The sequence below is a fragment of the Vicugna pacos genome, chromosome 20 (genome assembly GCF_048564905.1).
Source record: "Vicugna pacos chromosome 20, VicPac4, whole genome shotgun sequence".
In the NCBI taxonomy this organism is placed as follows: Eukaryota; Metazoa; Chordata; class Mammalia; order Artiodactyla; family Camelidae; genus Vicugna; species Vicugna pacos.
Genome location: NC_133006.1, coordinates 8,343,510 through 8,415,598, shown reverse-complemented (window position 1 = coordinate 8,415,598; position 72,089 = coordinate 8,343,510). Strand labels below are relative to the sequence as shown.

At 44.8% G+C, this 72,089-nt stretch overlaps 1 protein-coding gene and 1 pseudogene across 1 annotated transcript; both read right to left on the bottom strand.

Annotated features, from left to right (window-relative positions):
• Positions 1-20,314: 20,314 nt before the first annotated feature.
• LOC116284695 (large ribosomal subunit protein eL21-like) lies at positions 20,315-21,132 on the bottom strand (annotated as a pseudogene).
• A 5,799-nt stretch (positions 21,133-26,931) lies between these two features.
• Positions 26,932-68,373, bottom strand: GCLC (glutamate-cysteine ligase catalytic subunit). Its single transcript, XM_031688642.2, has 16 exons — positions 67,740-68,373; positions 46,913-47,025; positions 45,876-46,058; positions 43,356-43,469; positions 41,832-41,890; positions 41,598-41,731; positions 37,267-37,341; positions 36,678-36,794; positions 35,478-35,616; positions 34,963-35,075; positions 34,384-34,476; positions 34,008-34,112; positions 29,990-30,071; positions 29,813-29,913; positions 29,507-29,627; positions 26,932-28,523 (listed from the first exon to the last, which is right to left on the bottom strand). Exons 1-16 carry the CDS (start codon positions 67,887-67,889, stop codon positions 28,312-28,314), a joined length of 1,911 nt encoding a protein of 636 aa, XP_031544502.1. The 5' UTR covers positions 67,890-68,373; the 3' UTR covers positions 26,932-28,311.
• Positions 68,374-72,089: the final 3,716 nt, after the last annotated feature.

The following is a 72,089-nucleotide window of genomic DNA, read 5'->3' as shown; positions in this document are numbered from 1 at the left end:
AGCATAGGTAGGTTAGAATAACCTACATTTTAAAAAAACCAAATCCCAGCTCACCTAGAATCCTGGGGGAGGCGGCGGGTGGAGCTCTGCCCTCTTCCCCTCAACAAAACACTAAACAGAAAAATGTCTTCTAGGTAATGAGTGTTACTATGTGTCAAGTGTTATACTTTATTCAGCTTATTTCACCCTCAAGTCTATTTCTATTTTATTTATTATTACTATTGTTATATTTTATTGAAGTATAGTCAGTGACAATGTGTCAGTTTCTGGTGTACAGCATCATGTCCCAGATATATATATATATATATAAAATATACATATATATATATTCATATTTGTTTTAATATTATTTCTCATTAAAGGTTATTACAAGATACTGAGTTTACTATACTATAATTATCTTTCAATGGCGGTAGAGGGGACTGAACCCAGTATGCTAAACACACACTCTACCACTGAGCTATACCCTCCCCCCAAGAGTCTACTTCCACTTTATAAATGAGACAGCTGAGGCTGAGTGGGGTTCAGTAACTTACCTAACATTTCACAGGTGCTAAAGCATCTAAGTTGAAGAACTGAAAGGTACTCTGCCATTTCTTTCTTAAATCCGAGCAGCTACATTTTAATCTATTTCAAATGTTGAGCTTTCGTTTCTGACACTGGTGAACGCTTCCCACATAGCCTTGAGGTAACCAAAATGCAACTTTAATAATGTTACTTCTCCACTTGAAACCCCTGAATAGCTTCTCATCACCTAGAGCAGTGGTCCTCAAAGTGTGGTCCCCAGACCAGCAGCACAAGCACCGCCCAGGAATTGCTGGAAATGCAAATTCTCAGACACCCATCTCCCCACTTCAGACCTACTGAATTGGAAGCTGAGGCTGAGAAATCTGGGTACAGACAAGCTCTCTGGATGCTTGTGATGCCACATGCTCAAGCCTGATCTTTAGGTGACATTCAAGACCCTCGTGTGTTAAGGATTACCTCTCTAGCCTCATCTGGCTGCTCATTGCTTCCCCCCTCAAAGGGCACTTGTATCCACTAAATGCACTACTGCTGCTTCCTGACCAAGGACAGTGTCACCTGTGGTTAAGCACAAGAATCCTGGAGCCAGACTGCCTGGCCTTGAACGCCACCTATGTCACACTCTCAGTGTGACCTGGGTCAAGTTACCGAACCTAATGAGTCTTAGTTTACCCACATATAAAATGGGGGTGAAGGTAATAATAATATCTACTTCATTTGTTGTTGTGAGAATTAAATAACTCTCAGAATAGTGTCCGGAACACAGTACTTACTCTGCAAATACATTCCTGTACAGGTGGTCCCCAGCTTAGGATGGAACCAGCCCATCAAGGCTCAACGTAACGATTTTTTTTATTTTACGAGGATGTGAAAGAGATATGCTTTCAGTGGAAACCGTACTTAGAGTTTTGAATTTTGATCTATTCCAGGTTAGTGACATGCTGTGAGGTGGTCTCTGGTGATTGTGTTACATAGTTTTACCCAGCTGTGGGCTCATGTAAGTGCCCTAGGCACAGTGATGGCAAGCCGGGCCAAGCTGTGATGTTTGGTAGGTTAGCTGTACCAAATGCATTTTTGACTTTTGAGCTTTTCAAATTAATGGCAGGTTTATGGAGACTTGACCCCATCATAAGTCAAGGAAGATGTGTATTTGCTTGTTGTATTAGTTTCTTGTGGCTTTTATAACAAATCACTGCAAACTTAGTGCCTTGTAAACAACAAGAATGGATCTTTCACAGTTCTGGAGGCCAGACGTTCAACGTCAGTTCCACTGGGCTGAAGTAGACGTGCGGCAGTTCATCACTTCCTCCAGAGGCCCTGGGGGGACCCATCCCTCGTCTCTTTCGGCTTCTGGTAGCCTGGTTCCTGGCTTGCGGCCACATCATGCCATCCCTGCCTGTACTTTCACATTGCCTTCTTCTCTGTGTGTAACCACCCTCTGCCTTTCTGAAGCACACTTGTGATTGGATTTAGAGCCCACCCCGGTAATTCAGGATAATCTCCTGTGGGGAGATTCTTAATCACATCTCGAAGACCCCCTTTCCTTACAACATCTGCAGGTTCCAGTGATTAGGGCTTGACACCTTGGGGTGGCTGTTGTTCAGCCTGCAGCCCTTGTGTGATCCTGACCCCCCGTAGCATCCTTTGCTCCGTTTCCTCCTTCTCTTTGACTCCGAGTTTGCCTCCTTCAGGAAGTCTTCCCTCACTTCCCCTGTGCCAGCTTTAGTCCAGCTCTTCTGTGCTCCCATAACGTCCTGAACATGCCCCATCACTATTTTTTTTAATAGACTATAAAACAACTAGTTTCCACTGTACAGCACAGGGAACTATAGCCAACATCTTGCAGTAACTTTCGGTGAAAAAGAATATGAAAACGAATGCACGTATGTTCCCATGTGACTGAAGTATTGTGCTGTACACCAGAAATTGACACAGCATTGAAAACTGACTATACTTCAATAAAAATATATTAAAAAATAAAATAGGCTGTATCATTACTTTTAATAGGTTTCTTTTTCCAGTTTTATTGCGATATAATGGACATCCAGCACTGTATAAGCTTAAAGCGTACAGCATCACGATTTGACTTACATACCTCGTGAAATGATTATCATGGTAAGTTTAGTGAGCATCTGTCATCCCATATAGGCACAAAATTAAAGAAACAGAAAAAATTTCCTTGTGATGAGAACTCTTAGGAGTCACTCTCTTAACAACTGTCATATGTAACATACAGCAGCGTTAATTCTACTTACCGTGTTGTATGTTGCATCCCTAGTATTTAATGTATCTCATAGCTGGAAGTTTGTATCTTTTGACTACCTTCGTTTTTCTAGAGCAGTTTTACGTTTACAGGAAAAAAAAAATATACAGAAAAACCAAAGCTTTTCCGTAAACGCCCTCTTCCTGACCCCTCTTCACAATTTCCCCTATTATAAACATCTTGCCTTGGTATGGTATGTTTGTTATCATCGATGAACCAATATTGATTCATTACTAATGAAAGTCCATCATTTATATTAGGATTCATTCTTTCTGCTTTACAGTTCTGTGGGTTTTGATGAATGCATAATGTCCTGTATCCACCTTTACCTTGTCACACAGAACAGTTTCCTTGTCCTGAAAGTGTCCCGTGTCCCACCTACTCATCTCGCTCCCCAGCCCCCTGCATTCTTGGCAACCACTGATCTTTTCATTGTCTCCATAGTTTTGCCTTTTCCAGAATGCCATGGAGCTGGAATCATACCATGTGTGACCTTTTCAGATTGGCTTCTTTCACTCAGCAATATGCACTTGAGTCTCCTCCATGTCTTTCTGTAGCTTGCATGTTTATTTCTTGTTATTGCTGAAAACGGTTTCATGGTTGGGGTGTACCACATTTACCCACTCACCTATTGAAAGGCAACTTGGTTGCTCTCAAGTTTTGATGGCTTTGAATAAGACTGCTGTAAACATGCCTGTGCAGATTTTTGTGAGGACATAAATTTTCAACTCCAAATACCCGGGAGTGCAATTGCTGAATCATATGATAACAGTATGTTTAGTTTGGTAAGAAACTGCCAAAATAGCTTCCAAAGTGGCTGTACCATTTTACATTCCCTCCAGCAGCAGTGAGTGACAGTTCCCGTTGCTTCACACCCTTGCCAGTGTTTGGTGGTGTCTGTGTTTTAGACTCTGGCCCATCTCGTAGGTGTGTAGTGATGTCTCACTGTTGTTCTAATTTGCATTTCTCTGATAACATAAGATGTAGAGCAGCTTTCAGAGGCTTATCTGCATCCGTGTATCTTCTTTGGGGAGGCACCTGCTCAGATCTTCCTCCCTTTTAAAGTGGGTGGTTTGTTTTCTTATTGTTGAGTTACGCAGCATATCTGGTATGTTACGGCAGGCTCCCAGGCTCCCAGTCTGTGGCTTTTCTTTTCATTCTCAACAGTGTCTTTTGCAGGACAGGCATTTTAATTTTAATGAAGTCCAGGCTTCATTTTTTCCTCTCATGAATTGTGCTTTTGGTGCTGTGTCTAAAAATCCATTGCTAAACCCTAAGTCACTTTGATCTGTCTGGATTAAATATGTCAGTATTATCTAGATAAAAATAAATGTATCTAGTCTTACCCCCTGTCTCCTAGAAGCTTTATCCTCTTGCATTTTATCTGTAGGTCTGTGATCCCTTTGAGTTGTCCGTGTCTTTTTGTCATTCATCTCTTCTGCTTCCTTGCACCTGTCTGTGAGTTCTCCTAGAGATTAACAGATGTCTTATGTGCTCCAGTACTTGGTACTAAGTAGACCTCAAAAAAATAAGTGAGGGTGTTGACAAACATAGTTAGTAAGCGATCTATAATAGAAATAGAAGAGAGTTTTATTTGAGCCAAACTCAGGGCTGTAGCCCTGAAGACAGCCTCTCACATAACTGAGGACCTACTCCAGAGAAGCATGGTTTTCAGCAGTTTCATGTCTTGTCAGGACAAAGAACATCAAACAAGTCAGGGATACTTTCTTTCAAGGTTTAAAAAAACCCAGATCAGTGGGTACACAGCGAGTCAGCACGGCCTTGGCACCTAGGAAGGGAGTCTTATCATTGAAGCAGGGCCAGCGTTGGCGTCTCAGGAAGGGAGGCATTTAATCTTTATTTTTAACAAAGACATTCTTTACTTCCGGTCAGTGTGCTCTTTTCTTTAATAACGAAAGCAGATGTACAAATGTGTGATTGATAAGCCACCAGCAGGCTGTTCTAGTTAGCATAAAATCCAAGTTGACTGATGTATAAGCCATAATGACTTCCCTGTACCTCAATATGTGCAGATTTCTTTTATCAAGGGAGTAAGCTTTATCTTGCTCACCAGCAGCTCAACCATTCTTTTTTTTTATATATAAATTTTTTAAAATTAAAAAAAATTTACTTAATGGAGGTACTGGGGATTGAACCCAGGACCTCGTGCATGCTAAGCATGAGCTCTATGCCTGAGTAGAGTGCATATTATTTTCCCTTTTTATGTCTATAGATTTAGAAATAAAAGCAAAGCCCCTTAATCAGGGAAAGAATACAGAGTACTTGTTTCTATTCTAAATCCGAAAAATATCTGTATTAGCCCCAATATCCTTTTTCATACACAAAAATCAAATGTCAGATTTGACTGGCACAGTGATCAAACGGTATAATTTTTCTGTGACAATCCCAATTTCAGATATACCTGATTTATCTTATTCCTTTCAAAAAGCTTTTATGTAAATACGTTCACAAACCGGGAACATTCTTTGTTGGTTTCTCCTGGAAGGTGTCCCTGGGACATTCCCCTTTTGGAGTCTGAGGCCCACCAGGCAAACTCCACTTTCTTACAGATTCAGCCTTTAAAGTCTTGGAGCCTCGCCCTTAACCCTGAGTTGGCCGCTGCAGCTTTACTGCAGTGCAGAGATTTTGTTCGGTGCCAGTGTGCTGTTTGCAACGGAAGCAGGTGGTTGTCCTTTGGGGCACATATTTTTAAAGGATTGGTGGGTTACTTGTGTTTGGCGGACTATTTGACCATCTGGTAAAAGTCACGTTTTACTTGTGGACTTAACAGCAGGACCTAAGTAGGGAAAGCCCAGTGGTCAGCTTTGCACGAGCCAGTGTCTTGGAACCACATGAAACAGGTCAGCTCTGTTGAACGCGGGACCTTGTGCACGCTAAGCATGCACTCTATGACTGAGCTATACCCTCCCCACCCCCAATTTTTTTACATCATCCACCATGCGATACATACAAAGATAAATATTATTTTGATCAGTGAAAGATCTTAGGGCATAGCACAAAATACCAGCAGATAAAGATTTTTATTTTCAAGGATTTCTTAGTTATAAGTCTTGACATGTGTGTATGCGCACATGTGCACATGCACACACACGCACACACACACAGCCCTTCTGTGCACAGTCTGCATTCAGGACGGCCAGTTATGACTGAAGTGGATGGGAGCTTCAGATTCTGAGGTGGGGCAAGTAGGGTGTTCCCGTGAACTTTTCATTCTTAAGGCTTTCTTGTATAAGCGTGAGGACCTTGAACCCTAAACAGTGTTTGATGACATTGGAGCATATTTGATCTTGGGTTGAGGGCTGTCATGACATCACTGGGAAGCCGGACCCTAGAGTCCTGGTTACCATACACGAGACTGCACAGTCAGAGGGTAAACAAGGAACCGCCCCCCCCCAGTGTTGGCTATCACTGCTGTTGCCCTCCCGAGACCGTAGGACCAAACCCAGAATGCATGGGGGCCAAGTTCAACCCCAGACTTGATAGCAGAGTGATTTACTGAAGGAGGGGCAGAGTCTGAGGTGAGGTGGAATGAACAGAAGTGGTGCCCATGGCTTGGCCTTTGGGGGTGTCACAGATCTGAGCTGGGAATACTGCACTGCTGCTCCTAAACGTGGGGTTCCCACGAAGGATGGGGGTGGCACAAAGGTGACTAGGAAAGAGAATATTGACTATTTTATGTTTCTATTTAATCTCTGTTTTTGAGAAGGATGTAGAAAATTACCCAAAAGGAAGTTTTTAGGTTGCGATGGACTTCAACTTCTATGTGTAGCCCTGTCTCCTCTTAGTAGGGATAGTGAAGAATAACCTTGCTTCCAGAGGAATGAGAAGTCAGTGATTTAATGACTGATGGTAATTTGGGGTGAAAAGCAAGGTGGTTGTTGTCTAAGAAGCACTGAGGTGCTGAGAAGCTCCCCGTATACTGGCTGGTGAGTGAGGATGGGTGCCGGCTTTTCGTAGGCTTCAGCCAGATGCTCTTGATTCTTCAGGCAGATAATTTGACATAAAAGCCTTTGCTGTGCTTTCCCTTCAAGGCAAGCTAGCAAATAGAGGACAGGCTTTCAAACAGTTCTGACTGTGCTGTACAGTGGAAAGGACATTTTACACTATGGTCGGGGTATTTACCCCCTGAAACTGACACACATGCACACACACACACACCGCGGAAATAAAGCTGCGGAAGCAATGCCCGTTAGGAATTATGCACTGAGAAATTGTCTCTTCTCTGCCCAGTTGCATTAAAAACACAATTATTTGCAATACACTGAATTGCTTGGCTGATGTGTCATAATTTGCAGTTTGGAATCTGGTAACATAAGAGAGGAAGAATAGAACTCACGCCAGGTTGAAACTGCCTGCCTCCTTCAGCCTCTGAATTCTGTTACATTAGCCCTGCATTCCGGAGTTAAACATTAGAGGCGCTGCTTGTGCCCAGGTGGCTTATTAAGTTCCCTGAAGAAAGTTTCCACCCCACAGCTCCAGGTTAGTGACCACTATTACTTGTTGTAGATACGTTTGCTTCTAGCCTTGAAACCTTGCGAATAAGCAGAGATGAGAATGGTGAAGGAGAAATTACTGCTACCAACTTGAAGTCTTGCGGAAGCCTTGTGACCCAGCCCACTTGAGCAAGCAGAACAAAGAAATGTTATGCTTCCCTTAAAGGTCAGGTGGCTCTAAGAAGTCTGCAACCCCCCCTTTGCCCTTTAATCATGAACCCTCCCACTCCCCCTTCTCCCTTAGCCTGAATTAAATAAAGATTTCATTAAATTAAATAAATTATTTAATTAAAAATTTAAAATTAAATCAAATACATAAATAAAAGAAGCCTGAATTGTCTTCCAAGTTAAGGTGGTTCTTTGGGACATTAGTCTGCCATCTTCTTGGTCTACTGGCTTTCCCAATCAAGTTGCTATTCCTTGCCCCAACACCTTGTCTCTCAACTTATTGGCCTGTTGTGTGGTGAGCAGCACGAGCTTAGACTCCATAACAGTGATGGAGAGGGTGCTGGGGATAAAGATATGCTCTTTGCATTGGGGCAGGTCATCCTAAGGTTGTCTGCAACCACAATTTCTCTGTCTGAAAAGCCGGGAAAAATCGCTCAGTTGGGTACAGCTGGTGGTACATGTGGACAGAGGGGTCCAGGTGTTTCAGTTTTTTCCAACCTGCAGGGAGATAGTCTGCTTTGGAACAGCACCCTAGGAACTGCTTAGGGGACTGAGGTAAGGCCAAGATGTTCCACACTGGTTCCAAATTCCTGTAACTGTATTGTATCTAATAAAAACCAGTCTGCTAGGATGAAGGAACTGTCAAGGGCTCGGCAGACTCTGGACCTGCTGTAAGGGAGGCCAGAACTCAAATCCTAGCAGGGAATTGCAGTGCCAATCAGAGCCCAGGCTGAGCCCCTCAGAGTCCTCGGTAGCACACCCCTTTGAGGATCTCATGTTGTGGGTCCAAAAGTGTGGGCCCCAATCAGCAGCATTACCTAGGAACTTGTTAGAAACACAGAATGTTGGCCTCCCCTCCTGAACCTACTGAATCAGAACTTTGCAGCAGGGCCCAGGCATGGGGGTTTTAGTATGTCCCCCAGCTGATTTTTTAAAACATTGTTTATACTTTTTTTGGTTGTTATGGGTTTTGGGCGTGGGGCAGGGGTGATTAGGTTTTTACTTATTTTAATGGAGGTACTGGGGATTGAACCCAGGACCTTGTGCATGCTAGGCACACAGTCTACCTCTGAGCTATACCTTCCCCCACACTTGATTTTGACACAAGTTAAATTTGAAAACCAATGATTTAATGAAATGAATGGGCAGTTTTATTAGGAAAATGTATATATACTCATGGTATTTTTTTTTGAAGTATAGTAATTTTCAATGTTTTGTGTTAATCTCTGTGTACAGCATGGTGATTCAGTTACATACATAAACATATATACATGTATATATTCAGATTCTTTTTCATTATGTTATTGCAAGATATCGAATACAGTTCCCTGTGCTATACAGTAGAAATGTATTGTTTATCTATTTTATATATAGTAGTTCATATCTGCAAATCCTAAACTCTCAATTTGTCCCTCCCCTCCCTTTCCCACTCTGGTAACCGTAAGTTTGTTTTCTGTGTTTGTGAGTCTGTTTCTGTTTTGTAAATAAGTTCACTTGTCATTTTTTTTTAGATTCCATATATGAGTGACATCATATGATATTTGTCTTTCTGTCTGATTGACTTCACTTAATATGATAATCTCTAGGTCCATCCATGTTGCTACAAATGACATTATTTCATTCTTTTTTTAAAATTTTAATTCTTACTTTTTATTAAGTGTAGTTGATTTGCAATGTTAGTTTCAGGTGTACAGAAAGCAATTTAGTTATACACATATATGTATATACTTTCAGTTTCTTTTCCATTACAGCTCATTATAAGTAACTGAATATAGTTCCCTGTGCTATATATATGTAGGTCCTTGCTACTTTATTTTATTCTTTTTTATGGCTGAGTAGTATTCCATTGTATATGTGTATATGCACCATAACTTCTTCATCCATTCATCTGTTGATGGACATTTAGTTTGTTTCCATGTCTTGGCTATTGTAAATAGTGCTGCTGTGAACATTGGGGTGCACATATCTTTTTGAGTTAGGGTTTTCTCTGGATATATTCCCATCTCCAGGTATATCTTAGTAATGAGTCATCACAGGGAGCATTCTAGAGCAATGGGAGGGCTGACGGCCTGGCTAGATCATTCAGGGAGCTTAGGACATGTCAATCATTTCTGACCGGCCAATCAATGGCAGGGGTCAGACTAGGAGAGAGTAGGTAAGTAATTGTACCCCAAAAGGTGGGTAGACTTTGAGAAGAAATTTGCTTTATGCAGTAATTGCCAAGTGTCAGCTCATCCTCATTATGTCCATTTCCTAGGGCTGCTGTAGCAAGGTACAACAAACTGGGTGGCTTAAGACAACAGCAATATATTCCCTGAGTTCTGGAGGCTAGAAATCTGAAACCGAGGTGCCAGCAGGGCTGTGACCGCTCCGAAGGCTCTGGGGAAGAATTCTTCCTTGTGGCGTCGACTTTCTGGTGGTTATCGGCAACCCTTGGCATTCCTTGGTTTGTGGCAGAATAACTCCAGTCTCTGCCTCCATCTTCACGGGACTTGCATGTCTCCGAATCTCTTACAAGGACATTAGTCATTGGGTTTAGGACCTGCCTTCATCCAATATGACTTTCTCTTAATTACGTCGGCAAAGACATTTCCAAACAGGGTCATGTTCACATGTAGTGGGGATTGGGGCTTCAATATATTCTTTTTTTTGGAGGAGGGGGATGTAATTTAAACCATAACACTGATTTATATCAGCAGGGAGGCCAAGAGGAGTGGTGGAGGGAGCAATCCACCAGGCAGAGGCAGTAAGGGATGCGTTGTCTGCAGAGAGTTTAAAAGCAGTAATGAAACCAACTAAAAGTCAAGTCTTTTTAATTTTCACCATGCTCGAAGAATTAAACAAACTCAGTGGTCAAATGCCCCTCCCTCCCGGGGACCACTCCCACCACGACCCTCCTGCCCCCACCTGCACAGCAGTGTACCAGCTGGTGCATCACTAGTTCTTGTTTCTTAGGGTGGCCATAATAAAGTAGTGGCTTAAACCATGGAACTTAGTTTTCTCCCAGTGTCGGAGGCAAGAAGTCCAGGATCAAGATGCCAGCGGGGCTGGTTTCTTCAGAGGCCTCCCTCCTTGGCTTGTAGATGGCTGTCCTCTTGTGTCTTCCTTCTGGGTGGCTCTGCGTTCAAATGTCCTAATTTTAGAAGCACACCACTCATGCTGGATTAGAACCCACTCTAACGACCTCAGTGACTTAATTACCTCTTTAAAGACCCTGCCTCCAAATACAGTCATATTCTAAGATACTGGGGTTTAGAGCTTCGATGTTTGAACTTTGGGGGAGGGAAACAATTCAGCCCATAACACCACCAAATCCATCTGTTAAGTATTTTGGGTTAAATTACGGTAGAAACAAAAGTCCTGCCTTTTCCAGGAAACCCATTCTTACGTTTACCAGCATTCTGCTCTCACGCTTACTACCTCAGCATTGCACAAATTGGTCCCTAGGGAACAGTTTCCCAGCCATTACTTGATAAGAGGTTCATGGTCAAATAAGTTTTGGAAACAAAAGAAGGGTAGCAAGTTTCCCCAAACTTACTTTATCGGGGTAACCCTTTCTCATGGTTCATCAATGTGATTCAGAAAGACGCTCTGTATGACAGAGAACAATTTCATACTGTGTAACACGTGGAAAAAATATTCACTCTCTTGTAGTGACTTATGGTGAAAAAGAATATGAAAATGAACACATGTATGCTCATGTATGACTGAAGCATTGTGCTGTACACCAGAAACTAACACAACATTGTAAACTGACTAGACTTCAATTAAAAAATATATACAAAAAAAAAGATGTTCTGTAGAACAAACCTGGGGGGGATAAAGCTGATTTATGGCAGGATTAAAATTGCCTTGGTGCTGTTAGGAGTATATTTAATTGCTCTTTAAAAAACAAGCAAAAATAATGCCATTAGTCATTGAAAAGTGGTAATAATATTCTGTGTATGTACTTCACTATGAAACAGCAAAAAGATAATAAACAAAAATTTGTAATGTTATTAAGACGATGTTTTATAATTTGGGTCTAGGACACAAATATGATCTTGAGAGTTGAAGAGCTAACTAGTATTAACCCTGATGTCAGCTAGTAGATAACCACTGGCTAACGATGGTTAAAGCTCATCTGGTAAAAGATTGAAGGTAAAGATGGCAGATTTCACTGAGGCCCTGGAATGATCTTAGAGCCACTGAAAGAGGGAAAAAAAGCAGAAATAAGGAAAAGAAAAGAAAATCACCTTAAGTCCAACCAGTTAGAGAAAATAATTTTACTCTGCTGCTTTATATTTATCACATAATTGCAATTATACTGCATATTAATTTTAGTGCATGAAGCAAGACATAGAATTTATATCACAACCATTTCCTCAGGACATTTTAAATTGTTCATAAATATCATTTCTAATGGTTACAAAATGAAGTAAGGGGAAGTGCCCTTTTTGGTGTATATATGCCTTTTAAGTATGCTACTCTTAAAAAACCCTGCTAATTCAATTAGCAAAATTGATTCCATTTAAATTTTCATTTCCTTGATTACAAATGAGTTTGTATCTTTTGCCGTATACTCATTAGCCTGCCCTTTTAAATTAATGTTTAGTTTTTAGAGAATGAAAAATGCTTAATTCTGGTAAAATACATATAACATGAAATTTACTATCTTAGCCATTTTTCAGTGTACAGTTCAGTGGTGTTAATTAAGTACATTCACGTTGTTGGGCAGCCGGTCTTCAGAACTCTTTCCATTTTGGAAAACGCAACTCAATATCCATTAGCAGCAACTCTTCAGTCCTCTTTCTCCTAGAGTGTCAACAGCCGTCTTTCTGTCTCTATGAATTTGGCAGGAATTGCCCTAAATTTGTAGGTTGCTTGAGTTGTATTGACATATTAACGATGTTAAGTCTTCTGTTTCATAAACACAGGATGTCTTTCCGAGCTTTATCTCTTTTATGAGTAATTTTTTCATATCCTTTTTCTTTTCTAGGCAGTCTTAATGTCTTTAATTTTCAATGTTTATGAACTTTTTATATATTAAGGATATTAACCTTCTGTCACACTGCAAATACATACAGCAAATATTGTCCCCAGCTTACCGATCTTACTGATCTTTTCATTTTTTTGATGACATTTTGATATAAGTTTTACATCGAGTTAAATTTTACAGTATTCTGAATATCTTTTTTTTTTATTTAGGATAACTTTTTGTTGATGTATAATTGACATATACCATCATATTAGTTTCAGGTAGACAACGTAATGCATTTAGGATAATTTTTTAAAAAACTGCACTCAGCTAGAAAAAGAGCATTTATCAAGTGTTTGCTGTTCTCTAAAGTCTACATATACATGCTAATTCCTTCATCCTCACTACAGCTCTCTGAGGTTGTTACTAATATGATCATTCCCATTTTACATATGAGGAAACTGAGACACCAGGAGGTTAAGTCACTTGTCCAAAGTCACACAGTTCAAGCCAGGCAGCCAGAGGTCAGAGACCTCATTCCTTGAGCTCTATGCTCTGTTATGTCCCGTCCTGGCCTTTCTCTCTATACTGGAACTTCTTATGGATTTACTAGGGACAATGGGTAAGGAGCAGGGAGGCCTTCCAAGCCCAAGGTAGGATCCTTGTCAACCAGGAGCCACAGTTCCCTGCAGCAGGCAGTGAGACCAGATCAGGTCCAGGTCCTGGGTCTGGATTAGGGAGCAAAGGGAAGGATCTGTCCCTTGGGGGTGGAGGGTAGAACTGAGCTCGCTCCTGGAGAAGAGCCTCTTCCAGCTTGGTAATGGCGAGAGGGAAAGGCTGTGGAAAACAGAAGAACATTCAGCAATTTATTTAAAATTTATGTGGCACTTTTTCAATAACTGTTAGGCAAATGATCTCTTAAGCTGGATGTGCTCTTGACAGGCACTGATTTATTGTGAGTGATGCTGATAATACTACACATCTTCACTGAAGTAATTTCCTCTTCCCAGTGCCTTTTTTGAGCCAGAAAAGAGAACTTCCCTAGTTTTGTTTTTGTCCTTAAAAAAAAAAAAAACTTAATGGTGTGCTAAACTTGTCCCTTTTCTGCCTATCAAAGAATGCCCCCTAGGCTCTCTGGACCAAACTCAGACATACTTTATTTGGGACATATATTCAAAAGGGGGAGAAAACAGTTAAAAGATTGTGACATCTATTCCGGTGACCACAGTGATGAGAAAACAAACCTGGGGCCTTATCTCATATCTTGTTTATTTTATACAGAATCTGAGATACCCAAAGTCCTTCAGCGTTGAAAAAGTTGCTCTTCTGTTTCGTTATGTAAGTGATGTTTTGTTGAGCTTTGTTTCATAGCAGGTCTAGGTCTGTCCCCAGCGGCTGCCTCACGCACGCTCACAAGCACGTTTCCCACCTCCATATCGCATGAAATGACGACCACAGTAAGCTTAGTGACCATCCGTCCTCTCGAATAGATACAAAATTAAAGAAACAAGGAAAAAAATGTTTTTCCTTGTGATGAGAACTCTTAGGATTGGCTCCCTTAACGACTTTCATATACCACACAGCAGGGTTAATTACGTTTACAGGCTGTACATGACATCCCCGGAGGTTATTTTAATCTTATGACTGGAAGTTTGTACTTTTTTGACCACTTTCCTCCAATTCCCCTCCCCCGCCCCCTGCCTCTGGTAACCACAAATCTGATCCCTTTTTCTATGATTTTGTTTGTTTTTGAAGTGTATGGACCTACAACACTACCTTGCTTCATGATAGACAACATCGTGATTTGATATTTCTATACATTTCAAAATGATCACCAGAATAAGTCTAGCTACCCATCTGTCACCATATAAAAATATTACATAGTTACTATGTTCTGTAAACTGTGTATTTCATAACTGTGACTCATTTATTTTGTAACTGGAAGTTTCTGCCTCTTAATCTCCCTCTACTATTTCTCTCCTCCTCCCCCACACCCCTCCCCTCGGCAACCGCTTGTTTGTTCTCTGCATCTATGATTCTGTTTCTGCTTTACTATGTTTGCTCATTTGTCTTGTTTTTAGATTCCACATATAAGTGAAACCATAGAGTGTTTTTCTTTTTCTGTCTGACTTATTTCCCTTAGCATAATACTCCCTAGGTGCTTCCATTTTGTTGCAAATGGCAAGAGTTTATTCTTTTTCATGACTGAGTAATATTCTGTTGTGTATATATACCATTTCTTCCTTATCCATTCATTGATTGATGGACACTTAAGTTGCTTCCATATCTTGGCTATTGTGAATATGTAGCAATGAACATAAGGGTGCGTGTATCTTTTCTAATTAGTATTTTTGTTTTCTTCAGATAAATATCCAGGAGCAGAATTGCTGGATCATATGGGAGTTCTCTTTTTAAGTTTTTGAGGAATCTCCATACCGTTTTCCATAGTGGTTGCATCAGTTTACTTTCCCACCACTGGTGCGGGAGGGTTTCCTTTTCTCCACATCCTGGCCAGCACTTGTTATTTGCTCTCTTGTTGATGGCCATTCTGACAGGTGTGAGGGGATGTCTCATTGCGTTTTTGATTTGCATTTCCTTGATGATTAGTGATGTTGAGCATCTTTTCATGTTGGTTATCTGTATGTCTTTTCTTTTTTTTGGAGGGGGGAGTCTCTAGTCAGATCCTCTGAATCTATTTTAATCAGGTTTCTTTTTTTTTTTTTTTTTGGTGTTGAATTGTATGAGGTTTGTGTGTGTGCGTGCGTGTGTTCTGGGTATTAACCCCTTACTGGATACATTGTTTGCAAATATCTTCTCCCATTCAGTAGGCAGCCTTGTGGTTTTGTTGATAGTTTGCGTCACTGTGCAAAAGCTTTCTAGTTTGATGTAGTCTCATTTGTTTATTTTTGCTTTTGTGTCTCTTGCCTGAGGAGACATATGCAAAAAAATTTGGTAAGACCGGTGTTGTGGAGGCTACTGCCTATGTTTTCCTCCAGAAGTCTTACGGTTTCAGGTTTTCATTTATATCTTTAATCCATGTTGAATTTATTTTTGTGCATAGTATGAGGAAGTTTCCTGTTTGATTCTTTTGCATGTAATGATCCAGTTTTCCCAGCACCATTTATTGAAGGGACTGACCATCAACATCCATTTATGATAAAATTTCTCAACAAAGTAGGTGTGACGGAATGTACCTTAACATAATAAAGGCCATGCATGACAGGTCCACAGCTAACATGCTCAAAAGTGAAAATCTGAAAGCATTTCCTGCAAGATCAGGAACAAGACAAGTGTGCCCACACTCATCACTTTTATTTAACATAATATTGGAAGTCCCAGCCACAGCAATCAGACAAGAAAAGAAATAAGAGGAACCCAGATTGGAAAGGAAGAAGTAAAACTCACTGTTTGCAGATGACATGATACTATACATAGACAACTGTAAAGATGCAACCAAAAACTTACTAAAACTCATCAGTGAATTTGGTAAAATTGCCGAGTACAAAATTAATATACAGAAATCTCTTGTTTCTATACACTCACAATGAACTATCAAAATGAAATTAAGAAAACAATCTCATTATAATCATACCAAAATACTTAGGAATAAATCTAAGGAAGTGAAAGACCTATACTTGGAAACCTATGACATTGATGGAAGAAATTGAAGACAACAGAAACAGATGGAAAGATATACCATGTTCTTGGATTAGAAGAATTAACATTAAAATGTGCATACTCTCCAAGGCAATCTACAGATTCAGGGCAACCCCTATCTACATACCAATGGCATTTTTCACAGAACTGGAACAAATAATTCTAAAATTTGTATGGAAACACAAAAGTCCCTGAATAACAAAAACAATCCTGGGAAAGAAGAACAAAGCTGGGGAATCACATGCCCTGACTTCAAACTATATTACAAAGCTACAGTCATCAAAACAGTATGGTATCGGCACAAAAACAGACCCATAGATCAATGGAACAGAACAGAGAGCCCAGAAATGAACCCACACCTATATGGGCAATGAAGCCCAATGACAAGGGAGTTTTTTTTTTTTTTAAGGACTAGTAGATTCTGTTCCCCCACTTTTCTGAAGGGCTTTAAGGAAGCAGCTCTACTGTAGAACTCGGGCATGAATCCAGGGGACATGGACTGTGAAAGACTCTGAGTCATAAGCCCTATGTGTGACACGCCCGAGAATGTAGGGTTCTTGCCGGGAGGAGCTCTCTGTCTGGCTCGCCTTGTAGTCCCAGTTCCCCGGTCCCTGGCACTGAGTGGAAACTCAGTAAACATTTGCTGGCTACCAGATGCGCCTTCCCACCACATTGTCAAGGCTCTCTCAGTAACAGGCAGTGAGAACCGAAGTGCATTCCCAGCAGCCCCCGGGCCTGCCAATCTTTTCTGCGGACAAGGCAGGCAGTGCAATGGCCCAACCATAGCGAGGCACTTTAAAGACACCGTAAAAGCCACTCTAAGAAAAACAGTTCCCCCAGTGGTGCCTGGAATTCCATGAAGAGGGGTTTTCTGTCTGTGTATATCCTCATTAACTTCTTTGCAAATGCCATGGGAAGAGGTACCCACACTGGGCCCCTGAACCCTTCATGAGGATGAACTGATCATGTGAAAGTTTTCTTCCCAAGACAGGCCACCAGCAGGAGGCGGCAGCTGCCTGGTTAGAAGGTTTAGCCTCATCCTGAGCCACTGTGGCCACGCACGTGGGCTCAAGGGTTTCTCCAGACTTTTCCACTCAATCTTCAATGTTGGCTTCAAATATGGAAGCTCCAGAAACAGGCCTCAGTCATACTGTTCTCAGGCCCATTGTTTTTAGGATCCATAACAACCTCCCCAACCCCAGACTTCAAATAGAGAGATTCTATCGCTGGCCAGCCTTTATTATGTATGCTTATATTGTTTTCTTTACAGAAATAACAGCCGTATTTTCTATTAAAAACTCCCAGGGTGGGAGAGGGTAGAGTGTGTGCTTAGCATGCACGAGGTCCTGGGTTCAATCCCCAGTCCCTCCATTAAACAAACAAGTCCTAATTACCTCCCTCCTCCCTGGAAAAAATAGTATTTTAAAAAGCAAAACAAAACTCCCATGATGTTTGTGTGACCTGAGGTTGAGACCAGCCCCAGGTCCTGCAGACAAGGCGGGGCAGGGGCTGACTTTTACTGAGCAGCTGCTGTGTGTAGGCACCCGGCCAGATGGGCGCTTCCTGCTGGAAAAGACTTGGGGAGGGAGATATTTACTGAGAACAAAGCTGAGGCTCTTGGGAGAAACAGTTGCCACTCGCAGGGTGATGAAGCTGAGCTGAATTCCACAGGCCCCGTTCTCCTCTCTAGAAGGAGGGTCACAGATGTCCGCGGGGGCCAGGGAACGAGCGGTGCAGTCTTCATAACATCCCCACTGGACGTGGCACAGGACCGTCTTTCACAGGGGATGCATGCAACAGAAACCCATTCAAAATAAGCTTAAACAAAAATGTGAGTTTGTTGGGAGGGATATTGGGCACCACCTAGGATCTGAAATAGGTTGAACAGGCAGGGCCTTACCTGTCACAGGCCTCAGGGTCTCACCTGATGCTTCACCTGGGAGGGGGCTCGGTAACCTGTGTCTCTGTCTCTTGGTCAGAATCCCCAAGAGAGATCCTAATTGGCTCCTGACCAGCCAATGGATTGCCTCCTCCAGAGTCAGGTGTTCGCCTCTCGTCCAATCAGATCTGACCAAGAGTCATGATGTCAAGAGGTAGCCTCTGGGAGTGAATTCTGTGAATGAACGAGACAGTTTTTAAAAAAGCCGTCCTGTGCTGGGCAGACAGCCAAAAGGTGTCCATTATTATTTGGCTAGAACCCAATAAATGTTTATTGCCCGGTTGTTTTGTTGTTTTTGTTGTTTGGGTTTTTTTGTTTGTTTGTTTGTTCCTGACCAAACACTTTGAGGACCTTAGCCGAATCATTCTTCTGTTTTTCATTTAAGAAAAATATGTGGCGTTTCTATACATCAGTTGTCCCCTTGTTTACAACCATTGGAGCAAATCGAGAAAGGAGAAATGGGCTATTTATTCTCAGATGTTTGATTTGAAGGGGACAGAGGACATGGGAAAACATCTGTGGCTGACGCTGTTGTGTTTGCTGCTGGAGGCCAACCAGGGCCAGTTACAGAAGGAGTGGGTGGCAACAAGGAGGTGCTTTGTTTTTTCCCCACAGGAAGTTATTTTTCTCTGTTTTGCAAGTTTGTTGAATTTCTTTTGTTTCTGGTGTCAATAATGTGGATGCCTGAAACTTCTTTTTCCCCCTTCGGCTTGCCCTAATTTTGCATTTTACGTAACTCCAGAGCTGACGAAAAGCTGACCTGTCACGATGCACTGCTTGTGGTTTAGCTAGACACCGAAGGCTGCGCGCTTATGAATTAGTCTTATGATGCCCCCGTGAGGGTGCTGCTGGAATCCCAAGGCACTTGTGGTTAAAAGGATTTGTTATCAAATGTCAAGCTTCAGAAAGGGAAAAAGAAGAAATTAAAAAAAAAATCATAAGGGAACAATCCACCTCCGAAAAAAAAAAAAACCCGATCTTCTGCAAGGCTTAAAGTGACAGAGAGCATTGCTAGGCATGACCGAGTTAGGTGGGTGAGAATTTGAGACCCGCCTCAAGCCACCCCTGTTAGTGACTGTGCGTGTGTTTACTTTTCTAAGCTGCAAGTGTGAAAGAGCCGTGGACAACCTTTCCACTGGGTTTCATGTTACCTAAATGCTGTTGCCTGTGTGGATCTTTAGCACTTGGGTAACGCTCCATAGATGACAGCTACTGTCAGCTGGAATTGTCTGTGCCTGAAAGCAAGGGGCAGCCCTTCTGCAGGACGAGATGAGGAAGAGAGAGGATGGGTGGGGGGCGGGCATCAGGAACCCAAATAAAACCGGGTACTCAGCATACAGCCTGAAGCAAATGTTCAATGAACACTTGGAGGTTCAGGAAAAGAGGGAAGGTGTGACATCCCTGGAGATGACTCCCACTGTCACAAAGCAGACAGAAAAAGTCTTTTCTCCTATTCATTTTAGCGTCAGGGAATCATATAAGTATAGAATGCTCATGTGGTAAGGATTCTAGAAAGGTACTCCAGTTTTTTTTTTTTCCCAAGTGGGATAACTTGAGTGGCTGAATGACTTTTCCAGTTAAAATATGAATCAGTAGCAGGCTGAGATTAGAACCCGAGATGCAGAACAAATAATCCCTTATTTAATGCTGAAGTGTTACTCAAGATTGGCCAAATCAGGACTGCCTTAGATTAAAAAAAGAAAAATTAACTGGGCAAGTTATTTAACCTGACTCTGCTGTGGTTTCCTTACCTGCAAAGCAGCAATAATACGACCACTGCCCTCCTCCAGAAGGCTGCAGTAAAGATGACATTCTACATAAAAACATCTAGAAATGTGCAATAAGTGTTACCTGTATGATTACCTGCCACCAGAACTTATGTCTCACAATTCCCAGACGTGACCAGTCGGCCTTCGCCGTCTCTAAAGTCACTGGCTTCCTACCTCTATGTCTGCATGAAGATAAACTCTTTAATGGCCAAAGCATTTGTTACCTCTTTATACCCCCTGGCACCTGGCATAGTTATCTTTTTTGTAATTAAACTTTTTATGTTGAAATGATTATAGAGTCAGATCCAGTTGAAGGAGGTAATGCAGAGAGATCCCCTCTACCTGTCACCCGTTTTCTCCAGTAGGAAGAGTTTGCAGAACTAAAGGACAGAATCGCAGCCGAGACAGGTACTGCCCTCTGATTTTATTCACTTTGCCGCAGTTTGACTTGTACGCATGTGTGTATGTGTGTGTGTGTTTAGTTCTGTACGATTTTTTTTTTTTACAATCCAGGTCTTTTCTTTACACCCTTCGTGCCATGAATTCATAGGGAACGGGTTCCAACAATTCAGGCTCCTTTCCGTTGGTTCTGACGAAGTGTGCTTCTCTGGGTGGCGCTCCAGCTGAACCCAAGTACCGTTCTCTTTGGCTTCCTTCTTTTTGTGATCCTTTTCCTTCACTTGTTTCTGGAAGCTGTCTTGGCTTTTAAAGGGCTTAATATGCTCAACACGCACCTTAATTCTCTTGGCAAGAATCCTTCCCTTAACTTGTTTGCTTATGACAATGCCAGCAGCGTGCTGAGTAACATTGTAGACTCGTCCGGTTTTGCCGTGGTAACATTTGCGGGGCATTCCTTTTTGGACAGTACCCGTTCCCTTGATGTCTACAGTGTCAGCTTTCTTATAGATTCACACGTATGTGGCCAAAGGAACAACTCCATGTTTTCTAAAGGGCCTGGAGAACATATGGCGGGTGCCTCTCCTCTTTCCCTTTTCCCTTTGTGTTGGTCATTTTGGCGAATTACTGGAAGGTGGCAGTGCCGGCTGAAAGGAATGGTTCTGCACGACTTATCACATGTGCAGGTTCATTATGACAGTCCAGATACAGACCAGGCCCATCGGTCACAAAGACCCCTGGTGCTGGTCTTTCACAACCATACCCCCTTCTCTCCTGCACTCTCAACTCCTAATCTCTGGCCACCACTGATCGGTACTGAGGTTTGTTCACTCGGTATAGCTCACTGGAGATTCGTCCAGATTGTGGCTTGTATCAACAGTGTGTTCCTTTTTCTTGCTGAGTCGTATCTGATGATATAATTGTAGCACCGTTTCTTTAACCATTCACCCCCTTCAAGGACATCTGGGTTGTTCCCTGTGTTTGGCCACTAAGCATAAATAAAGCTGCTGTGAACCTGTAAGTACAGGTTTGAGGGTAAGTATAAGTTTTCACTTCTCTGGGATAAAAGTCCACGAATGCACCTGCTGGGTCGAATGACAATTACATATTTAGTTAAAATATAAAATCATAGATGGATTGCAAGTAAAAGAAGGAAAACAAGCGGTCATCATAAGAAAGCTGGCTATATTAAAACCAGACAAAGTAAACGTCAAAACAAGGAGAAAAAGGGATCCACTATTACGATACAAAGGTGCATCCATCAAGAAGACACGTCAGTCCTAAATGTGCAAGTATCTACTAACAGACTTTTGAAGCGTATGGGACAAAAGTTAGTGGAGAAAGACACAGCCACAAATGTATTTTGAGATTTCAACGCTCTCCTCTAATGAAGCAGACAAAGGAAGGAGGCAGAAGATTTGAACAGTGTCCTGAGGAATTCAGCCTAGGAGCGAACACCGCCCACCACGCATGTCAGCACACCTCTGTCCAAGAGCACGTGGAACATTCGGCAAGAATGACCATAGGCTGAGCTATAAAATGAGTCTCATGTTTAAAGCAGTGACTTGTACAGAATGTTCTTGGACTGCAATGACATTATGTCAGACATCAATAATAAAAAAAAATTCTAGAAAAACCCCACAGATTTTGAAGAGAAGTTACATATTGTTAAATAACCCACAGGTCAAAGAGGCTCTCACAAGGGACATTAGAAAACACAACTGGACAACAATGAAACACAACTTAAGAAAACATACAGGATGCAGCTAAAACAGCAATAATGCAGGTGAGACCCATAGCTTTTTTTCCTCCTAATGTCTACTTTTATTTTTAAAAAAACTCAGTAGTAATAAGTTCCAACATGTTTATGTGTTATGTATACATTCTGTCTGCTTTCTCGCAGCTTAGCGTTTGTGCAATAGTTAATCAGGGACAGAGTGGAATTCCAGAGTTTTATAGTGCCCTAAGCCTTCAAAAACGATGTGAAAATATTTGCTAGAACAATAAACACAAAATGGAAAGATGTAATTACATATAATAATTTCCAACAATGCGACTATTTCAGCGATTCCCCTTAACCCTTAATTAAATAAGACAGCATCTTTCTCCAAGCATGGAATCCACAGCTGTAACTGGTCATGTTAGGCTGCAAGCTTATTTCCAAGCCTGTTTTAAATGAGAGTAGAAATAAAATAGATTTCAATACAGAATTTCATTTTACAGTAACTTTGTTTGGGATTTTTCTCTCTGTGAATTAGGAAATACTTGTAAATCAGGAAAACAAAATAAGAAGGCAATTGCAGAATTGACCCATAGAGGGCACTGTTACTTAAGTCCAGAGGGAAAACCTTGTGCTGTGGAAAAGGGAAGAAATACCAGCTCTGGAACAGACCTGAGACAGCATTGAGATTTTATCCCTGATTTTGCAAAGGAGACATTTGAGGTCCAGAGGGAGCGGGTGACTAATGCCACCTCTTGGTTTCGGTTATGCCAGTGGGTCATATCTTTTTTTTTATTGAAGTATAGTCAGTTTACAATGTTGTGTCAATTTCTGGTGTCTAGCATCATGTTTCAGTCATACATACACATACATAGATTCCTTTTCATATTCTTTTTCATTATAGGTTACTGCAAGATACTGAGTGTAATCCCCTGTGCTGTACAGAAGAAACTTGTTTATTTATTTTATATACAGTAGTTAGCATCTGCAAATCTGGGTCCCCCAATTTATCTCTTCCCACCCCCTTTACCCCCTGGTGACCGTAAGTTTTTTCTCTATGTCTGTGAGTCTGTTTGCTTTGTAAATAAGTTTATTTGTGTCTTTGTTTAGATTCCACATATAAGCGATATCATATGATATTTTTCTTTCTCTTTCTGGCTTACTTCATTTAAATGATGATCTCCAGGTCCATCCATGTTGCTGTAAATTGCATTATTTTATTCTTTTTTATGGCTGAGTAGTACTCCATTGTGTGTGTGTGTGTGTGTGTGTGTGTGTGTGTGTGTGTGTATCTTTTTTATCTAGGTATCTGTTGATGGACATTTTAGGTTGTTTCCATGTCTCGGCTATTGTAAATAGTGCTGCTATGAACACTGGGGTGCACGTGTCTTTTCAAATTAGAATTTTCTGTGAATATATGCCCAGGAGTGGGATTGCTGGATCATAGGGTAAGTCTATTTTTAGTTTTTAAAGGAACCTCCATTCTGTCGTCCGTAGTGGCTGCATTACCACCGACAGTGTAGGAGGGTTCCTTTTTTTCACACTCTCTCCAGCATTTATTATTGGTAAACTTTTTTAAAAATGTTCTCAAGATTTTGCAATCTTCTAAGGATATAAAAACATAAATAACCACAGTGATTTCTGATTTTTATATAGCCATTTACACAAAGTGATGTGCTGATAACATGTACTGGTGTTACTGTGTCCGTAAGTAAAATATTAGAATACTTAGCATGCGCATTTATAGATCTGCTCTGAGCCCCAGCTGCCACAGCTTTGACCCTTCCCTGGAGCTCCCCATGATTCACCAATGAAACGATTAATTCCTTATGAAAAGAGGCCCTCAGCTTCATTACCAAGCTCAGTGTCCTTTCTGACTGTTGGATGCCCATTTTATTTCAGAAGTTGTTAAATATTTTGGATTTTACTGATGAACTTACAGTATCATCAATATAATGAAGTGGAAAGTGTATTAGAGCACATGCTTTTGGATCTGTAGACTTTTGAATGATGGCCATTCTAACTGGTATGAGGTGATACCTCATTGTAGTTTTGATTTGCATGTCTCTGATAATTGGTGATGTTGGGTGTCTTTCCGTGTGCCTGTTGGCCATCTGGATGTCTTCTTTGGAGAGGTGTCTGTTTCGGTCTTCTGCCCATTTTTTGATTAGGTTGCTTGTTTTATTGATATAAATCTATATGAGCTGTTTGTCTGTTTAGGAAATTAGTCCCTTGTCGATCACATCATTTGCAAATATGTAGATTGTCTTTTCGTTTTGTTGATGGTATCCTTAGCTGTGCAAAGGCTTTTAAGTTTAATTAAGTCTCATTTGTTTATTTTTGCTTTCATTTCCATTATTGTAGGAGCTGGTTTGAAAAAAATATTGGCTGTGATTTAGGGTTATTTACATTTTTGTTTTTAAAGCCAATTTCAGACGCTCTCCACCAAGAGTCTGGACTATGACAAACTTCTCTACTTTGCATTAAGGCCAATCATATTCAGAACTCATGGTTTTAGGTTGGAAAAATTTTTTAAAAAAGGTTCTAGGGAACTCACCAGGACTGTGTTTTGGGAGGTGACAACTAAGGATAGACAAATATATGAGAACGTGTTCACGTTTCATTTTCTCTGCCCAGAAATTTTAGTTCCTAAGTCATCGATTATAATTGTTTTTTTTCCTCTTGATGTCTCCCATTGCACTCTCAGAGGGGTAAATTACTTCCAAGGGGACCATTAAGAAAATATAATAGTAGAAAGCAGATGCAGGCTGTGTCACATTTAATACAGTGGTGTCCTCTGACTCTCCAGGGCTGAAGGGCAGGGAGGGACACTGCCTGCCTGAACGGGTCAGCTACGTGCTTTTAAGTGCACAGTCTCATTTCTGCCCCCAGGGCAGCTCTGCAGAGTAGTCCTACACCTGTCCATTTCACAGATGAAATATCGAGACAAAGGAGTGATGTCACCCACTGTCACCCAGCCAGCACTTAGAAATCCTAGGATTTGAACTCAAGTCCACACTCTTGCTTTTATACTAGAAGAACTCGTATCCCGTCCTGACAAATTGCCTAAGGGCTTCAGAACACGATACTTTTGACTGAGATGTTAGCTCTTCCACTGCTCTCATGGATGCCATGATGGAAGTATGTTATATTTGAAAGGTCTAAAAATGCAGTTCTTTCCTTTAGAAGTTTATGGTTTCAGGTCTTACCTTCAAGTCTTTAACCCATTTTGAGTTAATTTTTATGTATAAGATAGCAGTCTAATTCCATTCTTTCTCATGTGGCTGTCCAGTTTTCCCAGCACCATCTGTGGAAGAGACAGTCCTTCCCCCATTGTATATTCTTGGCTCTTTTGTCGTAAATCAGTTGACCAACTGTGGGTTTATTTCTGGGCTCTCCAGTCTGTCTGCTTGGATTACCAGTTTTGTAATGTGGCTTGAACACAGACAAAGCTGGAGACACCATTGCTCTTGATGTATCTTCCATATTTTATGTTTTGTTTCATAACATGTTAAGAGTGAAAGGGACCTGAGGGGTTATCCAGCCAATTTCAGCCTCTACTTAACAAGAAAATGCAAAGAGAGTGTATGTTTCTCAGCCAAGGTTGCCCACGCACCCGGGTCTCCTCCCTTCCCGTCCAGGCCTCATCAGTTCCCTCCCAGTGCCCACTTTTCTAAGCATCACCTGGCATGTCTGTTCAGGAGTGTTGACAGGGAATGTTAAATATTTACACAAAAGCATAATGGAGAGGCAAGGGCAGCTGGTGGCTTATCTTCAGGGAATGTGGGGGAGACTTAACCTAAACGGAGAGTTTATTAGCAAAGTCTCTAAGAACTTTGCAGTGAAATAGCCTGTTTACAGTTCGGAAAAGGGCCCCTTCCCCAGTCGAGATCTGATGCCCTGGCATCACAGACATGTCCCATGTCCCTCTCCCCACGTCAGGCCACCCGCTATTTGAAGGATACTTCCACTTTTTCTCTGCAAGGTCCCCAAGAAACCTCCCGAGACACAACCTGCACGTCTCAGTTAACGTTTGTGTGGATGGTGGCTTAGGAGGAGGTGGCCAAGGCCAGCTGCCTGCACTGAGAGACAGAAAGACGACCTCAGGCAGGAGCCAGGTGTCAGGGGCAGAGGCATCCTGGGACCAGGAGGAAACATCTTATTCATCCAGGAGACCTGATAGGCAGGAAACAAAACTTTGGGTGAGAAGCGGCCACGTGAGGGTTGGAGTGCCTGGTCTCAGCACAGCGATTTCCGAGAAAAAGCCCTCTTTGCTTATCTCCCTGTTTATCGTTCTGATCCCAAAGTCCTGACTCCTCAGCTGTGTTCAGGGGTAAAGCTCACGAGAGGCAGTGCTTGCTTTCTGTCTTGGATACAGACTAGGTGCCACTGCCTGGTTTTCAGATCCACACATTAGACTCAAAGACAATTGTCATTTGAGACTTAAAATTGCTTTGTGCAAAACTGAGGTTCAGAAAGTGATCGAAGTCCTTGTTATTCAGCGTGGCCCACAGATGGGCAGTGTCAGTATTAAGAGGGGGGCTTCTTAGAAATGCAGAAATGAGGGTCCCCTACCCCAGGCTCCCTGAGCCAGGACAGGCACTTTATAAGACACGTGTACACTAAGCACTGCCTCAGGATCGTTCAGATAAAGTGGTCGAATCAGATGAGTTCTGACAGAAGGGGATGGACCAGATGAACTGGGGATGGGGGCAGGACAGGGATGTTGACCCAATGACAGGGGCTGGAAACGGCTCTCGGCAGAACCTGCTGATTCAGTCTAAGTGCGCTGACACTGGTGTGCACACAGCACCCTGGTGCCTGGTGATTCACCGTGTGACCACTGACACAGCACGGAGACAGTTTAGAGTAAAAGAAACATTCACTTCCAGTGGTCCTTCCCCCCGCCCTCCCACAACAGGAGCGGAGGGCTGGAGATGAGGCATCTGTTATCATCTGGGCTAATTAAAAAAAACAAACCCCACTGCCCTCTGTTTAGTTGTAGAATTCACACATTCGAGAGTTTTCACAATGCTAATTCCATTCTTTTATTTCCTCATACCACAAACATTTCACTCCCTTTTTACAACCTGAATTTACACAAGCAAATTGCAAATGGAAAACAGGCATTCGTTTATCTTCCAAAATGCATGTATGAAATTTAGCACAAATCCTAGTATTTATACATTAACAGGCTTAGCTGCAGCTTTATTGCAATTTCCTAAAATTAGCATTAGTTTAAATATTTATGTCTATAAAGTTTGTATAATCTACTATACATAGTTATTTCAGAAGCAGTTAAGACTTTTCATTAATTGGAAAGAAAAACTTCAACAGAAAGCTCTAACAATTGTGTGAAACTTAAGTTATTTACAATTAAACATTTAGGGCCCTGATTCACAAAACTTAGTGCAGATCATGATTTCTTGATGAGTTTTACAGAGAAGGTAAGGAGTATGTAGAATATCCCCCAGGTCAAATCTAGGATGAATGGCTTTTGGAAGAATGTCACGTGCCACTGGAAATGAGAGCTAAAGTAACGAAAACTTCAGCAACCGCATTTGATTTGAAAATTTGTACGCGGGGGCCACGACAGAACAGCTGGTGTCATTCTGGACATTCCTCCTGGTATGTACAAGGTGAAAAACGATTCTCCTTTTTTTACACACACAAAAAATAGTATTGCCTCCCATAATCACTAGTGAACTCAGTCTTTCTTCCTACAGCGTTGTCTTTTGACTTAATGCCCAAAGCAGCAAATTTAAACAAAGCAGGACTGTCAGCTCAATGGGTTCTGTTCAGTTGTGAAGGCTTGAGGGACAGGGTTACCGAGCGGTTAGCTACTATCACAGGGAAGGTGCCCGAAATCCAAGATTTCCCTTGAAACACTTGAGTGGCCTCTGTAGTGATTTAACGTGTATGCCAAAGGAAACGACTCAAGGAAAATGAACAGGATTCAAACTAGTTTTAAAGCGAAGTGACAGATTTCAGTGAATCAGGTCCCAGGTAAAGTCTTTAAAAAAACAAACCACCAACCTAACAAAAACAAACCCAAATGTACAGTACACATTTTAAACTCTGGAATGCAGGTATAGTACAATTAATTACCAGTACATGACATTTACAAAACTGCTTACACAGTAGGCGTTCCAGAGTAAGAAGTGAGAAATGTACAAGCCGTTCACGATGACTTTAGATACAGTGTTATTAAAATACATTGTTAATCATAAAAATACTTTACTCTGTACATGTACACTGTATAAACTCTAGGTTTGCCTAGCTGAAGGAAGCCTCTAGACCCACTTCTGGCGAGCGGCCCAGGACAGCGCTGCGCTCCGAGCCGATGTTCACACCAGCCCCGCGAGCCGGGACACGGTGACGCACTTTCCCTGCCGCGGGATGTCTAGTTGGAAGGGTCGGTTTTACTTCCACTATATTTTACTTTCCTAAATGCTGGTCCAAGTAACTCTGGGCATTCACATAATTCGTTTGCAATTTGGTTACACTTTAAAAGAAGGCTATAGTTTATTTCGTCAGTGATGACACTGTCTTGCTTGTAGTCAGGATGCTTTGCGATAAACTCCCTCATCCACCTGGCAACTGTCATTAATTCTCCTGAAAAAAAATGTTACAACTTAATAGTATAGTGGTTTTTTTTTTTCCTTTAATAAGGTGACATTTCGTGGCCAACATAACACCACCCTGAAGAAAAATCAATCTGGTGTCTTGGTGTCGCTGCCTGGCAGGGGCTGGGAACAAGTTTCCTGGAATGCTGGGAGAGTCCCCCCCCTTCAGTGCTGCGGGCAGGCAGCTAGAACACACACCTCCCACTGCCATGGTACCTGTTAGATGCCACCCACCCAGTGACACTGCCAGCTCTTAAGGAACAGGAGCCAACGTGCAGCTGAAGGTTCAGACTGGCTGTGCTGGCACCATGAGCCTGCCTCAGGACAGGAGGGTCCCGTGTACCCAGAGCCATCTCTGATCACAGAGGCGGAGGGTATATGCACGGAGAAACCAGCAGGTACAGCATCTGAGGTGTAGATCCTGGGTGACTCAAAGAATTTTACAAAGAAGCCTCGAGTGAAACCCAGATGCCATCACCATCATGACTAACCCCTCGATCACAGCTGACAGCTCCCTGTGCCAGGCACGTGTGGGGCACCGCCATTGTGATTTTCTCCAAGCCAACAACGAAGCAGGTGCCTGGAGGTGGGCCGCGGGGCCCGGCGTCCTAGCCACGTGGCTTAGTTACCCTGCAGCCTGACTGAGACTCACTGTAAAGAGAGCCCATGGTGACGTCCCCCACACACAGCTGGGCACTGATGACAAATAGGCAATTGAGAGACTGGACTTCACTGCCTAAGATGCCATCGGCTAGAAGATGCAATGCTATGTCATAAACCAGTAAGAAAAAAAGCACTGTTAATTCAACTGTGACTGTCAAGGATGTAAGGTGGATCCAGCTAAAGGGATGTTACAGTGTGGGAACGGCACACTGTAAAAGACTACTTTAAAGACCCAATGTTGTAAGACTGTGAGGTTCTGCCTGTATTAAGAGATGTTTTAAAAATAAAAAAAAGCAAAAGACACAGTACCGGATGCTCTCTTCTTGATCAGCTTCAGGTAGTTGAGAATACTGCATCTGGTGTCCACATCCACCTCCATGTTCTCCAGGTAAGAGTTCAGGATGGGGATCAGCCCGGGGAACACGCCTTCCTATGGGAAGCAGGCTATGAGGTTGGCTGGGTCTTGAGCCCGGGGGCACAGCGGTAGGAAGGGTGGGGAGGGCGTGGGTGCGGGATGGGGCGCCCGAGGGTGCAGGTGTGCGGGGCAAGGGGCGCGCCTGGCGCAGGAGCGGGGTTGGGGGGCGGGGAGGGCGGAGGGCGGGGCGCGGGCCCTACCTTGCCGTTGATGATGGTGTCGATGGTCATGAGCGCGTACTCCTCGGCCGCCGGCTCCGCGCCCGCCGCCTTGCCACAGCCGTCCACCACGGCGCTGCCACCTGCCGGAGGGGCGCAGAGGGCGTGAGCGGCTGGCGCGGGCCCGGGTGCCCCCAGAAATGCAAGAGAGCGCAGTACCTTTGCAGATGTCTTTTCTGAAATAAAACCTGTCCCGCAGGACGGCATCTCGCTTCTGAGCCACTTTCATGTTCTCGTCCACCTACGGGAGAAGGACAGGCGCGGCCACGTCAGCACATTCCAGCTGCGCCGGGAGGCCGGGGACTCGCGCCTGGCGAAGCCGACCTCCCCTCCAGGGCTCGCGGGAGCCAAGGTCAGACTTCTCACTTCAGTTCAGTGTGGGGCAGGGGCCTCTGCCACAGGCTGGGGTATGCTTTTTTAGTAACAAAGGGGGAATTCTAAGAGAAGCTCACCTTAAACATCAAAGTGAAAACCTACGCTCCCCAGACTGTCCACACTTTGAGGCGCCTTCGGGACAGCCGGGGACGAACGTTTGGTGTTGTGAGGGCGGGGGCTGGTTCCCATGGAAACAGCCCCTTATTTCTATCAGGAAATCTCTGGGGATGCTTCACAGACAGAAACGAGCTGGAGGGCCATGTGGAAGTGGGGTGGACAGTGCAAAGTCTTCAGTTACTTAGCTTTGCCCCTCATACTCATTAACTTCTGTTGTTTCAAATTTGGGGGGGGTAAGTAGGTTACTTATTTTTTCAATGGAGGCACTGGGGATTGAACCCTGGACCTCGTGTAAGCACGGGCTCTACCACTGAGCTATACCCTCCCCCTTTGATGTTCTTTAAAGACATATTAATCCGAAGCTCATATCTAGATACTTCTAGAAACTTATTCAAGTAATAGCCTAAAATTTTATCATGTCTAGGAACAGCTGGTTTCATTTCTAATAGTATTTGCATTTTTCTTAGTCTTGACAAAAATTTATTAAAGTCACTGGTTTTGTTTTGATTTCTGCTTTTATGAATTCCTTTTCTGTTCTTTAGATTCTTAACTTAGCTGCTTAGGTTTAAAGCTACGATTTTCCCTTGGAAACTAGCTTTGCCGGCATCATTTCCATATACAATCTGTAATTCTATATAATTTGTAATCCTAGTTTGGATGTAATCTAAAACCTATCAGAAAAACTAAAAGCTGTTAGAAAAACGATTTAAAATTTCCAGTGGTTAATTGTTGTTGCATTTTGGTGGGGGGTGTACCCTGTATGGTGTCTACTTTTGAGAAGTAAAAATCTTCCTTGATTAATTTGTTATTCTTCCTCAGGGCATTTAAAAAAGGTGTGCTGTGGTATGAGATCTCTGATACAGGTGACACAACCACCTTATTAACCATGTCACTTAACTCTCCTGTGGCCCTTCTCATTCTCTGAGCGTCATGACCTGTCAGTCACGGAGTAACACAGGCAAGGGACTTTGCTAAGTGCTTCACCTCCACGAATCCCACCTGGCCTTGGAACAAACAGCCCCGTGTCTCCCTGTTTTACCTGCAAACTGAGCTGCACGGAGGGTAACTCACTCTGGTTAAAAAGCTAGTAAGTAGTGCAGGTGATTTATGAATTTAGTGCCCACCCCAAACCTGTATCTTACCCACCATACTACAGTGTCTTTACATTCTCACCCTTCTGAGAAATGTTAACTATACTTTATGGTGAAACAAACAAATAAATAAATAAGAACCACAGCTTAATGTTATCTTGAAAGAAGATACAAAATTGCTTTCTGTATCTCACTGAAGACTTCCTCACATTTTGCCTGTTGTTACTTTGTCTTTCTTGCTACCTTCTGTCTTTTTAAAAGGTCATCATGTAGCTCTTTCCCTTGTTTTAGGTATAATCTCATGCAAACAGATCCCACTCCATTGCTTTTTTACACCATCTGTTTTAGCTTTGGAAGAGAAGAATTTAGTCTGCTCAGGTTTCTTTTCGTTTTCTTTAACCACTGCATGTTCTCTGGGCTTTACTGTCTCAGCACGGCCGTAGCCCCAGAACCACTTTTGGGACACTAGTAAGTTTTCTTTGTTCTTCGCCCACCCCCTTTAGCTAGGAGATGAGAAGTGAACAAGTCCTATTTCTATACTATTAGTAGCTTTTCTTACTTTTGTGAAATTCTCTCTCTAGACATCAAGCATGAAATCTACCGTCCACCTCCTTCCACTGTCCTCCTGCATTAGATAAGATTTCTGGCTTCCTTTCAGCCCTAATTTCATCTGTCATGTTAGAATCACTTGGAATTTAGACTAGTTTGGCTGGCTGCAGAGAAGCCCACAGTCCTAATTCTTTACCCTTCAGGATTCTATATAGACACCACTCCATCTCTTTTAGCATTTAATGTTTCAGATGAGAAATGGTATCAGTCAATTTCTTCCCCTCTTCTTAGGGAAAAAGTTAATTTCTTCTGTCTGGATGGTTGATCTTCTCTTTGAAATTCAGAAATCCTTAGGTTTGGTTTCTTCTTTAAAGATTCCTGTCTTCTCCATAGTGAATTCTTTGACTTAGGGAAAATTCTATTATTTATTTTCCTTATTGTATCTCTTTTATACAGATCATTCTCTTCTTCTAAATTATTATACAAATGATGCACCTTCCAGAGAAGTTCTCATGCTTTTCCTGTAATATCCATTTCTTTGCCATCTTGCTGGGGTGAATCTCAGGTTAGTTCCCTAAATCGCTGACTCTGACCTTCAACAACACCTGCCTACCAGTGAGTGTGCAGTTTTAAAAGTGTGGCTACCATGTCCTTCGTTTCTGAGAACTCCTCTTTTCCTTGTTTACTTTAGCTGTGACCCTTCTCTAGAATTTCTTCAAGGGCACTAATGAGAATTTCTTTCAAAATTCTTCCGAGTTTCTTAATTAACTGTGGTTCACTGAGGATAACATACTCCACAGGCTCATGGCCCTTCTCTTTAAGGCTATTAAAAGTTTTCAGTTTTCTACTGACTTTCAGACATCCACGGCTGACCCGTGAACAACGCAGATCCACTTACAATGCACGTGGATGTTTTCCGGTACTCAGTACTACAGTATTACACGATCTGCTGTGGGCTGAATTCCGGGATGTGGAGGATCCTGTGTAGGGAGGGCCGACTATCAGTTATATGCGGTTTTTTTGACTGCATGAGGGTCGGGTCGGAACCCCTAACCCCCTCATTTCCGAGGGTCACCCGTATTTAGTCATAAGCAAAGGCTTGGACTGGAAGCTTAAGTGGTCCACCTTACCTGGGCTGATCTCCCAGCGGGTGCACCACAGGGCTAGCCCGGGCCCACAGAATCCTGCAGGCCACCTGGGGCCTGGTGGTGGCAGGCAGGTGCAGTCCCTCTGGGTGTGCAGGGGCGGGGGGGCACAGGTGCAGGGAGGAGGCAGTGAGGCACCTGGGGGGCCCTTTTATCCTTCCCTCCATCCTCGCTGAGACTACACTGCTGTCTCTCCTCACTGCCCGAAAACCTCAGCAGACCCTCACCCTGCCCGGCAGCCTGGCCCAGCCACTCTCTGTGCCAAGAGAGCCCATGGCCCGGGAACCACAGGCCTCTACCTACTGGGCTACTGCCCCGCAGCCTGCAAGCTTTGCTGCCCCACGGCCTGGAACTGTTCCACGGCTCTGCCAGGAAACTGCTTCCAGAAAGCTCCTTTTTGGTCTCTGCTGGGCTGGGGCTGATTGACTCGGATTTGCTTTTCCGATGGCGGCAGGGCCACCTCCACCTGGGTTCCTCCGAGGTTCCCCGTGCCTTCACTACAGCAGTTACAGGTCCCTCCATCCCAAGTCTAACACCGTCTCCGGGACGGGATTAGAAAGGACGAAGTCCATTTGCGGGACTCCCTCCAGCCGTCCTCTCGAATCAAACGCCTCTAGGAATGAGCAGTTATTCAAATGCAACCCTAAAGGTCTTTCAAATGGGCTGAGTAAGGGGGCTACTTGTTTTCTAGGAGTCTCCACCAAAACTACCAAAATCTATAGCATAAGCTTAGGTTTAAAAGGGGAAAGAAAAGGTTGGTGGAAGGATGAACATTTCACTCTAAAGGGTGAACAATTCTAAGTGCGGTCGAATGTGAAACAAATCCTGTATAGCAGTGAGCAGCCGACGGTCATCTCCGGATACCCACCCTACCCACCCTACACTGGAACTCGTCCTTACCTTTGACAGGGGAATGAGGAAGTCCAGTTTGTAGGACAGGATCACCCTGGTAAGCAGCACCACAAACACCACGTATGCAGAGTTCTCGAAGTCTGTCAACTGCACCTGGACGAGGAGCCGGGGGACGTCATGGACCAGCCGTGCAGACGCGCTCCTGCCCGACGCGCCCCCTCGGGTCCCCTCACTCCCGGCATCTCCCACCCGACCTGGCCCCGGAAGCCCTCTGCCCACAACGGCTTCTCAGGAAGCAGCCCTCCTGAGCAGCCAGGCTGATCTGTGCTGCCTTCGGTTAAGCTAAGCCTGTGACAGGGCAGGCGGAGGGGGGCGGGCGGCTGGGAATGGGCATCTGAGCTGGCTCCCACCGACGGCCTCGTACCTCCATGGGCCGGAATTCCACTCTCCATCCAATGTCGGAGTTTGGGGGAGGAGGCTTAAATCTCATCGTCTGCCAATTTGTGGACTGAATATTCTGTAATCAAAAGCTGAGAATGAAGCCAATTTCCCGCATGTTCAGGAAGATATTAAGATGATTTGATATTGAATACGTAAAGCAGACATTTTACTGTCTGCACCAAACACTCGTCAATTTACAAATACAAAAAGGCACAATTTAAGATTTTCTCAGAGTGTGAGCTGCTAGGAAAACAAAACAGTGAGTGTGTCACAGAAGTTAGGAGACACGTCAGCAGCCATGAAAGAAGGGGTCGTGTTACTTTTTTGGGCAGCATGTTTGAGGAAACAAGAGGAAATATTGATATTAACAAAGAATTCAGAACTGGAGAGTAAGAATCCTAAAAGAAGGGTACTTTCATGGACTTAAAATCTGTCTTCATTCCCTGCTGCACTGGGTCATGAAAAGTCACAGGAGGCTCTACTCTCACCGACTCCACACAGGCCCAGAAGACGCCCCCACCCTGGTGAGCGACGTGAAATGCACTCAAAACAGAGCAGGTACCTCGAAATGGTCAGACTCGTTGGCGTCGTCCAGGTGTATTTTCTCCTCAAACAGAGTCAGCGGGTCTCTGATGAAGAGGTGAGCCACGTGCTGGGCCAGGAGGTGATCGATGCCTGCAAACAAAAGTCACTGTTCGCTTCCGTGCCCGAGGCCCCGGGACAGCTCAGGAAGCCTGCAGACGGGGTCTAGAAGCTCAGGAGGTGGCCGGTTTGTGCAGCGTTCTTGTGTTGCCCGAGACTTTATCCTGCGGACCCTGGGGGGGTGTCGGAGTTTTACTTGCTTCCTCCACTGTGCCTGTGGGGACACTGACGTGGACCCGGGAACAGACCCCCGAAGTAAGCTCCTTTCGCTAGAAGTCAAGAAGGTCTCACAAGTATTTGTAACATGAAACATTAGGAACAAGCAGCCTCATTAGAAAAGCTAAGAGACTTTATAATTAAAAATAGAAACCAGACCAGGAGTCAAACAAAACTAAAGGCTTGCAACCAATCTAGAAGAACGGAGCGGAGGCCCACCTTCCTGCAGCAGATGGCCGTAGATCTCCCTGTCTATGGTCAGGTCGAGGTCGTTGTACTTCTCCCCACACTCGGACAAGTAACTGTCGATGGAGTCGTACCGGGATTTACTAATCCTATAGCTATTGTTCTTCAGCGGCTAAAATGTGAAAAAAATAAGTGAGTGCCGTATAAAACTACCTAGAAATAAACTAATGCCCCAAATAAGTATATTGAAATGTTATATATTTTACATATAACTACATAAACCTGTCCAACTTAAACACGAGATCCTGCAAAAAAAAGCTAGTTAACCCTGAAAAGTAAATTATTAAAAAAAAAAAATCTGGAGGCAGTTTAGTCTGTTCTGTTATGATTTAAATATATATATTTTAAAGCAGACCACCTTCATTCTTATTAAGCTAGGAAAATGCCATTGTTAAGAACAAAAATATAAACCTATAATGAAAAACAAAGCTACTGAAGTGAGTTCTCCTTTAATGTTTCTTTCTACTTAGAAAGCACGTTCAACAATTTATGAACGATTACATAAAGACCAGAGCAGCAGTGGTGCAGTCCTGGTTGAGATCCTCAGAATCACCCGTGAGGGCTCGTCTACTAACACCTACGTCGAGGTCCCAGTTCTGGACATACTTCCTGGGTCTCAGATGGGCCTGGGTGTCTATTGCTAAAGCTCTCTATAGGTGGTTCTGATGCACACTCGTGGTTGGAGAGATGTGGGGTCACAGTTCAACATGCAAACAAAAGGCACAAACCTACCCTTATTAGGCAAACCTAACCTTTTATAAGGGGCAAAAGGATCTTGGACAACACATTACACTTTCCACAGCAGAAAGCATCATATACAAAGCACTCACGTAGCGCCAAAAAGCCTTCTGGTAAAACCAGCCATCAGCGCTGACTTCCAAAATACAGACACCTTGTACTACCAACTTTAGGTGGTGAAACAGATACAGGTTTTAACAGATGATGGAAATTAACTGTCCTCCCCCCCAGACCCAACCAACCACGTTTCCCACATTCTCACCCCAAACATACTGTGAAGCCAAAGACAGGTTGATAACCTGTAAATTTCTTCCCACATGTGACAAACCCACTCAAGATAAAAATTTTAGGGGAGACGTCAAAACTGCGAGTCGTTACCATAACCCCATTTTACCTGTTGGAGTTAAAAAGGCTATTAAGGAAAGTTATTCCCACCTCCAGTCCTCTCTCCTCCCGAGTTCTATCATCTACAGACGCAGAAATCACTCCCCAGCGACAATCAATGTCTGACACATAGCCTCGGTAAAAAGGAGACGCAGCGCTCAAAGCCATCTAAAAACAAACAGAAGTCAGCACCTGCAAGTTCAAAATGTCACTCACATGCTGAAAAAAGCTCCATGCAGTTACCCCTGGCCAAGAACTGGTTTATGCACCCTTACAGAGTTCCGCTGCAGCTGTCTCTGCCTGCCTTCTCCTTGTAAAATACACCAGAAGGGACTCAAATCCCTGCATCTGATGCATTTAAATCCTCCTCTCAAACTATCACGTGAGGGCTCGGGGGATGGGAGAGGGAAAACGGCTAAGCTCGAACTTGACACTTAACACACAAACGCCCTACTGCTTGGCAACACTAAACTCTACAGTTTAGACTCCCACCCATTAGTTGTAAATCTGCACGTTACTTATGTTAGTTCAGTTCTAAATAAAGTTTTAACTGGACTTAAATAGCACACAGCAAATTTTGCACATGCAGTCTTTACTTTATATAAAGGAGTATATAAGATTAGATGTAATTTCTACTTACAACAATTGGGCAGATAGTGGCCAACTGATCATACAGGTAGCGGGCCTCAGATATGCTGCAGGCTTGGAACGTTACCTGTTTAAGAATCACAAGTTACTCAACCACAACACAAAGTCATTACCATCTTCCCTGAGGAGTCAAGTCTGAAGGAAGGCAGCCGGAGGAGGGAGGGGGGCGGGGTATTGATGACAACCCTGAACACGGGAGTTTTGCTGTAAAAGCTGGCTCGGATGAATGCTGCTAGAAGACGGAATTTCATCAGGTTCACATCTAATATGAATAACCGTGTTCCTACGTTAAACAAGATTAAGAAGTCAGGAAAGAAAAATAAGACCTCGATTAATGGTGAGGTTCAGCCTGCATTTCCTCTCCTACTGGGTTACCTCCCTCTCTAGCTTCCCATCCACGATGGTTAGCTGAGGGCTGTGTAAATTCTGGTGCAAGGGGGACTTGGAGATGCGAGCGACGGGCTTCACAGTTCACCGGGAGCACAGCTGGGAAGAGCTTGGAAGGGGCCGTCCAGGAGGAGACTGAGGAGAGCAGGTGGGACGGGGCACACCAGAGCCAAAGCAGGCCTGGTGACCAGGGGACACAGACAGTGAGGAGGGACTTGGGTTTTGGCCTGGATGTTCCTAGGACAGACAGGAAGCAGCAAGGAACAGGACAGCAGCCCTGTAAGTGGCTTGGTCTCCGGGGCTGGTGCCAGGAGGAAAAATGTGAACTGGAGGGAACAGCTGGGGAGCAGACCCAGGTGACGTACCCGGGGAGATTACCCAGGATGCCCGCACAAGAGGGGTAGGTAAATAGGACATTTAAGAGCTGGGCAGAGAAAAAGATCACGTAATTGATTCATGCAAATCCTCTAAGAACAATTACTCAAAGAAACCAAAAGACAAAAAAAAAAAAAAATCCTGCCCTCTGTGGGGTGCGGGGCAGTGGAAAGATAAGGAACACAAATTGTGGCTGTATTGGCACATGTGATAACTGCAGACTGGGGACAGCTCTCACGTCCTGTTATCTGACCACGACAGTCTGAATTCAGTGTTGGCGCAGGAAGTAAGCAAAGTGCTTAATACTTGAAGCAGAAGCGGAGTGAATGTTCACTGTTCCAACCCCAACCTGTCAGGTCCCGCAGTTTTAGCCACGTTCCAGCTCTGCCTTTTCCATTCTGCTCTGACTTTTGTTTAGACAGCGGAACACTCCTGCGGGAGACTTGCTGGTCTACCTGCTGGATTTGGAGGCTGTTTCATGTCTGCCTGGTGACTGACGACAGACAACAACTGTTCAGACAACTTAGTGCCCTGAACTTTCCTGTCGTTCCTGTGTGAATTATGAAGTCAGGGCTACATTTTAATTAAAACTTGAAGATAGTTAGCCAGCCATTACAAATTAACACGGAGAAGGGCTGTGTCACCGACAATAAGGAGCAAGAGTGGCAAAGGTTAAAACAGAGACTGAGAAGGACTGGCCATTAGGTCACCAATAACCAAAACAAGGGTGGTGTCTACAAAGAGGTGAGACTTCAGAAGCAGCTTGTGCGACGGAGACGGGAGGCAAAGTATTAACATACTTACCTGCCGGGACCCCCGCCCTAAAATGTGAGCCCCAGGACGGCTCTGCCTTTTGGCTCTGTCCCCAGCGTGCAGGACAGGGCCTGATGCCCACTTGGTACTTGACATTTATTAAGTGAACAGAGTGTCCTGAAGGAAAGAGCGCTCAAGAGGAGAACCCAGGAGCGGAGACAAGTTTGACTGGTGTACAACAGTGAGTTACTTGAAAAAACTGACCCTACAGTCCAAACATTTATAGACTGAGATTAAAAATACATAAAAGTTCCCCCAAGGGTTTTGACCACTGAATGCTTTTGAATACACATCACTTCTTCATTTATTTAGGCCCTTTGTTTTGCATTCCTCTTAGGTATTCTAGAGTGTCTGTTATTTTTAATTTTAAGAAGATGCTGTGCTAAGCATGATTTTTTCTTTTCAGTTTCCTGATTGGCTTCTCTTAGATGGACTAGCATATACCTGACAATTCACAGGCAGATCCTGAAAAAGCCAACCCTAGAGAAATTCCATAGTTGAGTTACAACAGTCATAGGACTCAGTTATTCTAAACATACTGAGTAACTAGTTTCCCTACCCCAGGCCTGACACAGCTCTTGCCAAAGCAAACAGGACATCACTGCAGTAATGGCTCCTGTGGGGCAAGGAAAAGAGTTCTCAATACCTTAAAGAGATACGAATATATGAATGATTTTGGTTTCTGGTAACCTCCTAAAGTACCACATGAAGAGGAGAAGCAATGTCACTAGGAAATTGATGAGGGGAGAAAAAACAAAATATGAAAAATAGATGTTAGAAAACCTGAATACCTAAGATCTGTCTAGAACCCGGTGTTGAAACCACAGGACTTTCTCAGGGGGGAAGACCTTTCACGACATGCATGAGCTGACTAAATGGTTCCTGAGAAGTCCCCCAGAAGAGCCAGGAATTTGAGAATATGGTTAAAATGTGTTTTGTTCTGTACAGAAGTCTCTCATTAACCTTAAAAAAAAATCCTTTGAAGCCTTTTTTGCTGCTTTATTGTAATAAGCAGTTTCTAGTGTTCCATTTAAGAGAGAAAGCAGAAACTTCCGTGGCTAATTGTGGAATTTGTCTCATTTCCCATACATTTATATGCTCTCTACTAATAATTTTTAAGAAGAGTATTGAAAGTGGGGTGCTGGACATGCCACTAAGAAAAAGAAAATCTTCAGCCCACAGCAAAACTTCACTTGGATGGAGACCTGTATCTGCAGGCAGTTAACAATGTTAACTACCTACCACTGGGACATATTTACTTGTATAAATATCCTGTTTCAAGGGAAAGAACATTCCCTTGGAATGAGGCAACTGTCCTGTCTGTGGCAAAACACTCTGGTGGTTTAATATTAAACCAAGGGAAGGCGGCAATCAGTACTCCGACAGCACTGATACAATTTTAAAGCTACGTGCTGTGAGTTCCAGAGCTGAACGGTTCCCTTTAGAAATATTTGTAATTAAGATAGGAAAGCAGATACACAGTTAAAAGTCAAAAGGTCCCTTTTTTATGAAGTGTGACCATCTGTAAGGAAATTTACTGGCCTAAGTTTGTTTGGAAGACATGTGTTCCACCACCTATGTAAGTCAGGAAGAGCAGGAAAAAATGCTATCCTTGGCCATGGTTATTTAAACACGTTTAGCATGGACAAATCTGACTCTGGCGTCCACTTCTGATTATACATAGTTGTAAGAGTAAATGCATCTGAGACATACGAGCAAGAAGGTGTGTGTCTGGGCTGCAGCTGTTGGAACGCAGGGGTCGCTGGGTCCCTCGGCCGAGGGGAGAACATAGACTAAAGGCTGGGGTGGGGCCCTCGCATGGGGCCGGCTCTGCACCTCTAGGCCCCCAAGGACACTGTTTCTCATCAGACAAGTCATCAGAACTGGATAGAACCTCTCCCTGGATAAATAGCAGGAGGCCCTCTTTTTTAAAATTTGAAATCTTCAATTTGAAACTTTTAACTTGGTGCGACTCCTTCTTCTGTTCTAACATGATCTTGAATAAATGAAAGATTAGAACAATGAAATATTAGCTCAGAGTCAGACCTGGAAGGGGCCTTCGTATAAACACTTCTTTCAACTGATGAGAAAACCAAGCCCCTTTGGGAGTTGCCCAAATGCCTGACAAGAAACAACACCAGAACACAGGCTCGTGTGCAGCCCAGGTCCTCGGTGAGCCGGGCCACAACCACTGCCGCGGCGCCAGGAATCTGATCAGATCCAGGGAAAGTTTTAACTAAGGAATTAAGAGAAAGGCTATTCTTATTCTGCTTCCTGTGAAACATAGCCAGGGGCTGCTCAATGTTTATTCTTCTGGCACCACTAGATGCCTTGCAGGAAGATAAAAATTTAAAAATCCTGGCAATCTCCTCCTTGGATCACAAAGTGCATCCGTTGGGGTTCATTTCAGAAATATGATCAGAGGGATATTTACAATCTCAAAGCTGGACCATCACTAGATGGCAGCAAAAATCAGGCCCACGGAAAACAGAGACTGGCCCCAGAATAGCTCACATTTTAAGTTAATCAACAACCACATCTTGGTAGCTCTGAACTGTAAAGTCTGTCAAGAGGTAACTTCCAATGAGTTTATTAACATGACTTCATTGGTTTTCAGAAAGATGTACTATTGTTATTCCAATCTGGTTAAAAGGTGGCTTTTTAAAAGGCAACACGCACACACAAGGAAGGAAGCCATCAGTAGGAATGGGTGAGGGCGCCTCCCTCCCTGTGTGTGGGAAACGGTACCTGGAGACAGCAATTGCCCATCCCGAAGCCCATGGCGTCCATGTAAATGTGGTCCGGCTTAGCCGCCTTCGCTGCCTCGTCATCCTCGGCAAACGTCTCTATAAACGGAGACGGTGTGTTCTTGTCCTTAAATACTGTTATTAAAAAAAAAAAGAGCCGGAAGCAGGTGAGAGTCAAGGATGAACAATGATGGGGGGCGGGGGGCCCTCCCACCCACCACCTCAGCAGACTCACTCGGGACATTGATGACGACTTTCTCTCCCCTCCTGTGCCGGATGTTCCTTGTTAGGGTGCTGAAACAGACAATAGACGTGGTAAGTGCGTCACCTAAGAACCATCGTGCAAAAGAAGAAGTTGATAATATTCAAGTACATGGATTGAAATCCTCCATCAAACTCATCCTCTAAGACAACCCTACAGAAAATGCACACAGACCAAGAGACTGAGGGAATTCCCTCAAAGAAGGCTTCGCATGGGTACCACGTCCTCTGGCTCTTGCTTGAGAATGTCATTCTCTCCCCTGCCCAAGCCCTGATTCCCGGGTCCATGGAACTCACCAAAACCAAGTTCATGTGTTCAAGATCTGCCAGGGTCTGGTATCATCGTGTTTCTAACACTTCCCCAGGCGTCTCTGGACCAGTACCTCATCACTCCTTCCACCCAGTCTGCAGCCTTAATACTTATCCTGCAGACCACAGCGTCTGATCCAGAAGCCACCAGGCACACGGGGGTGACTGAGCACTTGAAATGTGGCTGGTCCTAACTAAAGCGTGCTGTAAGGGTGCACACACAGCAGACTGTGAAGACCGGGTACAGAAATAGAGTAAAACTTCATATTAATAATCTAAAAATACTGATTACAAGTTAAAAATAATATTTGGAACACATAGGGTTAAGTAAAATGCTATAAGTTCACCTTTTTACCTTTTTAAATGTGGCTACTAATTATTATTTAAATTATTATTAAAATGATATGTGTGGCTCATGTTACGTTCCACCCGACAGGGCTGCTGTCAGCGAGGCTGGCCTTGACTCCCTCAGTGAGAAGCACCCTCCTTCCTCCAAGGAGTCTCTGGTGGTACCAGCAGCTGAGTGTCTCTGTGTTCCCCAGGCACACTGTAACATTTGATGTTGGGGCCTGTGTTAACCTATCCTTCTCTCCCTTGGGAGACTCTGCAAATAGCAGGTGTGCAGACCTGTGAGAGGAATGAAGTCACCAGGTCCCTAACTCTAGGTCGGGAGCCCGGGTTCAGCATGATGGGTGAGACTCAGAGGTGCAGAGCTGAGATCAGATGGTTGTGGGCCCGAGACTTCAAACTACAGACTAGCAGACCTGGAAGTTAACAGAGCAGAAGGCGGAGCCCCAGTCACATACCGGGTATTGTCCGTGTTTAACCCCACTGTCGGGGCACAAGGAGTGCGACAGCAGAACACAGGTGCTGGTGGTAACATGCACAGGGGAGAGGGTAAAAGTAACAACGGGAGAGCTTCCCCAAACAGGTGTGTGCAGAGAATCAGGGCTGGAAACATCCTGTGGCTGAGTTAACAACTTCAGGATGACTTGGAAAATGGGCAGATCCAGCCCGGATAGAAGCAGCACCAACTGAGCAGCCTTGCGGGTGCTGAGGGTGTGCGCAGGCACAGCCACGGGTCTGCTGGCTTAGTTACAGAAGGAGCCGGAACCCAGGAGCTGCTGGCTGGGGCTGGGGCTGGGGTGCAGGGGTCTGGTCTCCTGCCTTTCAGCACAAACACACTCACCTGAAGCGCGGGTGCTTGTTGATTGCTTCGTCGGGAAAGAAGAGGGACTTGGAAGCTCCTCCTTCGACCGGGCGGGGCCTGAACTCGGGCAGCGTGAACCCAGGGCAGCCTAATCTACAACAAATTGGAGAACTAAATAGATAGAATCTGTCTCCGGGGGTTAGTTCTGTCTTGCTACTGCTGAACACTGCCTGTGTGACGCTGCCCTTTGCAGAGAGTCTAGCGCGCTGGTGTTCTACAAACACTGTGCCCGCGGCAACCACCCCATTGTGCTCGGTCTTTGCTCACAAGCTCTTCTCTTGCGACTCCAGCCCTGTAGCAACTTCATCAGCGCCTGGGCCCCTCAGGGTCTGCAGGACGCATGCTCTGGCCTGGCCACCCCGGTGGTTCCCCACCGCAGCTTCAGAGGCGGCTGGCTGTCCTTCCCAGCTCTCGGCTCACCTGCTGACCCCTGCACCCCACCACCTCCTGATAAGCCTGCTTCGGATCTGGAGGGGCCTCCTGCTTGTTGCCTCCGCAGGTCACCCCATGGATCCTCCAGATCAGGCGGGCTGTCCGCAGGTGTCCCCATCCGCCCCCAGACCTCCCTCTGGAGTCTGAAACCCAGCTCGCTTACCTCACTTCACCCCAGAAGAGCTTTAATTCCAACACAGACACAAGCTCAGTCTCTAAAGCTCAAATTCCCCATTACCGGCAGTGACGTCACCAGCTCCCCCGAGTTAAGAAATTTAAGGTCACCGCTATGTGTGTGCCGTGGGGGAGACCCAGACTAACAAAAATCAGAGGAAACAAAACAAGAAAGGCTCTTGTCAGGGCTTAGATCTGTGGTGGGAAACTTCTGGCTGGAGGGCCAAGACTAATGAGCCCGGGCCTTATTTTCAACCCCACTTTTCATAAAGTTGGCTGCCCACGTTCGCCTTGTGAACCATCCAATTTGCCATCCAATCTTTTCTGAAAAACAGTTCTCAGCTGTGGGGAGGGCTCCTGAGAACTCCTGCAGCTCCGTGCAGGCTTTGCCTTGGAAAGCCCTTGAGGAGAGTGAGGAACTGAGACCTCGGGGAGTCTTCACTAACCAGAATCGGGCTGGAGGAAGAGAGACGGCAGTGTCTGTTGGGCAGGAAGCGGACTTCGGGCCTCAGGCCCTCACCGCCCACAGCACAGCTTCTCTCCTGGACCGGCACCGTCCATCGGACTCTAGGCAGCGATGGGAATGCTCACTGTCTGCACCCGCAGGGCCCACAGGGCCGCCACCAGCCATGGGTGGGCACTGAGCACTTGGAATGAGGACAGTGAGCCTGAGGAACTGAGTCTCTCATTTTATGCAAGTCTGGTTAATTTAAATTTAAACACACGACCGCTTTCTGGATTCACGACCGCTTTCTGGATTACAGGACCAAGCTACAGTTCTGCCTGTTTACAGAAAGAAAATCACTTCCTTATCATTTAACTATGGATGTAAGGTGAGGCCTCTACAACTAAATAATTATTATTCCTGCTCCGTTTACAAGTCCAAAAAAGTGCCCTCCCCTCATAAAAGATTTGGTTAGACTTTTTAAAAATTAGATTTTTAGAATAAAACTTACTCCTAGCTCAACACTCCTCCCTTAATAACTTAAGACAAAGAAAAAGATACTTCTCTAAGTGATGATGAGTTGTTTAAATAAGGTTTCCACTATTTAGATGTGACCATGGAGACTTAAAAAAAAAATTCCCTTTACATGTCCTTCTCAGACCAGTGATATGACTGACACTTGTTGGGAAAAAAAGAAGGTATGAGAATAGTTCAAAGTGTTCCAGGCCATGGACACCAACTGCCGAAGCGCCTCTGAACTTTGGGGAGGTCAGCGTGCTTCGCCCCAACCTGACAGAGATCCAGCACAGATAGGCAGATTGACAACTCGGTGGAGCTGCATTCTTGTGCACGGGCCCTGCGTGTAACTGTACGGGATTTCTCTGCCGCATTCTAAGCGAAGGACGCAATTCCACTGTTCGTGTTACATTATAGTTACTCTCATGAACTTTTAGCCGTGGCTAGGTTTAATGACAAATCCTAAATTTTCTTTCCAGTACAATATCCAAACCTGACCCAATGACTCCCTGGTTCTTAGTTAACACGTATGGACAGACCCTGGGAGCACTGACGCCAGCCCATCAGGGCCCCCCGATCTGATCTGGAGGGAGCCGCGGTTACAGCGAGCTAGAAGAAGACACGACCATCTCCTTCCTTCCGGGGTCAGGACTGCTCGGCAGACACTCGCTCCGTCCACCGGCCTGGGGACGCAGTCACGTCACTAATCAGTCCCAGGGTCCTTCTCATCCAGCCCAGACACGTCCTCCAGGCCACCAGCACTGGCCGAGCCGGGCAGGTGACTCTGCCTGCAGCCCTGATGTTATAGATTCTACTGGACGCAGCGTGGAAAGTGTGAACTGTCCGCAAAGTGCGATGGTCGTCGGGGCCAGTGCCTGGGTAGTGATTTGCTCTCTTTATCGCCTGCCAGGCACGCTGACACAGGAACTAACCTGGGAAATGAGGTTATCGTGCAGACAGCCTGGTTGTCTCCCAGCAGAGACGTCGCCTCCTGGCGGCGTTTCCTCATGTTGTCCTCCACGGTGTTGAACTCGGACATGGTCCCCCCGTACGGCTGGCCCGGTGTCCCTTCGATCATGTAGCTCCCGTACTCTGGTCTCCAGAGGGTAGGGTGGCTGTAGGGGAGAAAAAGTTTTGCTCCATCTGATTCTTGTGCCACAGTCTCCTCCATTTCTAGATCTTAAGAAGTTGCTTCAAAAAATTCAGAAACCACTGGGTATCAGTGATGCCAAGAACTCCATTACAATTCCCAAAGGCTAATTTCCCAAAACTCTTCAGCTATGTAAGAGTTAAAAGTACTACGGGGTCCAAAATATTTATAAATAACTGGGGTGCACACAGGGTGCTCACTGTCCAAGACAGGCACGCCAGTCCACTTTGCAGGACAGGAGGCAGGGACTTACAGGCTCGTTCAGTTTGATGCTGGGCCCCAAACTCAAATGCAGCCCCCCTTGAAGTCTAGTGAGCAGGAAAACGAACCTGGGAGTGCATGCCCCTGTCACCTCTGTCTACTCAAAGAAGTATTTTTAAAAAACATTCTGCCAGCCAAACAAAACCCATCTGCAAGTTTTACCTGGCACCACGGTTTGTCATCTCGGTAATGCTCTGGCATTTTCTTTCTTTTTTTTTTTTTTTAATGTTTAAATAGTAAAGAGCTTTGTACTGAGTTCACCCTTCTAAGTGCTTACTAGTGTGTTTAAAATGTCAACACCCTAAGAGGTAGGTATCATTGTTATTACTCAGACTTTACAGATTTGGAAACTGAAGCACAGAGAAGTTAAGTAACCTGCCTAAGGTCAGCCAGCTGTTAAGTAGAGGAAGCAGGATTGGAACCTAGGCAACTGGGAACCAGAGGCTGGGCTCTCAACGGCTGCACGCTCCTGCTTCCTGTCCATTAGAAGACAGACGCTATTTGAGTGGTTCTACCAGCTCAGAAACTCTAAAACAAGCCTTCAGTGCGTCAGCTTACTTTGGGTTTGTCCTTTCCCCTTTTTCTTGCAGAGTTTCAAGAACCTCCTCTCCAGACAGGACCAATTGGACTTTTTTGTTTTCATGATCGAAAGACACCAACATGTATTCCACCTATTGAAAATAAAGGAGAGAGAAAGATTGAACCTCCTCTAGATGCATGCTTGGTGTGATCTTTAGGAAAAGAAGAAGGGAAGTGTAAAGGTTGGAGAGGTTCACAGTAACCTGAGAACTCACATTTGCTTACACCATGGTGCTTAGGGAGCGAGCGTTTGCATAACATGGAAACCTGGAGAGAATGGCCAACAGTGCCCTTGTCAAAAGAAAAGAACTTTCCTCAATTGTTTCTTTCCCCTCTTCTACGGATCACCTTACGGCAAGGTCTGGATGCCCATTTTAACAAACTGTACTTCAAAAGACAAGTATTTCAAAGCTAGGATTCTGTAAACTGCAGCTCCAAGTAGTCGCATTTTGCAATGCACTTCCTCCGTGGGCTTACTTTCCGTTTAGGAAAGTGGTCACCTGGGCATTCTAATCAAGGTATTTCACCCTCCCTCACTGGTAGGTTATTTAATCATCTCACTATTAAGTCCCACCACTGGACAGTTAAATCATAATCAAACACACCGATGTGGAGAAGTTAGTTTAGGAATTTTAACAATTTCGTTTTGGTTGTGCAAGAATAATTTATGACAACATCCCCACCCTGAACTCATACAAAATTTAAAGTGCAAGGTGCACCAATGCACTTACAACAATACCTAGTGGGATTCTGCTAAAAATCACAAGTTATTAAAAAAAAAATCACGAGTTAAATATCAAAGGAAGGCTTTGCTGGGCAGAGTACAAACAGAACCTGCTTTTGTTTTCCCTGAAATCGCATGCTTTAAAAACTCATGAGAGTTGGTGTAAACAGTGAAGACTGTGAATCATGATTTATGGTAAAATAAGACACATCATCCACATGTAAGGAAAGGCTTGAACTGGACCATTCAAGACAAACACTTGAGCACGCTTTGCATGAGACACCAAGATGGAGAAGGGATGGCAAACTGGTGCTACAAGGCAGACAGGTCCGGTCTGCACTGGTACTTTGCTTGGCTTGTGGGAGTAATTTAAAAAAGGAAGCAACAATACCTCCACTATCTACCTTACCTACCTGGCATTTCACATGTAAATCCGGATCCCCAGCCTGAAAAACAAAGCCAAGCAGGAAGTCCAGCGGCAGGCTGGGTCCAGAGGGGCAGGGGCTGGGCTGCCCTCCTCTGAGGGGGGCTCTGGTCCGCGGTGGACCATCCCCTTATTTAAAGGCACCCACCCTTCCGGTCTCGGGATGGTGTTTGAGTCAGCCATCCCCATCAGAGAAAGGGTACTGTTCAAGACTGCTCTGCCCTTCAGCCAAGAAATATAAAGGGAAAAAAGTGTTAGTAACCATAGGAAATAGCCTGGCAGGTTTAAAGGACAACAAACAACAAACTTTCCTGTTTTCTTTTTTAATTCTTATTTTTTATTGAAGTGTAGTCGATTTACAGTGTTAGTTTCAGGTGTACAGCAAAGTGATTCAGTTATAGATATATACATACGAACCTTTATACTTTTTCAGTTTCTTTGCCATTATGGCTCATTACAAGAAACTGAATATAGTTCCCTGTGCTATATAGTAGGTCTTTGTTGTTTACCTAGTTCATATATAGTAATGTGTATCTGATAAAGTTTCGATTAACTTTTGTTAGTTGTTGCTGTGGACTGAATGCTATCCCTCCCACCCCATTAGAAGGGAGGCCTGGGCAGAGAGCGAGATGGCAATTAGGTCAGGAGAGATCTGTACCCTTTTAAGAAGAGAGGAGAAAGATCTCTCTCCACCATGCAAGAACACAGGAGAAGGCAGTCATCTGTAAACCAGGAAGAGGGCCCTCACCTGGAACTGGATCCACCAGCACCTTAGATCTTGAACTTCCCAGCCTCCAGAACTGTGAGAAATAATTGTCTGTTCTTCAAGCCACCCACCCTGTGGTATTTGTTACAGCAGCCTGAACTGACCAAGACATTGTCTTACTGATAAGTTCAAGTTCCCATTCGTGCTTCTCTACTAGACTCTTTTAGTTCAAAAAGTGGGTAGGGGCTTGATTTAGGTAGCACAAACCAGAAATGTGGCATCTCTACCTGTACAATCACTCAATGTCAAATGCCTGAAAGCTGTGGGCTGCAGAATCTGGAACTGCTCCCAACATTAGGTACAGGTGTTCAGGTAACATCTACAGATCCCGGACTCCGGGACAGCTAAACCTGATGGAACAGGAAACTTCATTAAGTCTCTGGATGGATATCTGAAAACATCCAAAGTATGAGATGTGGGATTTACCTTTAAATAAGCAGCATGAGGAGTGGTGTGCCATGAACTCGCCACTCACGCATCCATATCTTCAAACTCATCATGCAAAGTCGGCTCAATCACCCGTTTTACAGGTGGACAGGGCTGCCCAAGGCCACAAGTGGCAGAGCAGGGATTTCAAGGCCCAGCACACCTTGCTGCTAGGACCACAGAGGATGCCAACCTTGGTTAGTGACAAGCTTTTTAAAAAGCTGTTGTAAGCTTTGAGGCAGGGATATGTTATAATACTGGCCGAAAATCTTTCAAACCGATTATGCCTCCGTTTTACACAGTGGGCCTGACAGTGAATGACAGCAGCTCAGCTGTAGCAGTTACAGATTTAAATGGATGGGTCACACTGTAAACCGACTAAACTTCAATTAAAAAAAAAAAAAAAGGCAATAAATAAATAAATAAATCGATGGATAAGCCTGTCTCCTGTCTGCTCTGTGTAGCACCTTACACCCTCCCAGGTAGGAAAAAAACCTTCCTCCTTCGTCACTGGCTCCAACACATCTGCCTGGTATCGACTGTCATGGGGTGATGCTATCTTTTTAGCCGGATGACATGCTTCCGGAAAGAAAGATGAAGAGATACTTCCTTGCTGACTGGGTTCCCACCACTTATCTATTATCAAAATGAACCAGAACTTTTGTACCAACTATATAACCTAGATTGCAATCACTTTTGTTAGTTTCCTAGTTTTGAAATGACTGAAATCCCCAGTTTTCAGAATCATGCTCAGCCCAGAGGCTGAAGGCCTTGGGTGGGACAAGAGAACAGAAAACCCAAACTCAGGTTGTAAATATCAGCCCAGTGGATGACATTTAAAACGATTACAAACCAAACTCTCCTTAATTAAAAAAAGAATCACCCATGATCTCATTAAGCAGATGAAACAGAAAAACATCAGAATATTTACCACATGAGAAAGAGAAACTCACTTCTGGATAACATCTGAGTTCAGAACTGCCCAAACACCTTCCAAACTCAATTTAAGGCTTTCTGAAATAATTGTCCCCTACAGCCGAAGCCTCGATCTTTTTGCATCAGGGTTCAAAAGGGCTCTCTGACCCCTCACCTTTTGGTTACCTTAACCCTCCCCCCACCTCAATATTTCACGTTTATTTCCAATTCTAGTCCACGCAAGCACTCAAAGAGTTAACTCGATCCTTAGGAGCCAGACCGGAGCTGTAACGGAGTTTGGTTCGTTTGGTTCGGTAATTGGCTGTTCAGGAATAATAAAAACTGATACGTTAAAACAACGCTTCCCCAAACACCTAGAGCCACCGTGATTTATTTCATTATCTCTGGGTTTTTATTTCCATTCTACCCTCCCTGTTCGCGTAAAAAGGATGAGAGGAAAAGGCAAAATCAAAGAAAAAAAATAACGAAGCAGGACATAGAGGCCCTTTTGTATACAACACAGATTCTGAGGACTAGTTTCTGCTTCCGAACTTCAAACATCTGGGCTGCACACCCAGGTACAGTGACACCTCGCTGTGCATAACAAGACGCCGAGAGCTGTACCCGAGGAGCCATAAAAATGGGTGCAGCGTGACTAATTCAAATTCGAGTAATTGGCCTATCATTTGGAAGCAGCAAAGATACCCACCCGGCTCCATTCTCCCCAGACGTAATTCAGAGAGGGCACTGCTATTTGGTGCCCATCTTTTTAAACGGGGGAAGAACAGGCCCGATAAAAAAGCCCCACCATTTTGAGACATATTTTAAGTGTGTGCTTTTTCTACAAATTAAAATTAAAATTCCTTAACTGTGTATTGCTAAAAGGCTAAATGTTATCCCACTAGAATGAAAGTCTCTAATATCTCTGAGCTGTTGAATCAAAGACAAAGGCACATTCAAAAGATTATTACGTGGTTTACTTGTGATACGGGGTTGCTAGGAGGCAACAGCCCTCCAGCCTTTTAGCGCAGGTCCGCACAGGCGTGAGGTGCTGGGTGTTCATCTGAAATGAGGCCAATAAAAATAAAGAATTTTAATTGACGGAGATGTCAGTCAGTGGTGACCATATATAGTAGACAGTGAGATACCTGTGGCATTAAAGTTCGAGATAACAGTCCAGATCAACTATGAACACAAATCTTAAAAATTTCAACATTTTAATATTGTCTTTAAATGGCATTTACCAGTAGTTTAAAGTAATTTAAAAAAAAAAAGCATTTGGATACTCTACTATGAGGGTAAGGGTTTCAGGAAGTTTAGTATTTGAACAAAGGCTAGACATTTAATAAAATACTCATTTTTAGATTACTACTCCCTGGAGGTGAAAATCAATTACTTATTTAGGAAACAATCTAGTTCTACCAGCCTCAGAAGCAGCTGGAGGCAGCTCCCTCTTCAGGGAGGTTAGACTTTGAGGAAGTTCTTCTGTCAATTTCTGTGTAAATTAGAACAAAGGAATTTTCCCAGAGAAACAATGTTATACAAAGGTAAGGCTGGGGGGTGCGCCTCTCAAAGGTATTTAAACCATCCTGTGTCTGACCTCTAGAGAGCGACCCCATCACCAAGGTCCCTGAGGGACAGTGAGCCTTGAGATCTTACAATTTCCTCCCAGGCAGTGGGATAAGGGCGAGGACTCGGCCTCCTTGCACCCTGGAGAAGGGCTGTATCCAGGGGGTCGGGTCCAGGAGGGCAAGGGGCTGGTGGGGGAAGGGTCGGATCTTGGCCCAGGAAGAGGGGGCAGCAGGGCAGGGTCTGCAGCCACCCCACCGAAATTCAGCACTCCGGATTCAGGGCCAGCTCCCCAACTCCACTGGCCCAAGCAGTAGTCTTGACGCCTGCTGGAACCACCTGTTGCTTCTAGGAGATCCAGTTTTCTCCGACACTAACCCCTACAGAAGCCCGCAGCCTTTCTGTGACAGGGCTCTAATTAGCTGGGGACCATCACTGCCTAAACACACTGCTTGCTGCCCCTGCCCTCACTGTCCTTTCACCCACCCAAAGTCCTGTGCCGGGAAAGCCCTACAGAGCCTGGCGGATGTGGCTCCTGCTCTCATGGGGACATGTGGCTGGAATAACAGCCAATAACTCAACAGAGCCACGTGATCTGGACATGAACTCCACATGACCATCTGAGCTGTGCATGTGGGACTCGAGGGTCTGGTCCCGTCCAAGGCTTCCTAGGGAAAGGGACTGGCCAGGCAAAGGAGGGGGTCCTCACAAATACGGCCCCCCCAGAGCCCTGTTCTGACCGCAGCACAGTCACCTGTCTGGCTGGCCAGAGATGCAGGCAAACTGAGCCCGCCCCCAGGGACCTGGCCAGTCATCTCTCTCTGGGTTACAAACTGTTCCAAAGCTGGTGCCTTCTGTCCAGAAGACTGTTTCCTCACACGGCAAAATATTAACGACCAATATTTTTGAGCACTTTTCACCATCTAGTCAGATGGGACCCATTTCTGCATCTAGCATGAGACCCAGACTTGGAGCACCCAAAGGGGTGCCCGCCACAGTGATGCTACCCCTTTAAATCACCCATGGTGAAACAGGGAGGACCTGCACATACGCCCAAAGGGCAGCAGGGCCTGAAACAAGGGATGAACTTGAGCTGACCACAAGTTCAGGGACCATCTGTACATATTGCCATTTTAGGCTGTAACTGTGGTATGTTCCCCAAAAGGAAAGGTTTTAGTAGTTTAAAGTTATATCAAATTCTCATAATACCTACTATATTGTGACCTTCCCCCCACTATGAAATGCCATTTCACAGCACAGACTTTACATGGGGTGCAATGCAGGGAAGTTTATACTTGTAACACAAAATAAATCTGGCCTCACTCTGCCCTGGTCCTCTGTTGGCATCCTAGATCAGGACTTCCCAGAGCAAGGGGCTTTTTATTTATGCTAATCTCAACTTTAACATAAACGATGCATAAATGCATACAATGCATGAAATGATGAATTTCCAACATGATTAGGTAAAGTAACTTCCTTGAATGATTATCAAAATAAATTCTTCATGTGCCAGATTAGTGATATGAGGCCTAAGTGGGGGGAAAAAAATCTTAAGATTTAAGAAAGAGAAAGAAAATCAAACCAGGGAAAATTGTGGTGACTCTCATATGGGAGGACAATGACACAAAAAGAAAGGAAAAAAAGAATCACACTCTCCAATATGGTAGATGAGTGTGACTTTTTAAGAGTTAAAATAAAAAATTCAGTTCCCAGGTTCCTAACTGAACATTGCAAACAATTCTATTGCAGTAGGAAGTTGTACTGGACAGCACTGGACTTGAACACAAGAGAAACCACACCCTGGAACTGAACTGGACACATGACTTTTGGTACAAAGGAAATCCTTAAATGTAGATCTGCTCTTTCACGTCCTACAAAATGGTAGGAGACATTTATTTTCTGGGCCTCTGAAATTAACACTGGCTTTTTTTTTTTTTAACCATGCCACTATACTTCAGGAATATGGCAGCTTTAATTTTCTGACGGTTAAAAGACCAGGTTTAACTCCCTCCTACCCTAATTCTGAACCAGACTAGCAGAACTCAAAGAGTCTTCTCAGAAAAGACAGCACATCAAGTTAAGTTACCCACAGGGAGGTTTGCTGAGGCCTCCCACCCGGCACTCCACCATTTAGAAACCTAAACCAGAAGACACTTCCTCCTGAAACAAGTTGTCAATGTAAATAGTTCTTGTTTCCCTCAGCACACCTGCAGGTTAGTGAGCATAAGTGAATTCCTTGGCTCTTTCCTGAGAGCAGAGTCCTGGTCACCACATGGCTGACCAGTGAGGGTGTCTTGGACCACGTGCTCTGCAGAGGGGGCGGGAGGGAGGGAGGGATCAGGGCCACCCAGGGCCCCTGAAGGGACTCTGACAAGGCACAGGAGAGCTCAGGGCTTCAGCAGGGGCCAGGCAGCCCTGGGGAGGACACCCTTCCTCCGTGGCGGGGCTGGCTCAGAGCAGGCAAGCCACAAAGCCAACTTGGTCTTGGGTGAGTGTGTTTATGAAGTTGGCCCAAATTCTGGGACCAACAAGACATGAGAAATTCAGGGCTTGAGTTCTTAGTAGTTGGTGGCCAATTAACTCACTCAACAAATGGGGGGCAGTGGGGGACTGCTTTCTAGAAAGACTGAGAGAGGTCTGGTGCTGAAATACAGGGATGCCCGTTAAATGCCTACAATCTCAAACCGATGAGTCCGGGCTCTGGCTTTGGCCTACTACCTGCTGCCCGGATGAGGGCCGCTGCTGGCGGCATAACTATCAAGTGAGGTCAGCCGGATCCCCATAGAGGCTCATCCATTTCACAGGGCTGCTCTGCCAGCAGCAGATTAGCTGGGAAGGCAGCGGCCACATCACTAAACCTGTGGCATCTGTCCTGCAGACCCAGAAACTGACCACACATACTCAGTACTTTGGGTTTGAAAGCATGCTGGCCTTTAACTGGGCAGGAATCAGGGGCCTGCACTTGGGGTGCTAAGGCGTTCATCGCAGCAGCCGCCTTCCTTTGTTCCCGCCACCCCTCACCCCACTCCCTTCTGGTCCACCGCCAGCCTCACGGCAGGAAGGAGCCCCCAGACACCATCCCAGAGCTCTCAACCTCCTACCCGGGAGGGAGGTGGTCACGGGGAGCTCTGGAGTCGACCAGTTTGAATCTGAAACTTCTGTGTCTGTTCTTTTGTAAAATGGGAGTAATGCCTACCTCAGGGGGACACTGGGGAGGATCACAAAAAATAATGCATGTAAGCGCCTAAAACAGTAGTGAGGACACGCATCAGTCCATGTCAATGGTGACTGCTTTCTAGCCCTTGGACAGCGACACACTCATTGAGGCAAAACAGGATCTTGTTAAGTGTTCTTCAAATGCTGGTTACAACCCCTTCGGGGACCCTGGTGCCTTATAATCAACACTACAAAATAAACCTTGAAGTAGAGTAGAATAAAATATCAGAATATGTCACTCGCGGGAAGCCTGTTACTGTTTCACCCAGAGTTTCACACGGGGTGTTTGTTTCAGGTACTCTTGGTTTCAGTAAAAGTGAAAGCCCCAGTGCAGAACACCCCAAGCTCTGCCGCAGCCGAACTGGTTCTTTCTCCGCCACGGGTCAAGTCGCTTCCCTCCGCTCCTCGACATTTTCAAAGGGCTCACACGCGGCACAACGTCCAACATCCCCCACCCCCAAGGTGCACAGGCCCATCTCCGGCCCCGCCTCCCCCACGCCGGCCCCGCCCCCGGACTTCTCTTTGCTGCGCCACCCGCCCACCACTTAGGGTCTGGGACAGCACTCCTCTACTTGGCAAGCTTTCAAGGCAGCCCTTCAAAGAGCTGGCTCTTGCAGGGATCAAGTCAAGTGCCCCCTCTTCACAGGAACCTTTGCAGGCCCCCGACACTAGGTAGGACCCCCTTCTTGTTCGCACCTACTCTAGTGCCTGCTGGAGTTGCGGGAAGTGGCTATCCTGGCTGGAGCAGTCTTAATTTTCCCTCTCTCCTCACACATATTACAATTATTTGGAGTGTGTTTTTTTTCCCTTCTCCAGAGATGAAAACAGTGTTCCTTCCAATTCTAAACTATCATTTCTGTAATTAAACTCTTCCAGAAATTCTCAGTACAGGACCATCCATTTTCCTTTCCTTCTCAAATACAAGACATGACACACGACAATGCCAGGAAGGTAATTTTTTTTCAAATGCACCGTCTCGTCACCCAAAGCTTTACCTTTTTTTAGCATATGATCTCTTAAACTGTATGCACGTTACCAGTGGAAATCTAAAACTGATTACGTCCTCTTCTGCTAAAACAGGAAGATAGTAAACACACTTCCATTTTTTATTAAGGCTTCAGACTTCGTGGGCAATTTCATTTCTTTCAACTAGAGTCGTAACAGAGTGAGGCCCTGAGAGGCGCACGGGCTGCCGCGTCTAGACCTGCTTTTCCAAGCTGCTCTGTGACTTGGTCTCTCATTTCTGCCTCGACTGATTGTTGTACAGTTCATACTGAGCTGAGGAACAAGACTGCAGAAACTGTGTATAAACTGAGTGATCTCCGGGTAAGAGCTTGAGACACACTTCTAGGAGTAAAGTGCATGCACTCTGTACGCAGAGGACTTTTGCTTACTTCCTAGTTCTTGCTCTGTTTGTGCATTGGGGCCAGATCCTGACCCCTGGGTACCACTCCCACAGCAACGGCGGCTTTGGGGCGGAGGGGAGGACCATGGGCAGGGCTGCTGCAGCCTGTGAAGGACGACACGCCTTACAGGTACCCGACTTGCGTAAACACGTGAACGCGCCCAGCCGGAGATGAAGGGCACGCTCCCAGATAACCTCTATAGGTTCCCGAGGCTTCCAGTTCTCAGCGCATCCTTCCAAACGACTTTTGTAATTAAAAAAAAAGTTCACTTTCCAGTGTTTAAGGTTACTAACATTCAGAGAAGTGCCAGCAAGCTTTCACAGGTACTTGGAGATCTTCACTCTCTCTCTGGAGCATTAAAGTATGGGGAGCCCTGTGCACCCTGATCCTGGTGGGTAACCCGAATGGGGCACTCACATCTCAGATCCTTACGAGCTTCCAGGAAAGGGGTCGTGGAGGCTCTCACCTTAAAGCTTTGTTTTAACTCTGTTAAATCAGCATCCAGTTCAAAAACAGAGGAGTTAACTGAATCCAAAGGACTGAAAAAGGACCTGGGGGATGGGAGACAAGACAGTGTGTTTGTGTGAACATCTACGTAATTAGGAACATCTAATCTGGGGGTTCTTTGCAATCTTGTTGTGGAAACAAGTTTAATTACTAAATCTTGAACATCTCAGAACACAGAAAGCTCTCCAAACAGCATCCCAGAGAACTGCAGCCCATATGAACTCTCCAAAAGCACACCAACCTGTACACCTGAGTTTCCCAGGTACCTATAAAAGATGTGCTCTTTTGGCAAGAAGCCTGAGGCTTATTTATGTTTCCCTACCTTTCTAAACAATGTTTGAGAACCCCAGCCTCTAAGTGGAGATTCAGGGTCAGCATTCTAAAATACTCAACGGGTTACCATCAGTTTCAATACACAATGGAGTTAAGTTGTATTTCTGTGGCTACTAACTTAAGTGACCCAAATGCATACACTTTCCCAGTTCAATTCTTTTTCTTTCTGAAAAGCACAAGATTTCAAGGACCCTACAAGCTGTGAAAACATTCATGGGCTGTGTGCCATTTATTTTGGCCAGTAACCCATTTTTGCTCCTTTCCCAAGTTCTTAATTCGTCACAGATAGGTTGCTGCCAAAGCCTTGGGTCCCTGCCTAACTGGCCAACCCCATGGCTTCCTTTCCATCCCCATCCTTGCACACCTCTCGAAAGCCTGCCGTCCTTGGTGCCCCCACGGCAGGCCCACTGCCCCACTGTTCCTTCTCAGCTTCTCACACTGCATCCCTGCCCTCAGTTCCTCACTGGCTTATCTTGCTCTCCACCTTGGTTTTAGGCCTGGGGCTGCCCAGCCACACACACAGTCTCAGGTGTTGCTCCGGCTCCTCTCCTGTCTCCAGGCATCTCTACTGGATGAGCAGAGGGTTCCGAACCTGAACCTTGAAAGCAGTTCCCCAAGAACTATCCCAGCAGGGACCCTTAGTCACTTGGTCATCAGAGTTAGGAACCTGGGAGAGATGCCACCACTCACATGCAGGTCCCTCAGACGCCTCCTCCAGAGTATCTCTAACACTCACAAAGCTTTATCTCTAGAACCCCAGGTTAACTCTCTTCTGTCTCCCAGGAAGGACATGACCTCTGCAGTGTGAGCTCCCTGTCCCTAGCTACCCCTCCCAACCCATTTTTCACACTACCACCAATGGGATCCAGGATCAGTCTCCCTGTACCATTCCTGGACTCAAGGCTCCTGCCGTGGCCCAGGACCAAGGACAGCCTCAGCCTCCAGCCACTCCCTGTGCCCTGCTCTGGTCCCACACCACAGCGGTAACCCTCAACTACAGGCATCTTCACAGTCACACATCTGTACATCCCTTCCCTTGCCTTCTCCATCTCCCTCAGAGGTCCTTCCAGAAGGCCCCCTCCCCCATCTATACGGCTCCCAGGATCTCCAGGTCTGGAGCAAACTCCTCTCCTCCCTCCTGCCCGCCGCCACTGCCTGGCACTGGGGTTCTTCAAGGGCAGAGAGCTTCTCCCTTTTCTTGGTTTTTCTCTTCAACCCCACGACCTGCCTTGATAAGGGACTTCACAGGAAGGTCTTGATAAACAGGAATCTCTCAGTGAGTACTTAAAAGTCATCTATTGTGGAAATAAAGCTTTTAGTGTTTGGCCACCTGTAAGTGAAGCTCAAGTCTCAGCTTTTCTGAAGGAAACATTCTATACCACCTGGATCTCTACAGAGAAGCTGTGAGGCTCAAACAGGTTTATTCAGGAGTTCAAGAAAATGTTTCTAAAAATCTAATATCTATGGGTTTGTAATTAGATTCCTTTTTCAGTAGCCAGTAAAATACGTTCTCTTTGAAAAATGCTAAAACTCAAAAGGCGACAGGATAAGGAAATGGAGTCTACCTTTTCTTGTACACATTTCCTGATTTTCACAAGTTGTGTGGAGTGTAAAGCATTCTGAAACAGTTAAACTGTTAACAGATACAATTAGGAACTTCATCTATATATGGAAGCACATAATTGAAAACCAAATGATAGAATATTTTCTGATTAGGCTTACAGATGAGACTGTGGTCTAAAGAATTTACGTTCTGTATCTAAGATTGCACAACTATTTCAGGGAAAACTTGGAGCCGCATGCCCATCTTCAAATTAGTCCATTCATAAAATGTATGCAGACTTTTAAAATAACTCTGTTTTCACCAAACACCCAGTCATAAGATGGTAACAGTGATACTCAGTGATGAAAATTATAGTGTAAAGACAAAGAAAATCCTGACTTGGCTAAAAATTTGGCTAAATCTTACTTGCTGGAGGTACCTTATAACCACAAGGGTAGCCAGACTTTGGACAAAGTTTATAGACAAAGGAGAGCAGAGGTGGAAGAATAATAGAAAACAATAGATCCACTTCTGATCAAGATGGAGTAACAGTGGTCAGCTTTACCTTTCTACTGGAAACAAGTGAAAGAGAGAAAAAAATATGTGAAAGAATTTTCCAGACGCTGTGCCCACCCCCATCCCCCCCAACCCCACCAAGACACTGAACATCACATAACAAAGGGCAGAGAGCCCTGTGATACGGGGGCAAACGTCTACCTAGGTCAGCCCCACAACTGCCCCAGCTGCCTGCCTGGAGACAGGCACCAGGTCACGGGCAGGGAGGCGAAGCGGAGCCCCCAGGACTCCCTGAATTGAAGACACGGAGCTGAAGGTCTGAGGAAACCAAGTCAATGGGAGTTCACAGGACCAAGTACCAACGAGAAGAGAGCTGCACAGACAACCATGGGGACCTGCAGAGGCTCCCCGGGAAGGATTCGGCAGTGCATCGACCCACGCGTGTGAGGCGAGGGCCCAACGCTGGGACAAGGTGTGCTCCCACTGACCAGAACGGAGGGACTCCTAGTTCGGCGGCACTGGGGAAATACTCCTGAAGGTCTTGCCTCAGAAGGGAGTAATTTGCCCAAAACTGAGATTTCTTGGATCTGCCAAATAAATTGCAAAAGCAAGACCTAAAAGGATCAAACTATTTCCAAATAACTACAATCCAGAACAAAGCTTAAGAACAGTTTCAGGAACATACAGTATCAAGTGCCCAGCGAGATAAATTCATAATGTCTGGCACCCAATCAGATTACCAGGCTTGCAAAGAAGCAGAGGAATATACTCAAATGAAGAGGAAAAAACTCAATAAGCCTGACCTTAAATAGCAAAGATGACAGAATTAGCAAAGATATTAAAACAAAGAAAGAAAATACAAGAATTTTATAGGGAATTTTGTATTCCCTATGTTCAAAAACTGAGTTTAGTAAGGGTGCAGGATACAAGATAAATATACAAAATCAATTTTAATATATTAGCAATGAACAATCAGAAATTGTCACTTAAAGAGTAAATACCACTTAAAACAAAATTAAAAAATTACAACACTCAGTGATAAACCTGACAAAAGACATGAATGACTCAGCCACTGAAAACTACAAAACACTGATGAGAGAAATTAAATGCAAGTGGACAGAGGTGCTTATTCATGGGTTGGGAGCATCTCCCCAAAACTGACCCATAGGTTCAATGCAATCCCAGCAGGGTTTATTTTGTTTGTTTTTGGTAGAAACTGCCAAGCTGTTCTGTGATTCATGTGGAAATTCAAAGGACCTAAAAGAGTCAAAATGAGTTGAAAAGAGCAAAGTTGGGAGGGCTGACACCACCTGATCTCACGGCTTATTATAAACCACAGCAGTAAGCAGTAAGAAGAGCGTGGTACAGGCATAAAGGCAAAGAGACCAATGGAACAGTACAGAGCCCAGAAATGAAACCACACACACACAGACAACTGATATTAGATAAAAGTGCAAAGGCAGTGGAGAAAGGAGTCTTTTCAGCAAAGGGTGCCGGGGTGCTGTGCAAAAGCAACCAAAACCAAAAAACTTTACATCATTGACAAAAATTAACTCAAAATGGATCACAGACCTAAATGTAAAACCTAAGACTATAAAACTTCTAGAAGAAAATACAGGAGAAAATCTTTGTAACCTCAGATTAAGGAAAGATTTCTTAAGATACCAGACCAAAAGCATGATCCATTTAAAAAAAAAAAGGAGGGGGGGCAAACTGAATTTCATCAAAATGAACAATTTCTGTTCTTCAAAAGAGTTGAGACAGTTCAAATTTCAAAAGAGGTGAAACAGAAAACAGACTGGGAGCATATATGTGCAAAGCATGTATCTGGTAAGACTTATGTCCAGAACACAAAGAACTCTCAAAACTCAATAAGAAAACAACTCAAACAAATTATTTTACCATAACATCACAAAAAAGATATATGCATGGCAAATTAGCACATGAAAAGAAACTCAACCTCAGTGGTCTTTAGGGGAAGTGCCAATTAAAAATACAATGAAATACCACCACACACCAATTAGAATGGCTAAAATTAAAGAGACTGACTAACATCAAGTGCTGGCAAGGCTGTGGATGAACCAGAACTAGACGGTGAGAATGCAGAATGGTACGATCACTTTGGAGAAGTCTGGTAGTCTCCTTGAAGAGTCACAGCACAACACTCCCAGAATCAAGATAGATGAAACCCTAAGTCCACAGAGAGACATACTTTTTATAGTTTTGTCTGTAATAGCTAAAAATTGGATACAATTCAAATAGTGAATGAACAAACCATAGTGAGATACATGCAATGGGATACAACTCAGTAATTAAAAGGAATGAGCCACTGATACATGCAATAACCTGAAGGGGGTCTCAAATTACATGTGCAGAGTTTAAAGAGCCAGACCAAAAAAGTACAAGCTGCAAGATTTCCTCAATATAGGAAATGCAAACTAAGCTGTAGAGACAGAAAGCAGATGGGTGGTCGCCGGCGGAAGTGGGGAGGGAAGGGGAAATTACCAAGAGGCACAAGGATATTTTCGGAGATGATGAATGTACTCATTATTCTGATCGTGGTCACTGTTTCACAGATGTATCCATATATCAAAACTTATCAAACTGTACATTTTTAAATATGTGCAGTTTATTGTATGCCAATTGTATCTAAATAAAGCTGTGAAAATACACCCAAGTTGGTTAAATGACTAGTGTATAAACAGAATATTAATTAGCAACCTCATTAGGAGACGGTCCACTCATTAATGCCAGCAACCTCAGTAATGGCCCACATATATAGTTTTCTACCTTTAACAAGACACTCAGATGCCCTGAGTATCTAAAAACGTCTAGAAATAAATTCTATGTTAGAGGCTGAATTAGTATTCTGACATCTTTTCTCAGGATACAGGGTCTTACACTGAACTTTTACCTAGGTTTCTCTTTCAAAATCAAGCTACACACAGATTCTAGAGTAAGTACATTTGCTAATTCCAAATCAGCAATTAATTCTTCACAGAGGAATTCAACAGTGATACAGTGGGGTCAGAATAACTCGTTCAGAAGTCCAGAAACGTCTTCGAGGGGAGCCAGGTGCACACAAGTAATAAACCTTTTCCTTCCATTGTATTTTCCTCATGTCTTTATTTAAAGTACAGCAAAACCTCTACTAACCCAAAGGCCTCCACAAGCGAATCCTACCCGCTCACTGCACTTACAGCCCCCAAGTGCACAGAACCCGCACCTACCAGTGCTCTCTCTCACCTTTCTGCCTTTATCACTCTGTTCACCTCCCTTCTCTTCATCAGAATAATGGCCTGGAATTCTTCAGGGCGGCTTCCCAAAGACAGTGCCCCAAGCGATCAGAATCACCTGAAGTGCCATGTCCTCTTACATGTCTACAAAGGGCACAAGGAAACTTCTAGAGGTGATGGAAGCATTAGACACACACAAATGTTTTCTATGTTCTATTTTGACTGTAGTGGCAGATACCTGGTTGTAGAGACTTGTTAGAAGTCACTGTGCTGTATGTTTAAAATGAGTATTACTATAAAATATGTAAATTATAAATCAATGGAATTGGTTTAAAAAGAAGGCTGACATAAAACTATATAGCACAAAATGAACAGGAAAAAAAAAAAAACACCCAAACTGAGATGTACGCCAGAAGCAGTAGTCAAGCTCACATTTAAGCCAAGCTTAAATTTTTAGCCTAAATTCCTAACACACAGTTGACCCTTGAATAATGAGAGGGTTAGGGATGGCAAGTCTCCTCACAGCAAAACATCTGCACATCAACTTTATGGTCTGGCTCATGCAGTATGTGTTTACTGAAAAAAAATCCACATATAAGTGGACCAGTGCAGTTCAAACCCATCCTATTTACAGGTCAATTATACATAAAGCACGAGTTACCAGGTTCCCTAACCTTCAAAAATGAACCTCTTGGTTTAAAAAGGTAATTTTTTGGGGGGGAGGGTGAAATCAACAGAAGATTCCAACCATGTTTCACTTTTTCCTGGTTGTCACCCCTGTGCTTTAGGCATGTCAATAAATGCTGTTAAACTGACATCCACAGTGACAACAAGAGAGAGATCCAACACCTGTGTGTCACATGCCACGATGAGCTACGTAGGAAATCTGAATCCTCATGACTTGCAGAGTAATCTGTGCTCAATACCTTATTCTAAGAAATCAGCATCAAATAATGCATTTTAGAAACACAGTTTAGATTTTGAAATGCAGTTTAGAAATACCATAAAAATTACATAGCTAATGGAATATCATTGTATCTGAATGGGCAAATCTCAGTTAAAAACCCACAAAGATGGAATGCCTTATTCCCCAATGACCATGGCTATTTAAATGAGATGTTTTAAATGAGATATACTGGGTATTTTAAAATTTCCAAGTAAAGATCTTAAGCTACCATTTGTGAGTCTTACTTAAAAGACTAGGCACTTACTTGTAAGCCATTTTACCAACATTATCTCACTCTTAATAACTCTATAAGGAAGGTATTACTGTGCCCAATCTACAGATGGCAAAACTGAGGTTAAGAGAGATTACACAATTTGTCTGAAGCTATATGGAACCTTCAATTGGACTCAGATAACTGTGCTTTTGTCCAGTCTAGATTTATTGTTTGGGATGTCATTCTTGTTAAAAGATTATAAGCTTATTTATGAACAAGCCATGCATTCTCAAAATAGTTACTTAACCTACATTCTTACATTCTTAACCTACACAGGTAATGCGTAGTTCAAACAATGAAGGCTATACCAGCCCTTTAAAAATTCCATCTCAGTTTTATTGGTTTTATGTACGATAAGAACACATTCACAAATATTAAAGTATTCTATTTTCCTCTCAAAGTTCACATGGACTTATCTGCTAATTGGACAACTGACCCTCTGTCTTTGAAAGCCATGATAAACTGGGTTAAAAAATTAGAAAAAAATTGTTTCCTTTAAAATGTTTTCCGACACTCATGTAACTTGGAGAGTTTGAACTCTGTAAAAGGAGATTTGATGAAATCTCATACACTGTAAATAATCCAAAACCTGGTGTAATGTGTTTCAGAAACGGACTTGGAGTCAGACAGCTTTCAATTCTGATAATGCCTCTGCCACTAAGTAACCAAAAAGGCTGGCAGGTAGCTGACATTAGAGGCATTACTGGGAAGAGTCGTTATTTACTGCCACATTTGCAGCGTTTATAAACTTTCTGGTTGTGTCTTTTGATGTGCATGCTCCAAGTTAGAAACAAAATCTGTCCCTGAAAAGTTGTGTGAGCTGTGCTTACTTTTCTTGCATAAGAGAAGGCTTAGCAGGTGGCGGAGTCCCCAGGAACACCCACCTCCCCTCCCCCTCCAGCCCCCATCCTGGGGCCACTCCAAGGGTCTTCCTGGTACCTGGGAGTTAGAGCTCGGATCTCCCACAGAAACAGCCTGATCAGTGGTGGCCAGGGTTGGGACCAGCCACACTATGGGTGGAAAACGCATCTGTAAGCGGATCTGGAATCCGCTTCCTAAAGGTTCTCACAGGAAAGCACTTCTGAGCTCCCTGAAGCCAGCATACACACACTTCTGTAACACAACCGTTTTTCTCACGGTGATTGCTGGCAGCCTTCTCTTGACTCGGCAGTCTAAAGATTATCTGTCCCCAGGTGAGTTTCAAAGAGGAACCACCCTCTCATTTTCCAAAGGAGAAAACTGAGGCTCACCGCCACTAGGCAGTTTGGCAGACCCTGGAATATAACACAAGTGCAACGCCAAATCCAAGGTTCTCCCTGGTAAGTAAGTTACCACCTGGGATAAATACTGTCCTTGTGACCAGCGCGGAGCTAAGGCGGCAGATCTCCTTCCAACCAGATCTACAACCACGCCTTTAGGCTCCTTTTTGCTTTCTCAATCCAAGTCCATGGTCCTAGAAACCCAACACCAAAACTTTCCACAAAGAGCGGTTTTGGCATCATGCTGACACAGCCCAATGTATCACATCCCAAACATCCCTCTGTACAGCGGGGCGTCCTTCATCTCGGGACTGCACCCCGCGCCACACCCTTCTCCACTTTTTATCCGCCCAGCCCGTTTCCCTCGGCCTCTGCACACAATCAAGCTAACTTCTGTCTGCTCCTCTGATCAAGGACGCCGCCACCATAAACGTGAAGCTCTGACTTTTAAACTCCTTTAACTGCAAACATAGTAAGAAATAACTTACAAGCACCCAATAAACCAACCCCCAATACCCCCAAATAACTCAAAACTATGGCATAATAGTCTCACTACGTATGATAAACTGATACTCTTCATTCGTCCTACCCCACTTTTAAAGTCTTGGAGAGAAAAATATCTACCGGGAGAGGACAGACCATAAAATACACACAATACACAAATGAATACATAGCTCTCCCTTGCTATCTGTGACAGACTGGTTCCAGGGCCCGCCAGAGACACCAGAATCCACAGATGCTCAAGTCCCATAGGTGGCCTTCCTTTTGGTATCTGTGGATTCAACCAACCTCAGGTTGGGTAGTACTGTATTTAGTATCGAGAAAAAATTGGTATAAGTAAACTCGAGTAGTTCAGACCCTCTTGTCTTCTCATGGGTCAACTGTATAATATGTCAGGTGTTGTAAAGACACAATGAACTTTAGCCATCTAAAATCTACACAGTTTACTTCTCAACCCACCAACAGATCATGACCTGCAGTTCAACAAATAATGCTCCACAGCAAGAGTGATTACCTTTACAGGATGCTGGAGGAACAGAAGCATCAGCAAACACTTAGGTGCGAGACCCACACCCTCCCTCTCATCACACCTCCTCTCTGCCCAGAGATGGAGCGATACCAAGCGGAGCGATACCAAGCTGGAGAATTAGTACCTGCACGCCACAGGTCAAGGACAGGAGAGAGAACCCACCTGGGGTAGGGAGGACCACGATTTCACTGAAATATCAGCCCAGGAGTAAGAAAGAGCGGGGGGGGGGGGTGTGACCACCTGGGCAGTCTTCACAGTCTCAATTCTTCCTCTTGGGTCAGGCTGCCTATTTCCAAGAGGACTGTCAATACCTGCAAGCAGGAATTTTATTCTTTCTGAAAATCCTACACTCTACCCAGACATGACTGAAGCTAAATGTAAAATAATAATAAACGAGCAGCAGGTTACTTTTTAAATCTAAGATAAACTTCTCTACTTCATGGGTTCTATTAAACAGTAAACTCCCCATTCCAAAGACCCTGGCTTGTTAGTGGAAAAAAAGGGAGTTGTGGGAGAGGGAAAAAAAAACCTAGAAGGAATAGAAAATAGATCATGAAATAACACATATACGCAAATGAATATATAAAATGTCAGATGCTGTAAAAAAAATGAGCTTTAGACTAAAAACAACGATATACAAAATACATACTGTACCCCTTTTTCTGTCCAATAAAGTACAGCAAACTAGTTAAAATGTGAATTACTAGTCATTATACTTTTCTAGCTTAAAAACAGCACAATTCCTTCAACTGTAAGACGCAGAATCATTTTCCAATCCTAGAAAAACTTTTTGCAAGGAGGTTCAGCACTGGTGTAACAGCACTGAATAGAAGATAAATTATTGACACCCAGGCAAGCCATGGACGGCAAACAGTAAAAAGTATAGATAAGCTTTTTGAGAAGTCATTTAATTATCTGAACTGTATATACGTGTGGTTTTTAGAAACAGGAAGGGAAGGAACAAAAAGCTTTGACAGCAAAGGCTTGAAATCAAATAAGAGGCAAGGCTTTTCAGATCATTCTAATAAACAATGGGTCAACATATTGAGAATTTAGAGACCCTTCACCTAGAAGCTGCATACATGTTGAAGCACGGATTCGTAAAGTCTATATGCTAGATCTAGGCCATGGAAAGGCACAAACAAATCCAAATTTTAAAGGTGTGAGAGTTCCCATTTAGAATTAAGGAGGACCAGGAAAGTTCTTCTCCTTTAGGAAAACCGAGCCATAATTAGCTTCAATTTATACTTATAAAGTGAGGCGGTGGGGTGTGATGAGAAGGAGAAGTTAGAGGTTTAAAAGATGCCTGGATGAGGTAGGGAGGAAGCGAAATCCTGAAACCTGATTCCTAACAACACCAGCCTTCTAGGACAACTCAGCCCCTTTCATATTAATCGCAAAGCACACACAGAGACGGGACGAGGGCTGATAGGCGGCCGGCACACACCCCAGCCTGAAAACTCCAAGCACCCTGTGTCACAGTTTTCCACACGCTCACATCCTCCCAGAGCCTACTCCGCCTTTGCTGAATGGGTTGGAAACCCTGGATGAATGAATGGGGGAGCGAGGTCCGGCCAGAAGGCTGGGAGCAGGGTCCCACGCCCAGACAGCCCCGGGCAGCGCCGGACGCTCGGGGGCGCGGTGGGGACCCCCGGGGGCCAGGGCCCGGCCTCCCCGAACAAAGGCGGCGCGGGGCGGCGGGGCCGGGGCGCTCACCTCGTCGCCCCACTTGAGCACGTCCTTGTGCCGGTCCTTGACGGCGTGGTAGATGTGCAAGAACTGGAGGATCCCGTGCCGCCGCACGTGGTCGGCGTGGCGCTGGGTCTCCTCCCAGCTCAGCGGTGAGCCTTGGGACAGCAGCCCCATGGCCGCCCCCTCTCCTCGTCCTCGGGGCCGGCGGCGGCCGCTCGGGGCTCCGGGCGTGGGGCGCGGGGCCGGACACTCAGCGGCCCGCAGAAAGCGGCCGCGGCGGCGGCTCGGCCCTGGGGAGGCGCCCTCGGGCCGCAGCTAGCGGAGGTAGGGTTCGGTCCGCTCCGGCTCCCCGGCGCGGGGTCCTCGCCGCCCAGGTGACCGACCCGGGGGTCGGCGCACCGCGCGGACAGAGGCGGCGGGAAGGAGGGCAGGCTGGGCGGCCCTCTGCCCGAAGGCTTGGCCCCTCGCCCGCTCCGGCTGCCGCCCCGCTCCTGCTCCGAGGCGGCGGCGGCGGCGGCGGCGGCGGCGGCCCCCACAGCCGCGGCACGGCAGCGGCTCCCACTCCTCTTTGCCGGTGTCGTGCACTAGCTTCTTCCTACTTGTGACCAAAACCTGCGCCGCCGCCGAGCATGCCCAGTCACCTCACCTCGCTCACCGCTCCGGGACAAGATCCGCCGCTCCGGATTTTATACACTACGGGCGGGGGCGTGGCCAGGAGGCGGTACAGGGGAGGAGGCGTGGCCGAGTGCCCACGGAGACTCGGGAGGGCTCCGGGGGTGTGGAAAGTGCGCAGGCGTGGCTAGGGCGGAGCCAAAGGGGAGGAGCTCGGCGCGGGTTGGGGGGCAAGGTCGGCCTCGCTTTAAGCAAACGCGCTACGCAAAAGTCCGTTTTATCTAATGAAAGAGATCAGCTCTGGGTTGAGGAAGAAAGCTGATTATTTGAATTAATGAAGAATCCACCAGACTATCTTTTAGGTGAAAAGGGTCTCACACTTATAAAAACCAGGGTGATAGCAGCAGCATATGGCAAGAAAATCTGTCTACAACTTTTGAGATATGAACATATTACAAATATTTGTGTAGACTCTAAATGAACTATTTGATGACATGTGTTCTTTGGATGGCACAGACACCATTCACTGTAACAGAAGGGGCTTTGTCAACATCCCCAGAAGGATCATTAGAGTGAATCATCCCCCAAAGTATCTCACCTCCAAACCTAAGATTCGTCCACTAAGTGATTAAAATGATGCTCACATGAGCTTACCATGGGCGTAGAAGATATTAGAAATAACTGGGGTTGCCCTTGTCCTGGCAGGAAAGGGAAAGAAAGAGGTACCTCACCCCTAAGTAATTGTTCGGTAAATGTGTCACCAGAGCAATGAAATAACAGGTCAGGGGGAAAGTGACAGCAACCAGATCATACATGTACTGAGGTCAGGAAGTGCGTATTTACTGTGCCTGAATCCCTCACCTGACAACGTTAACATTAAGTAAGCACGTATTGACTGCCGAATGGATTATGATCGTAGGAGTCTCTTCTCTCACACCCTTCATATTGGATGTGCCCCTCTTAGGGCTTGGGGACACAGATACCCAAGGTCTGGCTGTGATTTCCACAGGAGTGTGTGTGTGTCTGGAGTGTGGGTGGGGTATGACTGAAGCTCAGGAGTTGTTTCAATCATCTGTTTCAACAGCCAGGATAAAAACCAAGCTTCCTTCTCTTCTGTCCACAGCTCACTCTTTCTTCCTTGTACCCTCCCCACCAACCTCACTAGACCTGCGCAGTACTGGCTTAGTGCTGTTTTTTCTGCTTGGGATTCTCCATCCGACACATTCCTGTTCATTCCTTGAGTCCCAGTACTCCTCTCTGTATTTTGATTGTATTTGTAAATGTCTCTATATCTACATTATGATAAAATCATATATACATACACATATATATGTGTGTGTGTGTCTCCACACTAGATAGTGACTTCCTCTCGGGTAGAGATGATTTATGCCATTTTTGTCTTTAACTCTAGAAAAGTGCTTCGTATAAATGTTAGCTTCTTATGTCCAGCAGTCCAGCAGTGAGAGGGAGGGGTGGCGTGTAGTGTTGGTCATTGTCTTGGGGCGGCATCCAAAAAATCACTTTGTAATCCTCATAATCTCATCTCACATATGCATGATTGCATGTTGCTGTAATAGTATTTTGGATATGTTGTTATAGTATACTAAATTAATGACCTGTTCTTTTTAGTTTTTAAGGTGGCTAATGGAAAATATGAGATACATATGTGACTCGAATGCCACTTAATTGAAACACCACAGATGTAAATATTCAAACTTTGCAAAGCACACTTTCCCCCTACACCTGCTGCATTTCTTCCCACCACCTTGAAGCTGGTCTCTTTGGAGAGTGTCAGTTTCGCCTTAATGAGGAAACAGGGACGGGGCTGTTCAGTAGGAGCCTAAGTTCTCGTCTAGCCAAAGCTTACGTTATACTGAGTATAGTGAGAATGAACACTTTAGTTTTAGTCCCTCAGCCCTAGATTCCTAGTTGACACTCACGGAAAGGGGCCTCTCCCACCCTACCACCTAATGCTCAACCAGTACCCAAGAAAGAGCCCCTGGGCTTTGGACAATCCCAAATCAGATGTAGCTTGGTGGCACCACCTGTCAGGTCAAATTTAACAATGACTTCAGCGCTGCCTTTACTAATTGCCGTTACAAGGGGAAAAAAAACCACTACAGATCAACGGAAGTCATTCTCCTCTATCTGACAGAGGTCTGCATTTTTAGATTGACTTCTCGATTCCATTCTGTAGATCGCACCCAGGACTGACTTTCGACTTCCGGGGAGTGCAAGTCCAGCGGACAGCCTTGCCCAGAACGTTTAGGGCTTTAACGATGGCTAAAGCGAAAAGAAGGCCACCGTATCTTGCAGAATCAGCCTCGACCAAAGGCGAATTCCAGGTCACTTCTTCCACAGAAAAAAAAAAACTAGAACCGCGGAGCCAGAACCCACCGGCTATGCAAACACCGCATCTTACGCTCCCAGGGCCCCAGCTGCCGAAGGCCCCGCCCCCAGGGCGGCCCGGAAAACCCGGCGGGTGGAGTTGCGGGCCGGGAGCGGGCGCGCCGCGCCGCCGCGCTGAGCATGCTCGGAGAGCCGGCGGGTCGCGGGAGGAAGCGGCGCGGCCGCGGCCGCTGCACGCCGCGCCGTTGTTGTGATCCGGCCCCCGACACGTGACTGCGCTGGGCCCGCCCCGCCGCGCGCGGCGCCGCCTCCCCGTGACTCAGCACTTTGTGCGGGCTCCGTGCTAGAGGTCAATCCCGGAGAGGCTGCTCGGGGCCAAAGTCTCAGTCCACCACTCCTGCCCCGGAGGCTGCTGCTGATGATGTTGCGACAGCCATTTCAGACTGGCCGGTTTTCGGGCCTACCGGCAAGAAGGAAAAGCAAATCGTTTCCCTGTGGTCCAGCGGTTCCCAGTTTCCCCTGAGTCAGCGGCTCCGCACAGAGTCCGGAGTTGGCCTCGAAGAGAGCAAATGAGGAAAGCCCAGGGGCTGTGCCTGGCGCGGGCGGGGGAAGGGGGGGTGTCTCAGCTTCAGGCCACTTGCGGTCACCTGCCCCAGCCCTGAGCATCCCCTAGATGGTATGGATAACTTATTTTTATGGCGCACCTGCTTTATGCCAAGCTCTTTGATCTGGAATCAATAGAACAGTCCTGGTTGTTGCCACGTTTTATGGATGAGGCAACTGAGATACAGTAAAAAGTAAATCAGGGCAGTGGCTACGCAGGGCTTTGAACTCCGGTGTGATTTCAAAGCCTGTGCACTTCCGCTGCACCTCACATCCTGGGTAAAGCTGCAGGCGTCCTTCCGTGGGACTCTTCCTGGGCCTCGCCTCCACTACAGCCCTCCTCCTTTCATACATCCTTACTCCAAAAGACCTCTGGTCTGCCAGATGAGTTGCTTAAGATTTTTTTTCTTTTTCTTTTAGTTAATTGGTAGAAACAGACACACAGTTATTTCTTCCGAAAGATGTGGTAAAGATTTTCTCCCTACAATTGCATTCTACTTGGAATTTGAATTAATCATATTGAAGAAGGTCCCCAGGGCCTTGAAACAGAAAAGCGGTAGTCAAAAGACTGGGGTCTTGGCCCCAGTTCAGAGGGTAACCTGCTGGATGGGTCTAAGCAAAGTTATGTTTATCATCAGAGACCCCCCTCCCTCTTCATCTGTTCAAATGAGAATCTGGAGGAAATGAAGTTTCCCTTCCAACCTAAACATTCTCTAGTGTCTAAATTAGTTGAAAAAGTTATTACAAGCTACTGAATATAGTTCCCTGTACTATGCATTAGAACCTTATTGTTTATCTATTTTATATATA

Bases quoted from the DNA above. Each gene is read 5' to 3' on its own strand.
- GCLC (XM_031688642.2), bottom strand. From the start codon at position 67,889: ATGGGGCTGCTGTCCCAAGGCTCACCGCTGAGCTGGGAGGAGACCCAG. The intron at 36,795-37,266 runs GTAAGTAGAAAT...GTTTGTTTTTAG, and splicing joins CCACTATCTGCCCAATTGTT to ATGGCTTTGAGCGCTGCGTC. The intron at 28,524-29,506 runs GTACTGTGTCTT...ATTTTTTTTCAG, and splicing joins GATCAAGAAGAGAGCATCCG to GAGAATTAATGACAGTTGCC.